Raw genomic sequence first — 72089 nt, forward strand, 5'->3', positions numbered from 1 at the left:
GCAGTGTGCTGGAAAAGGGCCCTATCGGAAACCACTGGTGGTTATCTCACAATTAACAATACAGAGTATACTGTTATGGTTGGTTCAGGAGGCACAAAGCCAGCAGTCTGATCAAGTCATAATTGAGAGCACATAAGGTCAACCCATTTTTATACATGCAGCATGCTGTTGCATGTTAATTTTAGATTATGCAAGCTATTTTATCAAACAAAAATGGCTACACTCATCAAAAGCACCTGGGTTAGAGAACTTCTATGCTGCCCCACGAACTTTTCATTTCACATGAACTAGAATGCTTATTATGATAGTTAAAAATATAAATAAACAATAAACAGCACTGGAGCACGGTGTTTGCTACTAAAATATTAACAGCTGGCTCAATTGAAGGCCTACAGCATAGCCTGCACTGGCCAAGTAGATACTGCAGAACCAAACAAAAAAAAACGTGGAAAGAGCATACTTAGTGATGGGGCACTACAAAAAAAAAAGTGCATGTAATACATAACACATAATGCATTTCTGAACTTTTGCACGTCTTCTTGTGCTAAGTATGAACCAGCCAAGCCCTATGTCATCGCAATGCTTCCTGAAGTGTTTACATTTAAGGTTTAGTAACAAGGAAAACGTGTTCTCGCTGCTCTATGTGGCAGTTCTGAAACTTCATCACACATCATTCATTGAAAGTGTACACTGGAGCTTTGAGTTGAGCGACAATTACATGTGCAACAGCAGAGCATTACCAAAAAACCAAACAGCAGAAGCTCTAAAAATTGTCAACACTGAAGCATGGCATGTTAAAACATTTTCCACGCATAGCACATTGTATGCATAGACATCCAGAACATCAGTGGTGAGCCTCAAGAGGCGGCAGGAAGCTCAAGTGTTCAAGAAGTTGTAATCGTTATAGCGGCAGGCAGTATGAGCACTTTGAAATACTAAAGGTTCGAATACTAAAAATATGTTGACTAACTTGAAATGCAAAAATAACAATTTGGATTTATTGAGAATGTTTATTATAAATGAGAATGTCTATGACAGTGCCACATGGTTAATGCATGAAATGTTAGCATCTGTAGTTGAAGGCATTATATTTATACAGCGTGAACCTTCAAACACAGCAGTATTTTCTCCCAACCAATGTGGTAAACCTAATCTCAGAAGAATTAAAATTATTACATCATTTCAAACTTGGCTAGCAAATTACAGCATATTTTAAAAACAACTATTAAACTGCATTACCCACCTTCAGAAGCCTGTAGGATAAGATAATGTGGCAAATATTTCTTTTGAAGCAGTCTCAGATTATATATTCCAGACATTAGGAACATGTTAGGTACTAGCATGCATGAGCAGGTTGAGAGACCCCTTTCCAGCAAATGCTAAACCCCACCAAGCTGCCTGGAAGAGCCATCTGATAAAGCACTGCTGGTCCACTGCAGCAGAGTGCTTAGTCAAATGGCACACTGCACCAATCTTGACATTACCAGTGCTTCATCAGGTGACTCTTGTATGCAATACAACGTGGTAGGCATGTGATGGCAGGAGTCTCTTAAAAGTGCTTTTGATTGTACTTACAGTGCAAATAATCCTTTCACAGCAAAGAATTCACAGTTGTGATGAAAACTTGTGTAGTATTTCTATTTGAATTATGAATCACTAATACATATTACAAGTTAGACTGTAAATCATTTTCGAAACAAAGAAAATTCGCTAATAATGTCGGTTTCAAGTAGGCTTCCTGAGTATTCAAATGACAAAGAGAAAACTTACAAATGATACAACATCCAGAGCTCCCGGCTGGTTCCCAATATTTGCCAAGAGTTGCAGAATGCATACTGTCTGTACATCTACAATAGAAATAAGCAACACATCAATGGTGTCCCTCCTTGCAGGTAAAAAGAGACAGCCGAGTTTTGAGGCGATAATTTATTGTCTAATTTATGAAGGCAAATAAACAAAATTGAAAATATGTAGAGGCACGCAAACTGAAAGCCAAACATCTGACAGCAAAAATTAGCAAAGCTTGTGAAGATTTGAATCAGGTATCACCTAATTCTCTGCTACTAGTTAAACAGATTCGAAAAGGCTGCACCATTACAATGGAGAAGAACAATAGGTAATTTAAATTTAGCTAATGCGAAAATTGTTACATATGAAGAAATGCACAGGCTAGTTATGGTTTTATTATTCTTTCTGATGCTCAGCCATGTTTTTAGTATATCTATAAGGCAATGCAAAATGGCAAAAATGCAGGCATTTAGCGAAAAACTGCCAATTAGATAGCACATGCAGCAAACAGAAGGAAACAGCTTAATACTTACGCTTCTTTCTCCTTTCACGCATTCCCTCAGAACATACTTCGAGCACCCGGGCAATGTCCTTTTTTCTTGCACGAATGGTGTCCTTCAAAACCTAAACAAGTGTCTTGTTAAGGCCAATTTCAACTGCCTCTTTGCCGTCCTTCTTGATCAGCATGTTGACGTCATGTAAGAACTGCAAGTTTGTGTGAATGGTAGCCATAAAGTATTCATTTTACTCAATGTTTCAAGTAACTGAATATTAAAAATCATTGTACAAAAGCTAAGGCAATTGATGCCTTTGTACATATCTGAAAAAAAAAATAAACTGGCATTAGCAAACAGCAAATACAAATATTTACTAAGGTTAGAAAACTGCAAAAACCATCAGTATTTTGCCACTCATCGCCAAACTGCAAGCAATATTAAGGAAAGTCTAATATAAAAAATAACAAAGCAGAAATTATGATCCTCCACCCCTCAACTTGGCACACGGCTGTATGGCAATAAAATATGTAATATATCTCTAAACTAAGGGTCCCCGCTCAGCTTTAAAAAGTAGGCTTCAATTCTTAGAGACAATCTACAGACATGCATCGTTAGCATATGTAAGTCAAATTGTTTTCTGGATCAGTAAACTGCTTTAAACACATACATTACAAATTTTTTAATAACCGTAAGTCACAAATTTGCTTGCAATATGCGCACTGTGATGAGCAAAGAAGGTAAACATATGCGACTAAGGCTATGATAACCGCTTCATATGTACATTTAAGCAAAAGACAAAAAAAAGTAAACATCTGGTCAGAATCAAACTCTGTAATAGCAACATCCGGTACAATATTTGGCCACAGAATTCAAGCTGTCGACCTCTACTTGAATGCTGAGGCATATCAGTATCGAATATTCATTTATTCTAGTCTAAAGACACTACAAAAATCAAGTAATCCGGTGAAACAGTTATGTTGAAATGTGACCACAAAAATAATGTAACTGGATGGTTTGAACCACATCAGCTGACTTAGCACGTGTACAAGTGCCTTAATTGAAGTCTTGCTGAAAATAAAATATTTACCTAAATGATTCTTCGAGAGCGAAAGTAAACGCCATAACAAAAGCAGCATAATAAAAATGCAAATTCACACTCCATGCAACCGCAAAATATGGTCCCCGTAAAATGAGAAATGCTCCCATTGTGATTAAAAACGACAAATCCAGACGCGGGGAAGTTAACATAGGCTGATGATAGCGGCATATAGTTTACGCACTTTTGAATAAACTAATATGCAACCAGGCCGGCCGACCAGCGCACTTCGATGCCGAGAGCACGAGCGCAGAGGCGTGCCGCGCTGAACGGCCGCCGAGAACGAACATAGCCTCCTCGAACAAAAAGTTTAAGCAGAAGGGCTGCGGGAGGACGCTCCCCGAGCAGCAGGACGGTGCGCGCCTATGCTCCGAGTAAATAAAAAAAAGGGGGGGGGGGGGGGGGGGGGTCGCAGCGCTCCGAGTGAAAGAAGATGAAGCATGAAAGAGGTTTCAGGAGAGCGAGCGCGAAGTGTAAGAGATAAGGGAGGAGGGGGGAGAGGGAGTCGAGAGTGCTAGGAGAATTAAGGTAGTACGCCAGCATGACCTTGACACACGAACGGAAACGGTAGAACAAAACCGAGTCGTTGCGAACTGAGCGCAAGTATCAAACTGTCAAGAAACGAAAATCGTTTCGTGAACCTCCTGCGCGTACAAAATGCAAGGAAACGTAGCACATACATTATTTCTGTTCAAGAAAGTTGAGACTGATGTTCTTGCGCGAAATCTGCGTAATTCGCCGCGACATCTACCACATGTGCGATGTCATTTTGGCAGCCAGGTGAAAACAAGCGCCTGTCTCACGTTTTCATTTCAGCACATTCTGGAGCGTTCCGGCACAAAAAAAACACACAATGCAGCAATCCGGTATGACACTGTTCCCACAAAGCGCAATATGCGTGAGGATAGGCTTACCTTTACAGACGATTGCGTCAGCCGCAAAGTACGCTGTCCTCCTTCGTATCACCGGCACCGAACCAACCAGTGCGATTTCAGCGCGAGTGCAATGTAGTCGGTGCATATACCTCTTAGTCACGCAGAAAAAAAATCGTCCATGCCTTCTTCTTTCGAACATCTCAAACATAAAGCGGTGCAGCAGTCCTTCGGCCTGAGCAAAGCAAAAAGAAGCCCGGACACTTGCCGACACGATAAATGCCCGTTTGCGTTAAACACCACATGTAGAAGGCACTTCACAAGCGTACACACTTCTGTAACACATATGCATGGGAAATGCAACACATTTCACGAGGGTACACAATCGAAGAAACACATTCAGCATTCGCCGAAACGTGGTCGAAACGCACCCCACAATGCTAACGGCCATATTGTGAAATTTGAAAAGAGCGTTCGTAGCTACCGGCGGCCTCCTGGCGGTGAAATTTTGTTTCAGTTTCTGTTTCATTTTTAGAAAGCACTCGTGTGTAATTTTAATTTTAGCGTTACTTTTGGTGCTTTATTTAGGTGTTGGGTTATATTAGCAGCGCCGCTTGTGTATAAAAGGCTACGAAGTTACGCAGCCATATACCCCCAGCATGTTAGGTGATATTGCTTGCCCGTAACACCCTAAGGCATATTCTCCAACCAAAGCACCCCTTTGGCATGCAAGAGGTGATTTCCAATGGCACGAACACCCTAGACGCAGGGTGTAAGGGTGTTTTGAATCAGACAAATGCCCAAAAAGGTGTTTTTGTTTTTACAGTGCTGCAGCGTGCCGGCGTCCACTCTTCTACGAAACTGTATAATCAAACTCTTGTAAACGAATTGCCCACCGTGCAAGACGGCCAGATGGGTCACGGAGGTTTATCAGCCAGCACAGGGAATGATGATCAGTGACCACTGTGAAAGGCCGCCCGTATAGATAACAGCGAAACCGCTGAACGGCGAAAACTACCGCGAGGCATTCTTGCTCAGTAATTGTGTAATTGCGTTCAGGTTTGCTTAAGGAACGACTGGCGTAAGCAATAACATGTTCCTTGTCACCGTAACGCTGAATCAGCCCAGCACCAATGCCAACACCACTGGCGTCCGTTTGCAGTTCCGTTGGAGCAGAAGGGTTGAAATGCCGGAGAATCGGATGTGACGTTAGTAAAAACTTGAGCTGGCAAAAAGAAGAGTCGCACTCTGATGTCAACTCGAAGGGAGCGTCTTTGTGGAGAAGGCACGTAAGCGGGTTAGCAATGTCAGCAAAACGGGGAATGAAACGGCGGAAATATGAGCACAGTCCTAGGAAACTTCGGAGTTCCTTCACGTTCTGAAGTGTTGGAAACGATGCAACGGCCGCGGTTTTTTGAGGGTCAGGTCTGACGCCTTCACGATCGACGAGGTGTCCTAATACCAAAATCTGACGCTCACCGAAGCGACACTTCTTCGAATTAAGTACTAGACCGGCGTTTTTGAAGCAGTCAAGCACATGAGCGAGGCGTTCGTTGTGCTCCTCGAATGTCCGGCCAAAAATGACGACATCATCGATGTAGCACATACATATTTGCCATTTTAGTCCCCGTAAGATAGCGTCCATAAATCTCTCGAAAGTTGCAGGAGCATTGCAGAGCCCGAAAGGCATTACATTAAATTCAAACAGGCCATCGGGTGTGATAAATGTCGTTTTTTCCTTGTCGTCAGGGTGCATAGGGATCTGTCAATATCCCGATCGCAGATCGACGGATGAAAAATATGATGCTGAGAACAGACAATCTATGGCGTCATCGATCCGCGGAAGGGGATACACATCCTTCTTTGTTGCAGCATTCAGACGGCGATAGTCGACGCAAAAGCGCCATGTACCATCTTTCTTCTTCACCAGAATTACAGGGGCGGCCCAGGGACTGCATGACTCTTGAATAACACCCTTTTCCAGCATATCCCGAACCTCCTCCCTGATGACCTGGCGTTCTGTTGGTGACACTCTGTACGGCTTCTGTCGAATTGGGTGTGAGTAGCCTGTGTCAATGCGATGCCGGGTACGTGTCACGGGAATGCACCGTGAGTCGCTAGGCTCGGAAAAATCAAATATGGGAGAATACTTGACCAGTAAGGCCTCCAAAGCGTCACGCTGGTCCCTGGTTAGAGCGGCTGATCATCCGATGTAGTTGCGAGTCAGGGGCTGGAGCGGCAGCACTTTCGCCAGGTGCATCAGTAACCAAAGCCACCGACGGGGCGTCGTCTTGGCTACAGGTCGCAATCTTCATATTCACAGGCAAAACTACTGGTTGCGAAGAACAATTAATGGCCCACAGCCGTGAGCAGCCCTTGACCACCGACAGTAGGCAATGAGGAACCTGAATGTATTTCTTTGCACAGTTAGAATGAAGCGGTGCCACTGTAGCGTCGAAGGTGTCGGAAGCACGGCTGGGGCACAAAACTGGGACGCACACCATAGGCAAGGCTGGCACATTGGTATCCTGTGTTACACAGAACACATCCTCACGAACGTGTGGCTTCTCTAAGAGTCGAGAAGGAAGGGAACCATCGACGCAGAGTTCCCCAGAGCGGCAGTCGACCGTAGCGCTACACATTCTCAAAAAGTCAATACCTAGAATTATGTCATGCGTACATCGCGAAAGCACTGCAAACTCCGCTGCGAATACCGTTCCACCCAGGGACACTGAAGCACTACACATTCCTAGGGGACACAACACTTCACCACCCGCGCCATGAAAATTCACATTTCTGTCCCAAACAAACATAACTTTGCGTCCTAACCGCTTCTTAAACGATAAACTCATTATTGAAATGGTTGCCCCGGTATCCACTAAAACCATTGTCGCCACACCATCCACAAGCACATAGACTGTGTTCTTAAACATAACAACAGATGGAGGAATTTCTTGAGGCAGCGCACAGTCTCCAGCGGCCTGACCTCCAGCGGCCGCGCTGACTAGTTTTCCGGCAAAGGCGATGCCGACCGCCGTCGTGGTCGTGGTGACGGAAAGCGGCGCGCAGAAGAGGCAGGTAGGTGGTGGTGAGACACTTCGTTCCGAAGCAGGAGAGTGGTTGCGCGGTCCATTGGTCTGGGGATATTGATACGAAGATGGGGGCCATTGGCAATTAGAGTCGTAGAAACGGTTACGTGGCGGAGCATTTTGGACGGGCCGATCGTAACGGATGAGTGGGCGGCTGCGGCAGTATCGAGCTATGTGCCCCTCAATGCCGCAGCGTCGGCACACGGGGGCTGTGCGACGAAAAACTTGTCCCCTGGAGGGCTCCGAGGAGACAGGGTGCATTGGGTAGCGAAACTCATCTTCAGGTCTTCGGGTTGGACGCCGGAAATAGCGAGCAGGTGGTGGTTGAGGATGGTACTCATAGTGCTGATCATAGTGCGACAAGAAGTTAGTCGGGCACGAGTCGTAGCGAGGCGGGTGACCAGGGCTGTCGAACCATGGCGTCGGGCTGTTGGAGTAAACGTCCGCGTGTGCCGTATTGATAGAATTCACAACGGGCATCGAAGGGAGCAAGGAGGTAGGCCCTTGAGAGCCGACAACGTCAGTGGGCAAAGATGATGGAGACCGTACAGGGGGCTCAAACCGCTGCAGTTCCTCGCGAACTATTTGCCGGATCGTCGACGACAAGTCCATGAAGTTGTCTTCAATGCTCGCCACAGATGGAACGTTGGCGAGCCGCCCAAATTTTGGCGTTATGCGACGAGTCTTCAATGTCTCGAATGTGCGAACATGCCGAATTACATCACAGACGGCGTTCAGGTCACCTTTGGCAATTAGAAAATTATAAACATCATCTGCGATGCCCTTTAGAAGATGTCCTACTTTATCTTCCTCGGTCATATTAGCGCTCGCTGTTTTGCATAGTTTCAGGACCTCCTCTATGTAAGTTGTACACGTTTCTCCAGGTAGCTGAGCTCTGTGCGTAAGCGTGTGTTCAGCTCGCTTCCTTCGTGCAAGACAGTCGCCGAAGCACTGCCGCAATTCAGTAACGAAATGGTCCCAGGTGGTAAGAGAGTCTTCGTGGTTTTCGAACCAAACAAGAGCGGTATGGGTCAGGAAGAAAACCACGTTTGCGAGCTTAGCGGCGGCGTCCCATCGATTGTAGCGGCTCACCCGTTGGTAGTGGGTCAACCACTCGTCAGCGTCCTCGCCTGCCGCTCCCGCGAAAGTCCGAGGCTCCCGATAGTGATGCGAACTGTTCGCTGCGCCCGCAGGCCGGTCTTCAGCCTGGATCACCGCGTCACCACGGGCTGCTTGCGGGTCATTGGCAGATTGCATGGCGCTGGTTTGCGGTTCGAGGCCCGCAAGGCGACGACTCCGGCGAGGCTCAAGTTGTGTCGGTTCTGTCTATAGCGCCAGGGATCGGTACCCGGCTTCTCCACCACAATGTTACGCCCTTAGCGTCGCGACCGAGACGTTCTAGTCGGTTCAGTACGCTGGGTACACACGGCTAGCGGGGACGACACAAGTGCCACAAGACAAAGGTCGAACGGGGGCGCACACTTCTTCTTCCTCTTCCTTCTTTCTTCCTCCGTGCTCTGTTTGACAACAAGTCCGTAACAATATATATATATATATATATATATATATATATATATATATATATATATATATATATATATATATATATATATGCATGTATTGATAAAAGAAGCTCGCGGAGGCAGGACAGCTACAATTTCTTTTTACCCAAATTGTTCAAAGGCAACGTCTTCCAGCCTGCTGTAAAAAGATAGGCGATTCTGACGCCGGCGCTGCCGAGACGTCCTTTTCGCGCTCATAATCGCTGCTGTGATGGTCAACGCACACAGGCGCAGTACATGGTCGAAGCGGGAACAGTCCATGGCGTAGCCCTTACACAGTATTGCAAATGGCAACAACATAAATACTTACAGAGGCCTTGATGGCAGCTGAAAAATTGAGTCGGCTTGTCCTGCCTTGGCAGTACGAGTCGGCTGGAGGGGTCGGATGTCGCTTTATTTTGGCAGTTAATATAACTGATTCTCGGAGCTGGGAGGCGACTATAGGTTTTGTAATTGTTGAAGCTGTCACTGCAACAGTTTCACCAAAACGCTCACATACAAACGTTCTCCAAAATGACAAAAATACAGAAAAACCTCGGCGTTGTAAAGTGCGCAAAGAAACCTAAATATTCACGTCTTATATGCCAAACATACGTCCGTTTCTTGCGCTATTTTTTCACTGCTACAGGCTGGTGGCCTTAAGGCTTTCACTGAACTCACTTCGCATATAAATAAACTGTCCGTTTAAACTTTTCCCAACCCTTTAAATAGCGAAACGCTGCGTTGATTATTCACTGCACGTTGCGTTGTAGGACAGCCCGGCCGGGTAAACACAGCTCCTAAATATATCAGGACTCTAGCAGCCGTTGGGCATGACACGTAGCTTCGACATCCACGCTGTCGGTCAGTATAACAAAGGCATAAAGAGCATCAAAGGCATATATAGCCTGTGATGTGGAATAGTATTCGTCGCTTCGGGCGCAACACCACGACATTGCTGGCACTGCGGTCATGTGCACGCTGATAGAATGTGGTTTATTCTTCATCTTTACACTTGCGGGATCCTCAATTCAATGAGCGGCCCATATTGTTGAGCCTCTAAGCTTGAAAACTAAGATGGTGCGTATTTTAGCCAAATGACTTAGGTTTGATACGGACCTCGCAGAACAGCGAAACAACTGAACGTGTATTGCCAGAGGATCGCTGAAAGGAGGAGTGGTCTGCTAAATTCGCGGAAAGCGCTGTATTAGCCTCAATTCAGCAGCTACCCTGGTCTACTGAAGAGTTACGAGATATCAAAACTAGCTTTTATATGTTTTTTACTGTCTCTTTAGCCCCATACAAGTCATTCCATGCTCCTTTCTGTCACTTCAACTTACGTAACAAACGGTACAAATGTATGCTGTCTACAATGTAACGGCTCTCTGAGACAATGGATGCTTCCGAAAGTAACCGCGTCTCTTTGTGGAGCGCATGTGTTGCCTATGTTGGTGTAATGTGGAGCACAGCAAATAAGGCTACACACGCGATACTTTTTATGTTCGAGTATTTGATTCCACGAATGCAATCAGCTTCAATACTTGTCTCCTGCGTGCATAGACTTTATTGCAGCTTGCATTATCCGTCCGTCGGTTCACACCGCTAATATATGACTAATTAAAACAGGCCAATACTTAAATATATGCCTGGATTGGCGTCATATTTTTCAGGAGAGGATGTTTTCTATTTTAAATTATAATTTCTCTGGTTATTGAGGAGGCAGACGCTGAATCAGGCTTCTCGAATTGTGAGACGGGCACTGTCTATCGTAACATTAGGTAAAGCAAGGGAGCATAGCGCCATCATGCAGGTGACACAGTTGCTTTCATTTCCTTTCGTTCACGAAACACAGATTATTCGAGTTTTGAAATAGGAGCGATTTTGCGGTCATCTCATCAAAAAGGAGGTTGATCAATCTGTCCTGTTCACCGGTAAACACAGGTGCTCGTGAATGAGTTTTCAAAACATGACTTATTTCCGAGAGAGAATATCCAAAGGCGTGAAGATCCGTGTGGAGAACCAACCACATTTTGGTGTTTTCGCAGGCTGCACAAACATAACAGCATTAGCATACCATACGGAGCTCCATTATAATTTACTACTGATAGAAGTCTAACTTTATGGAAGTGCAAATCGAGATCTTTCAGCAAAGATCTCTGTAACACGAGCATTCAGGTAACCAGGAATATACTTAATGGATATGTGCGTTATATATAAAGTAGAGCGTTACGACAGACGCGACTGTTCGTTTTCACCGTTTATATTGTCGACAGTTTTGGGAATGGCATTCCCTTTATCGGGACAAATTTACGCTATCCAGACAAGACTGGATAGTGTAAAGTTGTCCTGAGGAAGGAAATACCATTCCTGAAACTTTCGACAAAATATAGGTAGCGAGAACATAACGTACTAGACTGCTAAAAGAGTATATAGCGAAGTATACGCTTCATTAAAGGAAGCATTTTTTATTTTTCATTTCACTCGACGTTTCCATCGGAGACCGATCTTTCTCAAGAGTGAGAAAGGTCGGTCTCCGATCGAAACGTCGAGTTAAATGAAAAATAAAAAATGCTTCCTTTAATGAAGCGTATACTTCGCTATATATATATATATATATATATATATATGCAGATCAATTAAGGGGAAATGAGGGTGTTCGTTATAATACATGAAGGACAGAAGCCAACAGTCGGCGAGGCCAAGGAAAGCGTTGGGGATGGTACTTTGTGTATTTTTTTAGATTTACTTGGATAATCACAGGAATTAGTAATGTAATCTGTTTAGGGGAAAGATAATTAAACACAAACGACAAGAAAAAAATAACGTGCCGATGGTGGGAACCGAACCCACGAATTCCGAATATCGCGTCCGGTGCTCTTCCAACTGGGCTACATCGGCCGCTGTCCCCCCTGCTCCTTGCTTGGGTATTTATGTTGTGTGTATACGAACCTTGAGAGTGTTCACCAGCGCCACCTTCAACCATAGCGGTGGACGTAGAACGTCCTTTGTTACCGCCAGCGTCACGTAGAACGTGATCCAGAGCAAGAGCGAAAGCTGTGCTAGAACCCTTTTACGCTACCTATGGCCTCACCCCTGCAGAACACTCTCAAGGTTCGTATACAGACAACATAAATACCCAAGCAGGTAGCAGGGGGGACAGCGGCCGATGTAGCTCAGTTGGAAGAGCACCGGACGCGATATTCGGAATTCGTGGGTTCGGTTCCCACCATCGGCACGTTATTTTTTTCTTCTCGTTTGTGTTTAATTATCTTTCCCCTAAACAGATTACATTACTAATTCCTGTGATTATCCAAGTAAATTTAAAAAAAATACATAAAGTACCATCCCCAACGCTTTCCTTGGCCTCGCCGACTGTTGGCTTCTTTCCTTGATATATATATATATATATATATATATATATATATATATATATATATATATATATATATATATATATATATATATATATATATATATATATATATGTATAGATATATATATATATATATATGATGAAATCGAATCTGAATGGAACTGCCTGCCTGGCACACTGGTACTTCCCGACGATTTCAATGACTTCAAAAGTAAGCTATATGCAATGTGCAACAAATATCGATTCTCATTAAATAATTTGAGCCCCATAGACTTGAAGTGAAGATTGGGCACCTTTACTTGCCGACGAGTACGCCGCTTCATATCTGCTAACAGTTTGCTTTTATTGATGATGCTGACGCTCTGCTATAGTCGAGCGTCATTGGCGTTTTCCTTTTATTAATTCCATTTCTCTTGTGCTTCTGGTATCAAATAGTTTGATACGTATTGGCGTGAACTTTGTTTTGCTTCCTAATGTTAGTATTTCATAGCGGGATCTCTTCATTTTCAACAATCATTTCCCTTCATTATATTTACCCTGTCATTTCTCCCTATCGCTCACATCTTTGATTTTCGCTACCACTTCCTCGCTACCCCTTTATTTCCGCCGCCCCAGTTCAGGTGCTTCAGATATCAGATAGCAGATACCGAGGCTGCCAAACATCGTTTCCTTCGTTTTGTATATATAATGAAATAACTACTGCAACAACAACTTGCAAGTTACAAGTTCTTAGGCGACTGGGGCTAGGTGGAACTGCGGAAATCGAGAATGGTACTGCGAGCATACCGGACGCAATTCGCCAGACGCTAAAGGTTAGATCTCTTCCCCGGAACATGGACCCTAACTTGCATGTGGCTCGTAGGACAGCCCGAGCGAAGTATGTGCAACGAAATGTAGCTATAAAATCCACAACGGCATACACGGACGCGGCTCCGTATACAGGAAGCTCACATAACAACGCAGTGGAGGTAGCTATTGATTCCAACCTAAAGGAACTAGCTAGCGCCTCAGTCAGGAATTGCACGGTAACCGGAGGGGAGGAGCTGGCCGTTGCTCTAGCGATGGTTGCCGGGTATCGAAGCAACATGTCCCTTACCATTCTTACAGATTCGAGAGAAGCGTGCCGTAACTACATGAACGGTCGCATAGGTCGCGCCGCGCTCAGGCTCCTCCCGAGTGCGACCCCATCAAAAGTCACACACAACATCTTCTGGGTGCCAGGACACACCGACATAGCGGGGAACGAACGCACCGATGAGAGGGTACACGAGCCGAGCTTCCTATCGGACGATCTACCCGAGCGAGTCGGCCCTACGTACTCAGACATTCTGAACTACTATAAGGGGGTACGGATCCGCTATCCGCCGCCTCATCGGGATCTAAAACAATAAGAGGCAGTGAGTGTACTGGCGAAGACTGCAGACAGGAACATTCCCTAACTTGCAGATCCTAAGCAACATTTACCCGTCGCAATATCGGGGCACCTGCCCATGGTGTGGTAGCAAACCTTCGTTATACCACATCACGTGGCAATGTAGAAATAATGATAGCTTTCGTAAAGACCCGAGTGCGGAACAGTGGGTAAGCCGGCTCTCCAGCAGCGATCTGGATTGCCAACTAGGTCGGATCCAGCACGCCCAGCGAACAGCGAAGCTCAGTGGAGCCATGGAATAGGGGCACCGACCCTTTGAGAAGACGGAAGATGGACCTCTTCTGCTACTAGCACAAGACCTCCCTAGAGAAATTAACTTATTTCCTATCCTATCCTATCCTACAAGTTAATGTACGCCTGTTCTTCCCTCTGTTCTCTTTTTTTATTTATGTCCAGTCCCACTTTCATCTGCATTGCCGACTGGGCTAAGATTGTTATTTAGATAAATAAAAAGTTTCCAAACTAAAGTTGTACTGTTATGTCTTATATTCATGCACCGATGATTGCAGCGCAACAGGTCGAAGCTAGCATATCCGCGGTGGGCGAGGGTCACGAACCGGTGGATGGTTCCACGGCTACTTGTTTGAAGTTATTTCACATGAATCAAAAGTGATATTGAGGCAGTAATATTGCTCTCCCAAGGATCATTTTTGAGGATAAGCTTATTTATCTTTAGAAAATAATATTTGCACTCCCAGAGATAATTTCTTAGGATCAACTGTTAGTCAGTAATATGCTCTTCTTTGGAATATTTTCTAGGACCAATGTTTAGTCTATTGGGAGCTTCTGCTAGGAGCAACAGTTCCTCCTTCGGTAGTTTGTCTTTTGGAGAATAAATATTTATCCCCCTGCCCCCTAAAAGGATTAATCATTGTAGCAAACCAGTTTTTTTTTTTAAGTGTAATGTCGTAAACGACGCACCTTCTATAATAATTTCCGCAATATGAAATCTCTAGAAGGGGCGTGCAATATAACGTGTGCAATAGCAACGCTCAGGCTTTAGTGCAGATTCTATTCTTGGAATTTTCGTGTATGCATGGCACTGAAATAGACAAGCGAAATATGAACATTTCGCAAATGCCAGTGGTCGTTGATTGAACTTCTAGCAATAGTGATCGCAAGTAGACAATAGTTTGTATTGATTGACGCTCGTACAGTAGACGTGAAAAAACGATGTGAGCCTGTCTTTACGCGCAATGCTGGAAGCAGCCAGCGGCAGCTTCGGCCGTGCTTGTGAACTACACATTTGGAAGTTTTATACCGCGCCGACAATCGTTAAACATACATATGCTTAAAACGTCCCAATATGTCTTATATGTCTTATTTCGGCAAAAACAGGTGCAATCAGAGGAAAGGGCTGTTTCTACACAGTTTCAGCAGCCCGGTTATCAAGCCTTCCCATTTCGCTGGCAATAACTCAAGCCCAACCCTCCTCAGCCTCGTATTTTATACACCTTAGATGAAAGCCGATAAGACGCAGTCGGCATGTATCTGCCTTTAAGGATTGGGCTAAAATTATTTTTATTGTCTCATGCTGCTTCCTCAATGCACCTTACCTCATTTTGTTTCCGAGTTATTTTATTCTCGTGGCGAGATAATCGGGCACCTGAACCAAATATCTTCACTTCAACAGTCGAGCACGAAGGATACACAGAACATTATTTTCTATTTTAGCAGAATATTCAATCAAGCCTTCAAAATCCAGTGCTACGTCGCGCTGATCTATCCCGGTGTTAAAACATGCCGAGTTAGTTATGCCCAACGGTTGGCCCACGCCTACATTATTCCTACTACTGCGCTTTCTGCTGTTTCGTTCCTGGCCGAGACAGAACGAGAAGAATTGTTGTTTCATTGGGCGACTTTGGGTTCCCGAATAAATATAAATCATGAAATACATAGATATCAATGGTGCACGCGCCTTTCTCGCCACCTATTGAAACCCTCTTCCTTCAGTCTTTCCAGTATAAAGAGGAAATAAAAAGAAAACGAATTGAAGTATTTTTGTGGGGTTGTTCAGACTTTAAGAAGCCGTCCCCATGCCACTCATACCTTCAAATAAAAATTATTTTGTTTAGAAATAAATCCAACAGGTGAATACAACAGCGGATTCTAAAAACAGCTGCCGCGGAACTGTTTCAGGCACATTTGGCACGGTTTTCTCGTGCGGCCCTACTTCCTCCGTCTTTCGTTTTCTGCTTGAAGGATTATTTACCTGTCGTGAAGCCTTACATTCAAGCTGGTAAGAGATGGCCGGGTCGCAAGCGTAACCGGAATCCTTTGCGCAAGTCGCTATGGTCAGAAAGAAGGAAGCAGCTCCCGGTAACAGGTTCGCGCTGTTAGCGGGAACGTCAACATTGGTGCCCATTGCACCGCAGCTTTCTCAGTAATGGCCTTGCTTGGGCCGTGGCGGTCGTGCGTTGAAAATTGCTTTCTTTTTTTTTTTCCCTCGACTGAATATTACGTGTTAGATTGGCCGCTGATAAGGCATTCGGCGTAATTGACTGAAACTGCAGCGACTAATGGTGGATAAAAGATGCGAAAGTAAAAATAAACCCATTGTTAGCCGCCACATATATATATATATATATTTCACGGAAATGTCCTATGTGACTGCAATGTGGACGAGTGCGTGATTGAGAAGAGAATGAAGAACGTGATACCACTCAAAGCACGCAACAGAAACATATATTAACTTAACATGCGGAGGCATGACAGCAGGCCAGGGAAAGGAAAAAGATGACCAACGAAGCCCCATATTTTTTGCAGTAACTATCTTACCTGCAGGACGGCTCTATGCTTCCTTGTTGTACACAAATTATGACCGAAAATTGTTTGGTAGCCCGACTTCAGTTGCCACCCCACCAGAATGTTCCAGAAAAAAAGTTAAAGGCGCATAATCCAGTTTTACGTTTCCTTTGCGAACCGTTGTTTCTTACAATGTCTCTGTAGAATCGGCTGCGGCAATGTCGTTCACACGGCGAGTTGGCACACAAGTAGTGCAAAATGATTACACGAGACAGACTAAAATTTTCACATCGTTGTTGACAAAACGCGGTGGAATAAACGCGAGTTTCGACAGCACGTTTCTTGAACACAGAAAATTAATTTTGCGAGCGTTCATCAATACTAAGTGGCTCAATGAACCGAGCCTTTATTTCATTAAATTGTCCTTTTTATATTCTAGGCGCTTCATTGAAAACGTTCAAACCTTTCTTGCATTAGAGAGTACAACTAGAAAGGCAATATTAGCAGGAACCAACAATCAGCTTGTTACAGACGCGAAATCCAGTAATGACTTGGTGTTATCCATTTGAACTACCTGATTACTGTTCTGTGCCACATTGGCTGGAATAGCAAGCAGCAGTGAGTATCACAGCACAGGCAGGGCACGGAAGATGATTAGGCCCTCTGCCATTGATTGAAGGCATTCATTTAGTTTGGTTTACGGGGCTTAGCATACAAATCGACTCCGGCTATGGAGCCGCGGTAGTGGAGGCCTCCGGAAATTTCGACCACCCGATGTTCGTTAACGTGCACTGACATCGCACGGCGCACGGCCGCCTACTTTTTCAATCCATCGAAAAGCGGCCATCGCGACTGGGAATCGATCCCACATCCTTGGTATCAGCCGTCGAGCGCCCTAACCCTAACCACTGCGCTACCAGGGCGAGGTAGACGGCAAAGTTTAGAGCAGGGGTTTTTGGAGAGTGCCCATCTTTTGGCGCGAGATTACCATACTTTAATAGTAACAGTGTCTAGGGTGATGATATGATCGGAATTCTAAAACTGGTATTGCTCTTAAAACGGCGACTGCAGATTGCTAATAGTAACTACACACCTAATTTCGAATAATTTAGAAATTAGCTGCCTGGCCTGATAGCCAGCACTATCCCATTGCTTTTAAGGCCTTCTAGCAGCAATACAATAGTACCACAGAACACTTCCTGATACATAAAAGAAACCACGTTACAATATTAGTGGCCGACATCCAAAAAAGGTTTAGTAAAGCCAAGGACGCACAATGTCGACATCCAGAGGCACAGAGTGTAGAATTGCGCAAGAGCAGTCTGCACCTCCGTATGAGGTAATCAGCTAGTTGCCTGAAGGTTTCCTTATTCATTTCTCTTACATAAATGGGCACGATAGCAGGCCGTAGCACTGCCCTTGCATGCTAAGCGTAAGTGCACGTGATGGTATGTTTCCGAAGCCAAAGTGTTTCCTCAATTCGATGTACTGGTACTTGCCGCAGGTATTTATCGCTCTATCTGAGCAGCACCGCGACAGCTCTCCCCCCATCATTCCCGTGATGTAACCTGTATTGAGCGCGATAGTTCTTTGAGAGATCAGTCTCGCAGGCGCCTATAAAACGTTGCCTCTCTTCTCAACTTCTGCACTTTATTTCTGCAGGGAAAAACGTTACAACGAACTCCAAGAATGTTACCCAGCCAAGCATTTGGATTTGCACTGTTTGCGACGTCCTTTATGGGTTAGTCCTTTGCAAACTATTCTTTGTACATTAATAATGTGGTATGTGTAACATGCCGCCCTTGTGAGCAGTGCTAGCTCGCAGGCTCGTTAGTCACATGTTAAAACAAGAGGTTATTTCTGAGAGATCCGATTTCTGTCAAATGCTTATTCTTTCAGAGCGTTGTAGCTACGCAATCATTAGCATGCATTACGTGCTCATATATTACATATTTTACTGTTTTTTTAGCACTTAGAAACGCCTACTGTTTGTGCTAGTGCCAATATATGTCTAATTCCGTCGTGTGTGCATACAGATATTATATCGAAAATTAGTCTAAAATGTAATCTCACCTTGCTGCGTCAGCCAAAAACAGTGAAACGAAATTGATTGTTTCCTGAAGTTTTATCGTTGAAGCTGCAGAATTAGACTGGCAACGCCGTAATCTACCCGCGACACATTTCGGAAATTTCTCAAATTTGGTATTTCTCAGGAATTCAATTCTGGAATACCAGAATTAAATTAGGTATTCTAATGATTCCTACACAGGTATTGCAATAAGGATATGCTGTCCGATTGTGAGTGCAGAAGAACTGCTTGCAGGCTCTGTATAACACAAAGTTGTAAATAAGAGATAAGGTATAAGTAGAGAAAAGATTAGATGTGAACGCACAGTGTATTTTTTCCTTCATAGCACGCAACTAGAAGCCAATCAGAAGACAAAGCATTTCCGTGTATGGTCCAAGCCACTGGAGAGGAACACATGGAGAAGCTATTGCCTACTTAGTACTCTATTCCTTTAAAGTGCACTAACCAATTGGCATGAAAGACACCAGCGACGTTTTGCTCTTTTACATAGGTGCCGCAACCTATATTTATTGATTCATTACCAATACTGCTGAGTAGTATGACTCCAAGCAGGAGTGAGCACAAAAAAATGACATACAGTAAAAGTTACATCGCTCAAGCATCAACTACATTACATCAGGGTATGAACTGAAGCAAATGAAATCGGACGCAGGAGTACAAGAACATCACGTAAGCATTTTATTAAAATTTGCAAGAAATGCAGCAACACTGCGACTATCGACATTATGCTTTGGTAATTTAATCCAGTCGCTTTTGGCTGTCGAAAAAAATAAAAATTTAAGCATGTCGTTTAGAGCGGGGTATTCTTGAATCATTTTACCTCTATCCTCCTCCAGTCTGACAGAACAGAGCACGCCTCTAGCGAGCCGTGTATATTTCAACAAGTGGAGCGAAATGCATTCAGCATAACGGCGCAGGGTAACTGCGAGTATGTTAATCGGGCCATGTGCTTTTTTAACGTCAAGGTAAAAAAGCAAATTAAAATACCTTCCTGGCAAACGACGACACCAGACATGGGAAACAAAAACCCTTAGGTTCAGAATAGCTCTGCGATTTTTTGAAGTGTATACGGATATAAAGTAGTTGTCAAATTTGCCTGCAACTGCTTTAGGATCTCAAATCGATGAGCTGTCACCTAATAATAAAAGAGTGCTGGCTTGATTACCACCTATGTACCCCCAAAAATTATTTGGCGCTTCTTCAAGAATATCGCCTAAAGTAACGGTTTCTAAAGTTTTGTTAGCCTTTGTCATCACAGTTATTACAACTGTACTTGGCGTGTTCATAACAGACTCCCGGGGCCTACCCGAGCGCCGCATTCTCCGAAAGACAAAGACGTTGTACTCGCAGATGATACTTATCGCCCACCCAGCTCATGGACTTCCCGCATTGGTGAGGCACCCATAAAACATTTAGAGGACATTAACGAATCCTTTCCCGCAGTTAAGGGCGTATTCTCGCAAGCGCCTTCTCGCTTCGCTCATTAAGGGAACATTTGCCGGGCGTATCTCTCCCAATGTGAAGCCTTTAGCACATACTGAGGAACGTGGCTGGCAGCCGTCAAATTTTACAATGCCACCTTTCTGACATAAAGACCCTCAAGACAGTTTGTCAGGTGACGAGAGTGCTCCATTGAGAATGGTTCAAGCTGCCTTCTCCTAGAGTGACCTCTAAATGTAGGCGGCCTGTTCATGTGCGAAAACTTCGCTTTTCTCTCTAGCATGGAAAGGAAAACTGGAGGGCGCGTCCGCATGGAAGCGAAGGGGGGGGGGGGATTTTCTCTGCGAACATGAGAAATGTTCAGAATGTAGAGCAACGAATCTCTGCGCTTACTCGCGGATCATGTGCTATAAATGCTCCCGTCATGGTGCAGTCCGTGTTCGAAAAAATACAGGGCATTCGGTGCTCAAGCAGTTTTAAAGGGCGGATATTATAGGATACCGATCAATGGAAAGCCAACGGATGTTTTGAAATACAAACACGCTCCTTTAACATCCGCTGAAGTCGAGTGGTTCTTCTCAGCTTACAAGAATGTCTAACGTGAGGAGAGATATACTTTGGTGTCCATTAACATAGAGACCAGCCTGACTGCTACTGCTTTTACACTTTTAAGAGTGATTTCTTGGCACGACGTCTATTCAGCATGCGCCCTCGGTGGATGTGCTTATGCCTATTCAGAATAATTACAGGCGTATTCAGCATCAGCCAGCGATGCACTGCTATACATCTAATTTATTGAAGTATTTAGATCACTCCGACCATCCGAATGGCAAGCACATTAGAAGCTGGCGAAGAGACAAGCACTTTTTACAAGAAACAACACTATGCTCCTTAAATAAACGGCCACGACTTCTTGAATGTTAGAGTATCCGGTATGTCCACCATAAGTCAGTTTAACTTTGCTTGATTTAAAACACTAAACGCATGTGTGAGCAAGTTTAATTAAGATTATTTGCATTTGTTTTAAATGTATGACATCCTATATGGCGTTCATTGTTTGTGGTTACATTTTTAGATAGGCACACTAGTTCTAGCGCTAAATGCAGAAACTCTATTATTTTACTAAACACCTTAGGGGTTTCAGAAGTTGGTTTCACATTTTCTCGTTTACATCTGGGCGGGCGAATCAATCTTGCTTAAAAAGGACCGTTAATAACATTTTCAAGTATTTCTCACCACAGAAAGCGACCGGGGTGGCGCAGTGGTTACGGCGCTCGACTACTGTTCCCAAGGACGCGGGATCAAATCCCGGCCTCGGCGGCAGCTTTTAGATGGAGGCGAAAAGCAAGGCGCCCGTGTGCTGTGCGATGTCAGTGCACGTTAAAGAACCCCAGGTGGTCAAAATTTCCGGAGTCCTCCACTACGGCGTCTCTCATAGCCTGAGTTGCTTTGAGACGTTAAACTCCACAAACCACAAACCAAACCTTTTCGCTACTATATAGTTCGCAGGATGTAGATTCGATGGTATGTTGAGGCAGAGCCTTAAAAAAACTACTTCTATGGTTCACGCTTTTTTTTTAATCCCAAACATCCCTCCAATGTTTTTTCCTTGTTTTGCGGCATAAAGTACTTTTATTAAGGTGTATAATGCTTATATTGATTTGGGCCTAAAATGTGATTTAGCTACCTTTTTTTAACAGCATAAAATGTTTATCTTGAGTGATGAAAAATTGTAGCACTAATCATGAACAGATACCGGATTTGAAGCGTACGTAATTTTTTTTTCTTCGAAGAGTTTGCCACAAGGCATAAGTTGAGAAAGGGGGAATGGGATGCAGGAGATAGAAATTTAAAAGGAGTGAAGTCCAGTTGCGCTTATGTATTCGAGAAGGTTGGCAGTATAGCGATTGTCCATTGTCCATTTCTCATAATCATTATCGCGATTCCACTGCAGGCCCACCTTCATGATTATCCGTTGCCTAATGTGAGTCGTTGATGGACACGTCCACAAACAAGTGACGCACATCTCAGACGTCAGGTGGAGTGTCACAGTGAGGGCACATGTCAGTCACTGGTAGATCTTTTTCCCGCCATCGATGTCGAACAGATGGGGTCAGAGCCGCCCCTGCCCGGATCCGGCGCACTGTCAGCTCCTCCTGCCGAGTAAGACTACGGGAGAGAGGGTGCGAACACAGAGGAATGAGAGCGCGTGTTCGCGGGCGCAGAGCTTGCGAGTCGGAAACGTGGGACAGGAACGGATCTGGGGGAAGAGGGGAAGGTGGTGGATCGCCTGATGTGTTTATATGCGTCATAGCATCCGCTTGAATATTACGTGGATCGCAAGCATGGCCGCGAATCCAGTGTATGCGCACAGGACATGGGTACTTTGAACATAGCAAATGTATGGACTGCGTTATTTGGAATGTGCGTCGAACGGCCTTAAGCTGTTTAAGGGCAGTGAGAGAGTCTGTGTAGAGATGAACTGCATTGAATGTAGGAACTGGTGGAAGGGAATGTATGGCATTGTAAATTGCTTGAAGTTCCAGTGCCAGAGGGGTGCACGTATCCGCGGTATATGTCACGTGAGTGTTGAGATGCGGATGAGAGGGACTATACACAGAAGTAACTCCTCGCTCTGCAGTATGTGATGCATCGGTATATAATATGCACCCTTCAGGCAGATGTGCGGATGATACCGACGGGGAAGCAGTGGGGCGTTTGTCCGTGAGCTGGCAGTACGACCATGGAGGTAGTGTCTTTAAATGATGTAGTTTTAAAGACTGTTTGCGAGCTCTGTTTGCCATCCGCTGATCAACGAGTTCAGTGAGCGTATTTTGCTGGGCATACTCCTGAAATACTGGTATGGGTGTTAGGCGGGGAAGATATGTTATTGCACGCATAGCCTCACGATTGATGGCCTCAAGGGAGCCCCACTGTCTGCGGGTGAGACGTTGAAACTGTGCCTAGTAGATTATACGCGGCTGGAGGACAGAGAGAACAAGCTGGCGGGCCGTGTGAGCACGCGCGCCGCCAGAGCGCATAGCTATGCGACGAATGAGACCTAAAGTAGCGTGAGCGGTCTTACGAATGGCTGTCAGCCACGGGGTGCCAGTCCCAGAGGAATGAAGAAGAAGACCAAGAATGCGAACGGTTTGTACCTGAGGAATTGGGGTATTATCTATCATAAAATTTATAGTGGGAGGTTTCCGTAAGCCAGCTTTATTTCCAATGCTAATGAAACAGGATTTTGTATGCGAAAGAGTTAGGCCCAAAGGAGGGAGGCGAAATGTCAATACATCCAGCGTATGCTCGAGGGCCGCCTGATGGACAGACGTATCTGGGTGACAGCACCATAAGGTTATATCATCGGCATACGCAAGCACGCGTATAGAAGAAACGGCCTCTAGGGCTCGAACAAGTAAATTTGCTTACTACAAATAGCAGCGGCCTTTTTTTACATGCAATATCTGTAGGCGATAGGTTTAATACAGCTTAATAGTGTCTTGAAATGCCTATTCTCGGTTTTATTGCTTCTAGCTATTGTCGGTTCTGTTGCCTGAAAATATATATTCCCCTAAAGACCAGTGGCATCCAGTGCTGTCTTCTCCCGTTTGCTTTTAGAGTCATTTTGGTTTTGAGTACCCACATCTGGCCGCATTACAGGGCCTTGTCAGAGGTTACAAACATCGAAGCCCAAGGTGTAAACATTACAGAAAACAGTATCGTGGATAATAATCAGGTAACCATTTTTCGGCCACAGCCTATTATTATTCAACGCCAGAGGCTTGCGGCATTCGAAGGGTGCAGTTGTAATTTTCGAAATAGTGCCGCGTTTCACAAAGTAAAAGAAGGCGTTTTCAGTACCGTGAAAACATACAAGGAGACCTCGCGTAATTCCGCTAGAATGCATTTTATGTGCGAGCACTATAATGTAATGGAAGGGGGTGGGGTAAAATCTCTCTATCAATATTACATTAATACACAGCATACAGAGATGACAGGTTTTTCTCATGGCTGAGTTGCTGAAATAACCAGCGCGAAATATCAGCCCATGAAGGACAAAGCATTGGTTAATTTCTGACTCCAACTGAACGAACTATCGAGAGTACTTACAGGCGAATATCCTAGATGCTTAGGAATTTAAAGCCCATCGAATGCGTCGAAGCGCAGGGAGCTTCCTGCGATCCACCGATGCCATTTTTTTTTTCACTTTGCAAAATTGTTTTTCGGCAAGTAGTGTACCCACGATCAAACATATCAGTGTAAATATAGCGCTCGTAAGCTATGACTTCCATAGTATTTAAGATGCTTTACAGATGAACAGCATTCATCGTTTACTTTCAGTGGACGCCTAGAAGCCCATGCTACCGGCGTACATTTCTGCCTAGTGTCCAGCTTCTCCAAAAACGCTGGTACCGCTAGAAGGAAGTGGGGCTGTAAAAAGCAGAAAAATTACGCACGTCCAGCACTCTTGTGCTTCCCCGCTAGCATCTTGTCGTCTTCAGTCGTTTGTTCAAACGGTACTGCAGTGTATTGGTGATAGTTAAGCATTTCCCTAAGCCGCTTATCACAACTACAGTCAAGCGCTGGATACAACCTCTGCTTACAGTTCCTACGGCAGCTCGCTACGGTACTCTGTGCACGTCGTTTCTTTTTCCGGTGTTTCTAGGAGGCCTTATTCTGCCAAATTTCTTAGGATGCTGACATCCTGCTTATTTTATTGTCGCGTGAATTGCCCATCAAATACTTGAAGAAGTTCGAAGCAGTATTTTATAACAAACACGAAGAATGAGAAAACGAAATCCAGAAGCTGTTTGCATATCTGCAATGAAAAACGTATTCAGACACGGAAAGATAAATCGTGGTAGTTATAACCATCACCAGATACGTTGCTGTGGCGTTTCAAAAGCACGCAAAGAAGTAGCAGCGAGCGGAAGCCTCACTTAGAAACGGCAAAAGTAGGACACGCACGCACGCACGCACGCACGCACACACACACACACACACACACACACACACACACACACACACACACACACACACACACACACACACACACACACACACACACACACACACACACGCACACACACACACACACACACACACACACACACACACACACACACACACTTCATGCACTAACAGAAAACGTCCGCACTAAAGCTGACGATCGCTCTGCAGCGCTTGCTGTACTGAATCCTGGTGAATGAATAGCGTGTAGTCCGCTGAGCGAAAGGGCTCCGTTTTCAGAGCTTGCAACGCGGAGATAGTTTTAACCTTCGTGATCGCAGTCGTCACGCGCGATTTTTCTACGCAATACACACAGCTCATAAACACGATGCACATGGCAGCTTAGCACTGAATTGCACCTTGAGAACGGCGTGAACGTCAGCCGATGAGCACCACCCTAGACAGAAACTCGAGCCATTAGCGAACGTACACACACGCCGCGCTTATGTACTCCGCGGTGCGATCGCGTGTTTCACAAATATCAACACCAACGACCTTTCTAAACTGGCGCCTGAACAAGATGGCATCCTGACGGAAAAAGAAATCCCACGATTTCCTCGTCACGTTTCTCGCATGGTGTGGTATGGGCAGGAGAGCTCTCCTGAGGTTCTCGTCCTGCATTTGTGAGGACAGGTTGGTCAGTTGAAGCTGATATTTCAATTCCAGCGAACATTTTGGTGAAAATATAGCAGCTCGGGCCTACGGAAGTAGACAGATTGGCGGCGATATGCTTATTTTATATTATTTCAGTGGTTATTTCTTATTTTTAAACTCAGCTTCATTTAGAGAAACATTTTATTCAAGTGGAAGTGCGCTCCACAAATGGTGCATTCCGGCGAGATGTTTTTCTATTACTTTTCATGCAAGCTGCCGGTTAATTGGAAATATTTCGTTGAAGCGAAAAATTTCGTTAAAAGGGGTTGGTTTAATGGGATTAGACTCTATTGTTCATTGAAGAGTAAGAGATGATCATACGTAAAATTGCCGCTCTCCTGCTTTTTTTATTAAGAACCCCTCACAAATAGGTGGCTCATTTTATGGAATTGCGCGAACTGCAGAAGAAAGAGCGGACGACCCGGGCGCTTGTGTCGTCTACACTTTTTTCTGTTCCTTGTCGTTTTCGTGCTACTCCACAAAATGAACTACTTCCAACTCTCCCAATGCAGCGTTATGTTAAAGTAGGCGGACATGCATCCCAGTGTCAGTCGCACTTACGAAATTGTGTGTAACGGAAACTTCTCGAAGTCTGTTTACGTATTCTTGAGAAGCCGCAACCGGTAACACATCACCCCGGCGGAACCGGTGACGTTCCATGAGTTCGTTTTTCGCTGTCCCGATGCGAGTATCCAGCTCAGGGTAGCTGTTTGTCTGTATGTCCAAAAAACATTGAGGTTGTGTGTTCAAGAGAGTTGTGGCTAGGGTCATAGAACAGGAAGGAGATGAAACGAAACCAACAGTTTGGGGGAAAAAGGGGGGGGGGGGGGGTAGGGGTGCAACACTACTGCGTCGCAGAAATAACCTCGTTGGCAGCTCATAATAGGGCTTTTATATCTTCTTAGAAATATATCCTGTGCTATGTATCGCTGCTACCTTCCTGCCATATTGTGGCAAAAGCTACACGGCGCTAGGTTTTCTAGCCGTCGGGGTGGCACAATATTAGCGTGGCACCGTAGAAGACGAAGAAGATAAACAGGACGAACAAAAAGACGACGATGAAGAAGAAGAGAAGCTCGGTCACCCGCTGTAATGCTTTTGCTCCACATTCAGTTCTGAAGCGTTGATCCCTTCTCATTTATTTTTCACGATTGGAAATTCTTCACTATATAACTCTTTCCCCTAGCAACCTACTTTTGAATTAATTTGAGACGGAAAAAGTGGTGTTCATGGTTTATCGCTTTTTGTCGATTTTAACATTTTAGAGTAATCATTTTGCAACCCTCACTGTTTACGTTTGCTTTTTTTTCACTTTTGGCTTTTGTTGGCCTTGGTAATATTGGAGTGACTATTCATTAGAATCCACGAATCCCGGCAACTGCGGCCGCTTTTCGATAAAGGTGATAGAGATGGGGCAGAAGAAATAACTTTATTTGCAGAAGTCAGAAAATTTGACAATCACGTGCAAGTTACAGAACCCAGGTGTCAAAATTTCCACAACCCTTTACTACGGCATCTCGTAACCTGAGTCACTTTGCGATGTTACCCCTCAAGCCATACCATTAGAATCTATCCACATGTCGCCATTCAAATAAAAGGGGCGCTACTTATATTCACATATACTTTACACTTGAGAAAAAAATCGACTTTCGAAACGGTTTCGAAACTTGACCACCGGATTCCCAGGAAAGTCGCAATTCAGCTAAGTTTAGCAGATCAAATTTTAGGGCGAGAACAGAGTGGTCATCTTGAAATAGCCTTAATTTATTCCAATTGAGATTTTCACCATCATGTATTCTGATTTCAGGGCTAGGGGACATAATGTACGCGCTATTTAACGCAACTAAAGTTAGAGCGAAAAAAGAAAAGTAACACTGCAATGCAAGGGTGCATTTCCTTCTTCCCTTAGGATTATTTTTCATTATGTGGAGGTAATATATGTATCAGAAATGCACTGCAAGGAAAAGACCATAAATATTAGCTGTCCCCGGGAGGGCTTTGGTCTTCCACTTTTATGCATCCCGGTGTTCGTCCTGCGCCACAGCATCTCTTGATATTGTCTACAAACACGGGGTAGTGCATATAATACCTATTTTGATCACTTTTTGCATAGCGTAATGTACCACTTTTATAAGCTGTCCAAGTAGGCCACGTTTTCAATAAAATATTGTATTGCACCCTCGAAATGGCATACAAATCAAAGATTGATCATTAATTATTCGATTCCGTTAAAATATCTTGTAACGTCTAGCACTTTGCAGTGTTTGGATAAGCAATGAAGCAATTTTTCAAACTAAAGTTAAAAATTAAGGGGACTCGTAAGCACCGCCTTTAAGAGTATGATGCGATAGCAAGCACTGCAACCCTTTATGTAAAGCCCCGCTTTACCAAGCGGTCTGTACGTACGTATACATGCCTATCTGGCTGTCACGAAATCGGCGCACATTGTTGAGCCAGCGTGGCGCGAAGAAAGTCTGCCCGGCGTCGCGTCAACCGTGCCACCACATTCCAGAAACGTCCTTCTACACGCGAGGAAAGAGGAAAGCGCGTGGCCTTGTTCGCATTGGCTTCACACTTCTTCTCATTACACGGCGGCGACAGTAACACACGAAGATTCACCCGGCCGGAATATACTCGTCCTTTCCAGAATTTTGGGCGGCGCCTAACCAATGATGACGCACGGCTCGGCGAGAGGAAGAAAATACGCTTACATGAGCGAACTGAAAAGCACGTACGCGCCGGTTTTGGCACGCTGAACAAATCGACGAGGCGCATCCTATTTATTCAGCTACTGTTCGGCTCCTGGGATTCACCCGCTGCTGGCACGGACACAGATCTTCGAGGGAGCGGGGCTCGTTTTGCACGACGGCCACCTTGTGACTCTCCATGTGTCGGAGTGCGACAGTGCCCGATGAACAATTTGGTGTTTGTTTTTTTAACCACTCGTGTATTGTTCTGTGTTGTAAAGCCTCTGTGTTACTGAATGCCTTTTGAGTTGCATGCTTAGCATTGCCTTTCTGTGAACCTCTCGTCTGTGAATTTTAAGTGTTTGCGTTAATTTCTATATCGCCTCTTGCTGTGTATAGAGTTTGGTTTTGTTTGTTAATTCTGACTGCGACCCTTACTCTGCCTTGAACCGGCGAAAGCTGGGCACCAAACGGCCACCCCCTTCTGTCACTACAAGGTAGTTATATTCCGGCTGAGCTTGCCACGCAAGTCGAGGGCATCTCCGTTGAGACCGGACCAGCCGCCCCCTTTAACTCTAAGGGTGCCTGGGAGTCTGCGCACCATTAGTGACGCATCGTTAATAACTTATAATGATTAACGGGTGACAGTGGCTTAAGACTACCGTGCTTGAATCGGCATTCAAACACTGGAATATAGAACCCTATCCCACCCCCTACCTCGAGCAGCCAGAGTTCACAGCCCAATTCCCAATTTTCTGATAACACATAATCTCTAAGTCGCGCAACCCATAGCAGAATCCGTGCTCGACCATGTATTACCACATTCCAGAGCCGTGTCCGGGAATCTTCACTTACACCGTCGACACCGCGCTTTCCCTGCAACGTTGCCTTTAACGCTAGCATGTTAACGCTACCTATTAAATATCCATTTGACTGAATACCTAGCCAAAATGTATGGTTAGAGACTGCTAGAATCTCTGATTAAAGTAGAACCAGACATCAATATTTTGGCATTGTTAAATCGTATTTTTAGTTCTTGCATTGAAATGTAGGTGTGCACTATTTTGTGGGATTGCATTTCATATATTTCCTCACGGATAGTTATATTATTCCTAACAATGTTGCATATGGGAAAAATAACGAAGTCAGACCGTTATCCTCGGACTGTGTACTCGTGTATTTCTTGTAAGAGGAAACCCTAAGCTGCTTTCTTTTGCTTAGATTCATGACTTCAAATCAACACTTCGGCCCCTTGATGAAGATAATATTTATGCAGACTGGGTTAATGTCATTGAAATCAACTCTCGGGCACCTCTCTACATGGTTGCATGATGTGCGATCTTCATGATGGGAACGATAAAAAAACAAACAAACCATGCAGGCAAAACTTGAAATTGTTAGTATGAAGAGGACGGCAAAAAAAGTGTATGCTGTTACTCGTGTTATTGTCAATTGAAGATACTCTCTTTTTTTTTGCAATTGATGTAACAACATCCTTGACCTGCATGTCTTTTTATTCAAAATAATTTTAAAAGCAATAAGACATGAACGTGCGACTTCTTTGTTCCACTCTGATTTCTAAGAACACGTCTATTTTCCTAATGTGCCTTTCTTTCAGTCATTATAAGCAAAAGCACATTGTGTACCGCAATATTTATCTTAAGGGAAGAACTTTAGTAATACAGGAAATAAATAAGAGTTCAGAACAGGAAGTGCCCTCTTTAATAAAACTTGAAAGTAGCATGGGATAAATTAAAAATTATGCTTTGATTTGCTTGACTTTGTACGTACTTCGGCAGTGATGATATTTGGTTGTGAAAGTCTCGCATCTGTGCGAAAGTGCCAGCGAATAAACTTACCGAAATTTCGTCAGTCCTAATACGCTCGCACATAGCTTGGTCTCTTCCTATAGACTAACCCCAATTTGTGATGTAAGCAAGATAGGCCTCACTACTGTCGCTAGGCTGGACCGAATTGGGGTGTAAAGAAGGCTTAGCACCTGTACGAGTACATGGGACGAAAATCATTCAAAGCAGATACTTTACTTCGCAGTGCACCTGCAATGTCGTCATTCTGCGCAGAGTAACTATGAATAACGTAGAGCTCATTCTGAAGCTGTGATAGCTGATTATAGAGAAGGAGTATTTAGGAGACAGGAGCAAGAGCCCTGCTCATAGAAAAGCATGCAAGGAAACATATCCAAAAAATTTTCCGGCTTAGGAAAGCACCAGTAAACATAGAAGATGCTTAAAGTTAGCGAATGTTTAGAGCAAAAGTGTTTCAAAGTATATTACATCCTTTTGAAGCCAAACAATTAATAAACTGCCCCGATAAATGTGCATTATGAAGGCCGACATTCCCAAAAAAGTATCTATCTATTGGGTTTTTCTCTTAATATTGACAGCTTCTCGTGTTGTCCGACATGTTGCCGTTCAGGCAACACACCCTCTTGAATACTGCTGCTCAAATGATACAAACCTTTAATCTGAAGGCAGACCTCACACCGCAAGATAACTGAACCGCGCGACGCAGACGAACAAAATGTCCAGCTTGTTCACACAGGTCACGTTCGCGACCACCCGCGTGTGCGCGCTCAACGATAAGTGTCGTCTGCACCGCCGTCTGTTAAAGTTGCCAGTTCTCTTTCGTTCTCTTGTCCTGACGTTCGAGAAGTGGTTTTTAAATATAGTTTTCCCCAGTCTGCATACCTTAAACGACCTTTATTAGTAAGCAAACTTGGCTCATATGGCGGCATATCAGACTACAACAGAAGCTTGCGGGATTCGGAGAAACACCCGGCGGATAATGAGCCTGTCGGCGGTATGTATGGCTTCATAACACATATTTTTGATGAAACAATTGATTGCATCTAGAATGTCGTAGCATACTTTGCCACAAACTTTCTCTAACCTTTGATGACAGGCCACCCCTACTGGTACTCTGCGAAATGTGAAAAATGTTGCGGCAAATTGCGTTTACATGCGTTTGGGTTCCCTCCCAATCGGCATCCCAACATGTTTCGCGGTGTTTTAAAAATACTGCAACTGAAAAAGGGAATTTCATGTTTTCACCATCTGGTATAGCGTGTTCACGGTTGCTTCGTATCTAAGACCTACCTCATAGGTATCCCGTGAAGTTAGAAAACTACTCTGAAGACTTCAGTTCATTGTATTCCTAGGGGCGCTAAGCCCACTTTTCACTCTGATTATTCTACGGCGTCACGAGTGCCCCCTTTATTTTTCAACACGATCTGGGTCTATACTTTTCCCTCCCTGTGGTGCTGCGTCGTTCCGCGGCCTAACGGCGCAAACTACTGGCCCCTGGTATTATTTTTTATCAGTTGCGGTGCTCAGTAAAGGTGCTTGACTACTCCCGAATTCGAATCCGCTTCTTGTGGCCGCGTTTAGATAGAGGTAAAGCCCCAGGTACGACGGCGCGCTCAGCAACTCCAGTCAGTCAATATTAAGTGAGACCTCTACTATCACGTCTCCGAAAAACTTTACCACTTTGATACTTTAAAATATCTGAACGAAACAAAACCTAATTGGACGTCTGCAATATCAGAAGCCAGTAATCAAAATACAAATGTACGCTTTTCGCGTCCGCAGGTTCGTACCAGGCGGAGCTGAAGGCCGGCTGCAAGGTGGAGACACTTCGAGCGTGCGGCGAGGACTACGTGCCGTATGGCAGGGGACCGACCCTACCGGCATCGGGGAAGCCACTCGCCGACATATGCGTGTAAATATCAAATACTCACCCATTGTGCCTGCTGTGTTGAACAATTGGCTTCGGTGTACTGCGAACATTGCAACTGCAGTTTAAGCTGCAGTGACCAGGAATCGTTAGTATCGAGAGGTTACCTAGTTTGTTAAGAACATCAGGAAACACTGTGTTCTAACTAAAAGCGAATTCTTTTTAGTGACGAAAAAGAAGAAATGCGATACAGCGCCAGCCACCAGCAATTATCTACGCTAGCATTATGCGATGATGTCAGTTCCTAATTTCAACGCGCATCTCTGAGGATAAACTTTGCGATTGTTTGCCTGTGTACTTTGATCAGGTTGTCAATTTCTGTTTTGAAATCCAGATCCTGAATCAAGTGGCGGAAAAATTAAATTTATCACCTAAATGCATTGCTCGCTGCGAACCAAATATCAGCGTAGGAACGTAACCGATACTACCTTTGTGCTCGGAAAATAAATTAAATACCGGTATCTTTACTAACCATTCAGTGAAGTATTGTAGGTTCCCCGTGCCTTTGATGCGCCGTGAATGCAGCAAACAAAAAAGCAGCGCAAATAAAGCGCCCACAAAACGCTTTTTACTAGAATGGGAATGCGAGGATGAGCAATAGGTATCGCATCTTCTCCATTCCATAAGAAAAAAAGCTTTAGCTAGCTCTGTAAGCAACGAACATATTGCCGATCCATAGTGATGCTCATACTCTCTCCCCTCGACTCAGCACAAGCCGGAGCGTAAAAACAATATCAGCAGTGTGGCTTAGCTCAGCTAGGCCAGGATTTACGAAGCTTGGCTTGGCGTCAATATCACTGCGCGCCTTGACGCGCGAAGTGACAGTGGCCACGTTCCGGCGTCTCGGACGCACGCTTTGCTTTTCGTGTTACATTTTTACGATGTTGGGCGTTGTCACGCTAAGCTAAAATTTTGGAGACATCCGACGCAGTTGTCGCTGTCTCCGAAGGTGCCACACACATAAGCGCGCTCATCATCCGTTTCTTCACCTACGGTACATCTGAATAGCAATCTCACGAGCTCAAGCTTATATGTTCAGCTGCGCAGTTTTCACGGAATCATTAGGAGTCAGACACGATTAGGGAAATATGCCGTAGCTGAGAGGACCGACGAAAGGTTAGCGCATGACCAGTGAGCCTGCATAACGAGGCACGGGACGTCACAAGTCAGCGTAGCGTAGGAAAATGTGTGGAACGGCGCAGCTGGATGCTGTGGTTGCGACTCCTACGCAGTCGTAGCCAATGACAGGCACGACGAAATCCTCTTCTACTGGCCTAGTATAGCTTTTGCTACAAAAATGAAGCAAATAAATACACATATGTTTTAGTGAACGCATTTTGCCTCCTGTTATTCAATCATATGAAGTGTCTAACTTTCTAGCGCTACTCATCACATTCCTAACCTATTAGATTAGCCTAGGTTAGCTTGGGGTAGGGCAGAGCTCAAGGAGTTTGATGAAGACTGTCCAGTAAGATGTGGAATAGTTTGGGACTAGATGAAAGCGAATAGCCTCTACTTCAAGGCGGAAAGAGTGGTAGGAAATATAATTCTCGACCACACAAAACAATCTGAAGCTTTGACCAGTGGGCTTGTTTTCGATTGCACTAAGCATTCATCATACTTGGCAGTGGTTAAATTGTGCCTTCGCTTTGGGCAGGACAGTCAGTGATGGTCAGAAGAATGCCGTGAGAAACGTCGTGCTGCTAGACCCATGACTTTAAATACGCTCTGATCCTGTAGAGGGGCTGCAAGGGGCGATGTGTTAGAGAAGGTTAATTTTCTTGATTCTGAAGACTGTTTTTCGCACTGAAACCCGGAGACGTGGACAAGATAAAAAATTGTTCGTCAGAACCTTAAAACGTTGTTCTTCTAGGCCTTAAAACTGCAGTCTTTGCCCACAAGTACAAGTCTGGTTAGGTTGGAAAAATTTGAATAAGCAAACGAGCAGCTTGGATGACTAAACAAGGAGAAGTGAATAAAAAATGTGGGCTACTGCTTAAAACTTTTAAACCTAAGTTACCAAATCGAGAGCAACAGCGCGTTTTTCTCGACCCGGCTCTCTTTGTCTCTGTGCATTAAACTCTCCTTTGCCTGCTTAGAAATTGTTCCCTTCTCCCTTTTTTCACTCTCCGAGTCTGCACCTAATGTTTAGATGTCGGTATGATGTAGTGCGGGCGTCTGCCCTGACGCGGGCGCGTGGCTGTCTGCACATTACAAAGGCTTCGGGTCACATAATCAGCACCGACACAGAAAGTGTCTCTTTCACGTAGGACAGATGTGTAGAAGAGTTTGGGAGATCGCCAACATTTCAGCCTGCCGCTGAACAGGACCACCGGGTCACGGCCGCAGCTGATTTTGTTTGCTCAAACGACGACTGAGAGCACCACAATCGTATCGCTAAAATGCGCTGGTCGCATGATATTGTTCGTATCTCGCGGGCTTCATTTTGAGCCTGGAACCACATGAGACTTTTTTTATCGCAATTGATGGAATGGGGGTTTCTGAAGGTGCTTTACAACTTTCCAATTCACATTTTTTTCTCTAAGGTGATTATTTGGTAGGTTAGAAAAATTAACGTAATTAGCTGATAAACATTTGCAAAAAAAATTGCCTGTGGTGTACAAGGAGGCTGGCAGTTGTATGCAACTGGTTTCACTGACCTAACTCAAATATATTGTTTTATAATCGTTGGTTCACGTTAGCTGGGACACCTTGTATATATATATTCGTTTGAGTGCATTGTTTCTGTTTTGAGTACAGTGGGACTGATGTGTTTTCAGAAATTTTTTCGTTAACTTCTCCTATTGTTTTACCATATTACAAGTAACATGCTGTGAAAGGGTCGAAGTTTTGTTAGAGTCTTGCCTTGTTAAGATCTGCTAGCCACATTCAACTGCGTATTGTGATTTTCTGTTACATCTTCAGGCAGGGATATTTTGCGACAAATGGCTGTTCTTCATTTTGTCTGGAAGTAGGCAAATTATTACCATTATCGTTTGGATATGTTCCACAAATGTGTGAATAAAATTTTGCGGTGTCTTTGAGCTACCAGAGTCGGTTTGGTGCTTACAGAACTATCCAATATTAGCTTAGTAAAGAATCCATTATTCAGCAGCTGGAAAGCCCAATAATAACGGTCTTTGAATTAGCAATCTGTCGAGGTCAGCAGAATCGATAATCTCAGTTGTCATGAGAATCAACTTTTCAGACTTTCAGCTTCCAAAGCAACCGAAGCACAATCGCAAAATTTTTGTGCACTCATTTCTTCAAATCTTTTCAATTGTAAAAGTGTGATAAGTTTTCCACATAACAGACGCCTTCAGCTTCTTTTCTGACCACGTGTATTCGGCACTCTTGCTGTCCTTCCTGCACGGTGATCATTATGATGCGCTGTCGCGTAGCTGGACAACTCATCCCATAGCTCTTTCCTTACTTCAGATTGTTTGCGAGTAATTCTTATAACCTAAAGATGGCTGCACTGCCTTCTTTAGCCATGTTCATTGAATACTCTTTGCTCAATTTTTTCGTATTTTATTCGCTGCTTACGGTGTTATTGTTAGTTTATTTAGTCTCTTAAAATAAAACACAAATGCATCTATTGGAAATATTTGTGCGCAAGACCAACACAGCAAATAGACGCGAATGATTCGGCACCAGAACCTGTGCATGCATATATATCACAGGCAAAGAGTGACGCATGTTCTGAAGTTATAAACATATTGTGAGTAAATTGACATGGATTCTCCATGTACTGCACAGATTTTGAAGGCCGCAATACATTGAAAAGTTGAAAAGCAGCACTTGCTGACGGCAGCACATTTATAACAGGCAACCTTTTACAATCACCGCAATATAAACAGAGCACTGGTGCAGAGCATAGTTCGCACATTTTACCTGCCACTTCCAAGTTTTCAAAAATCGATAGCGTCGGCTTTATGAGCCAGAATGAATAGGCTTTGCAAGGGGTAGTTGGTAGGGTAACAGAGAGGGCGCTACTAGGTCGCCTGGCTGTCTGAAGTCAGGATATTACATTAAAAGGCCGATTTCGCAGTAGGTGCCATGCTCCTTTCAAGTGGGACGCTGAGATGAGTATTGAACCCTCCGGGCTCTTCGATTCCGAGACAAAATTATGATGTCCCTAACAGGCAGGTACACCCTCCCAGTTTTTTAACCTGAACGCACAAGTGTCGACCGTTGAGTCGATAAGCGCCATACGACGAGGCACAGCAGCGAAATGAGCGAGAATACGCGCATGCGCGCAATGAGCACTTCTGTGCAGCTGTCCTCTGCGAGGCTGTTCTGGGAACGGGACCTCACCCCTGCTTCTTTGGAGCACCGTTATCTTCATCATCCTTTTTCTTTTCTGAACGCTTCCAAGAAGTTAAATAAGCGGTCAGGAGGTAGCGCTGGATGGAATGCGATATACGCCCGCTGATTAACTACATGCGTATCAGCATTCTGTTTCTTTTGGCTATGGATCACGTAGCACTTTCCCGTGGCAAATTCTTATCAATTCATTTCGCTTACTTCGCTTATCAATTCACACCATCCTCTCATACAGGAAAGCAGGCGGTACTACGTGGCCTTTTCTAATCTTTTCCCAGCGGCATGTAGAAAACAGAAGGAAATGCGATAACGCACAAAAAAAAGCAGGTGGGGTTGGATCCGGTTCCCGTAACAGCCTGGCAGAGGACAGCTGCACCGAAGTGCTCACTGCGCGCACGCGCGTATTCTCGCTCATTTCGCCGCTGTGTTCCGCTGTACGGCGCTTATCGACTCGCCGGTCGACGTTCGTGCGTTCAGGTTAAAAAAGTGGGAGGGTGTACAGTGTCGTTACCTCTTAAGAAGAACACACAAGAACGCGGTCACTCATTTAGGAGCGTCAATGCATCCTAGTCGAAGCTAAATGACAGCACATATTGGAAGCCCCTTCTCCAGGCATCTCTTAGCTCGCACAACTTTTCTTCGACCAGCGAAAGTGTATGCAGGAATCGGACTCTAGAGAGAGCGACCACATCCACGCATATTAGCCTTAACAGTGTGACGATCGTTTAGAGCACGCTGCTTTACGGAAATCGCGGAAGGTTACGTCTGCATGTCAAAGAGCATGTGTGTGGTGACAGAAATAAATATATAAGCAATAAGGCTTGATGCAAAGCGGATGTACACGAAAGGCGAATATTAAGTGTGCACAAAACATTGTTTTCTCTTTTAGGACGTGGGAGCAGGGCCTCAATTGCACATACCAGTTCTACGACGAGTGCCTTGAAGGTGTGCCACAGGTAGCGGCGTTTATTGTCATCAAGGGACTACAGGACAACACCGCTTCCGTCTGCAAGGTCGGGTCTGAAAGGAATAAGGGTGTGTATGGATGTGCGTCTAGCCCATGTGATTCTTAGCTTCGCAAAGTGTTTTCAATTAGATAAGTTTATAGACTCATGATAATCTCGGGGCCGTTTTCATTTTGGCGTGCATTCAAAATATGACACAGTCGAAATTCACGGTATAAGTTCCGAAACTTCCCAATTATACTTGTATTAAAACTAGCGTTTTGCATAGTAACTTTGCGAGAAATGTGACGATTATATTAAAAAGGAAATAAATCGTTTTTGTCCTACTGCAGTATATATGCTTTACCTTTTCAAGATAGGATTGAAAATACACATCACACATTGAGCCTGTTCTCGTAACCTGGGGCCGGTCAGAGCACTCGGAATGTTCTCAGCGGACAACTTCAGCACGGACATTGAAACAATATAGCCGAGATGTAAGCGAAAGAAAAAGCGGCTTTGCTGTCTCGTTGGAAGTAGCACTGGCCGCCACAACATCAGTGGCGTCACCATTTTTTCAAATCTAGGTCAATCAGCTTGGAAACGCACAGAAGACGAGCGCCTCCATTTTAAGATACCCAAGAGAGAAACCAGCATCTAGTAACACGAAGGAATGACATCAAACCTTTTGCGTGGATGAATGTAAAGCAACTAATCGTGGAAGCAATTGGCTAGAAATGAGAAGAAAATAGATTAGGGGCACAGAAGCTCCGGCTTAAAGGGTATGAAGCGGTAGCGTTTCACACATATGGACAACGTTTCTCACTAAACTAATTTTCGATTTCATTTATTTAGTTCATTTCTTTCATATTTTGAATTTTCATACTTCGAATATTAGCATAAGCAAACATTATCTTCCATTCTGCGCAGTTCGACATTTTGAATGCATTTCGCATCATTAATTATTTCAATTATTAATTTGATTCAAAAGTTAGCTGGGGTTTAGCTTTAGTAAACCCGGTGGGTTGCGTAAGCAATACTGTATGGCTACGCTCAGGTTTAGCATGTAGTACTGACAAGTGTGGTGCGATATGTTTAGGCTCCTCGCAGCGTGGCTACCGACCGGGTTTATTGGACGGCTTGAAGAGTATGCCCATCTACAGTTGCTCTTGTTGCTATGGTAACGACGCGCCATCTGCGGCGCGGCGTGGCTACCGACCGGGTTTACCCGACGGCTTGAACAGGGGCCCCCTCTGCGGTCGGTCTAACGGTCAAAAGTGGCTACCGGCCGGGTTTACAAGATGGGTTGAAACCTGGCGTAGTATTGCTTACGCAGTAATAAAATATTCATCATCACCATCATCATCAGCCTGATTATACCCACTGCAGGGCGAAGGCCTCTCCCATATTTCTCCACTTAACCCGGTCCTGTACTAGCTGCATCCACTTGACCTCTGCGAACTTCTTAATCTCATCCGCCCACCTAACTTTCTGCCGCCCCCTGCTACGCTTTCCTTCCATTGGAATCCAGTTTGTTACCCTCAGCGACCATCGGTTATCCTCTCTTCGCACTACATGTCCTGCCCATGTCCATTTCTTCTTCTTAATTTCCACTAGAATGTCGGTAACTTGAGTTGTTTCTCTGACCCACTCTGCACGCTTTCTGTCTCTTAATGTTACTCCTACCATTTTTCGTTCCATAGCCCTCTCGGTTGTCCTCAACTTAAGTAGAACTCTCTTGGTTAGCCTCAACGTTTCAGCCCCATAGGTGAGTACAGGCAAGATGCAACTGTTGTATACTTTCCTCTTGAGCGATACCGGTAAGCTGCTAGTCATAATCTGCGAGTGCTTGCCAAATGCGCTCCATCCCAATCTTATTCTTCTTGTTACTTCCTTTTCATGGTCCGGATCTGCGGTTACTACCTGTCCTAAGTAGACATATTCGCCTACTACTTCCAGTATTTCGCTACCTAATGTAAACTGCTGTTCCTTTCCGAGGCTGTTGAACATTACTAAGATAAAATATTGGAATTTTTTATTATTGTATAATGAAGCATTGCTTTTCATTCCGAGCATTTTGACATCGTTGAATCTCTCATTTTCTAATTGTTCATTTCGTTGAATGATTACAATTAATAATTAGTGAAATATACATCACATTTTCTAGTAACCATCAACAAGCATTGGCTTTTCGTTCTTAGCATGTTGACACCTTTGCTTGCCGCTTTTTTGCTTTCCAATTTTTCGAATCATGTCAATTATATAAATGACCAGTACAAACTACTATCATTATACTAATAAGCCGAAAGCAGTGAGGCCAAACGAGCTGCATAAGTTATCGCTCAAAACAACCACACGCTGCTGGTGGAACCAGAATACTCCCCTCCGAACTCCGTGTCTGATACTCTAACGTTGATATAAGCGACGCATGTTTCGTCTTGTACTTTCTTATGTGATGTCGAGCGTAGCCTATTCTTGAGAGTCACACTCCCCATAGTGATGGACGTAGAAAGTCATGATATACTGCGAGCATCACGTATGACGTGATCCAGTGGGGAGTACGAGAGCTGTGATAACGCTTTTCTAAGATTCCATGGCCTTATTCAGCTAATCAGTAAATATATGCAGGGAAGATGAGGACCTTTAAAAATGAGATACACAAGAAAAAAGCCAGTCAATGACTCGAAGAAAAGCATGGGGATACGTTTGTGTGTGTTGCACAATGGGAAGTAACAGTTATTCGTAAAAGCAGTTGGATAAGAGGGTGGAAGAAAAAACCGCCACGTGCCACCATTTGGATCAGAACCCACGACTTCCGACTTTCGCGTCGGGTGCTTTATCGCCGAACTACGGCAACGGCTGTTTAATTTGGTTCTGTCTTAGATATTTATGTCGACATTAACCTATTCTAGAGACTGTTCACTAGCGCCATCCTAAGCCCTAGCGGCGGACGTGGAACGCCCTTATATATTGCACGCTCCACGTATAACGTGATCCAAAAGGGAGGGCGGATGATGTCATCCTTCATTGTCTTTATGCCCTGTAATTATGTTGTTTATTTCTTGGCATGTTGCACATGGATGACTCCCAGAGTACGAGAAAACCACCCTGTGCTTGAACACCGTGGGCGGAAAGCTCCACGACTGCTTTAGAAATTTCAAAGACGATGTTAACCGGGCTTTGGCCAAGGCAGCTGCAAATGAAGTTATTCCTCATGCCTGCTGGTGAGTACACGTGGTAGGTACATTCAGTGCGCGAGCTGACTAGCCTCATGCAGCACACGTCTGTGGTCTTTCGGTAGGAACAGTTATGACCAAACGCGGAAATGTGTTTTGAAACTGAAGCTGCATTCCTCTTAATAAGTGCACAGTATTTATTGCCATAACGTCGTGATAATAATTTGCGCGGAGGCGGCATGATGCATAAAAGTTCATTTGCATTTAAAATTTCAGCCTCGATTTCCCAAAACACAAGTATTACGGCTGACATGGATGCCCGTAATTTGTCTATTTCTTGTGAAAAGCAGATGTGTTTTCAAATAATGTCGTCATATCATGGCAGACACATGCATGTAGAGTTCAAAAGAACTTGTCAAACCAGCGATAGTGCTGAGTTTTGACAATGGCTTCTATTAGTAGAAAATGTATGTCCTGATCACTACGAGAAAGGGACAGGTTAACGTTCAGTTACATTACGCGCCTAAAGCTAGAGAGAGCTTACAGAAGCGCGTTCACGATAAGTGCGCACATGATCATTGCGACACTATGGCTCCTGTATGGATTGGTGGCGACAAGGCTGCTAACTGGAGACCACGCTGATCGTCCTGGCGATAAAACGTGAAGATTTAACAGGGGCTAAAGTTATCTGAAGCTTAACATTATATTGCAACGACTTCTCGTATGTGTTGCAGTTAGTATGTGTTCCGCGGCTTTAAGGTTTTTTGTCTTTACCATCCCAAAGCGTCTCACGCTGTAAAGGAGTGTAGGGTTGTGGAAAGCTCGATCACATGGTGTTCGTTAATATTCACTGATATGATTACATGGTGTTGGTTTCTGGGGTTAACGTCCCAAAGCAACTCAGGCTATGAGAGACGCCGTAGAGGAGGACTCCGGTAATTTCGACCACCTGGGGTTTTTTAACGTGCACTGACATCGCACAGCACACGGGCGCCTTGCCTTTCGCCTCCATTGAAAAGCTGCCGCCGAGGCCGGGATTCGATCCCGCGTCTTTGGGAACAGTAGTCGAGCGCCGTAACCACTGCGCCACCCACATGGTGTTCGTTAATATCAACTAACATCACACAATACACGAGAGCATTGATTTTCGCCTGCATCTAAAAAGAGACACAGTGGCCAGGATTTGATCCGGCGTCTATAGTGGTTTGGGCGTCCGTCTCGGCTGCGGGAGGTGGTCAGTTCGAAACCCGCCGCCGGACACCCACCGGTAAAATTGGGTACAAGCGTCCCCCGGCCCGGTGCCCGGCTCTTTCAAGGGTGTGCGTTTGGGAGAGGCTCTGCTAACCCTGCTGTGCTCCCTCGGGGGCCTAGTTTCGAACAACCATGGTCTGCAAATAGTTGCGCCGATGTGGCAGTGATTCGTTCCGCCATCGGACAACAATAAGTCCGCCTTGCGCGGCAACAGCCCATTATGTGGCCCTTTTTTTTTTCGTTTTGTTTTTTTAGGACTGCTGCAGCTGAGGCTCTAAGGGAGCACTTCAGGTGAGGGTCAAAGGAAGTACCTTTGCAAGACAAACAGAACCACCTTTGCAAACCACTAGGATATTTTAGTGGTTTGGGCTCTCGAACGCTAAAGTTCGAGAGCCCAAACCACTAAAATATCGCGGCTTGGCAGCTGCCCGGTTTTTGTTGTTCAATAATAAGCCTTATTATGTTACATTGTTTTGCAGATTCATTTCGGCTTTGCTGTGAATAGATTTTGGTGATGCCTTATAAATCAAAAATACACTTCTGTGTTTGTTGTCTAGGCAGTAAGACTTATATTAAGTTGCAGAGTGGCTCTAAGATTTTGGTAGCAATCCTTTGGTTTTGCTTTTCATGTTTTCTGGATACCGCAGTTCGTACAAAGACGCCCTACACTGCTTCGACGAGGCCTTGGCTCCGTGCGAAAGCATAGGTGGCAAGCGCCTATTCTTTGCCTTTTTCGAGCGGGCGCTTGGGAATGCAGTCAAGCTGGCATGTCCTGACCATGTTGCGGGATCCGAGGCCTGCAAGTCATTGAAGAAGCTGCCACCGGTTGGGCCCCAAGACCGCAAGATCGAGAGCTACGTCGAGGTTTTAACGGAAATTGCCTCTTACATTTCAGGCCAGTGACTCTGTTGTATCGAACTCTTTTGTTTGCGTCTGCTTCTGCGGTTACGATTCCGCTCGCAAATCCATGCTGCACTCAGAAGAGGCCAGCACAATACATGTCAATAGGAGAAATTGATTGCAAGCTGTTCACCAATTCTAATAAACGTCCGTACTGGTTGATATAAGAAAGGCCAAAATGGATATGTTTATAGAGGTCATTGACTAGCACTCAAGTAAAATGTTGCAGATCTCAAGAGAAAATAGATGAGGTGCCCTGTAAAAGTGTGGGCACGAACCCTTCGCAGATTTATTTTCTGATTTTGGTGAAAGAAGACAGTGACAATCGAGTTTTGAAGTTTTTTTTTTTTAGGGTGATGAAACCCGCATTCCACGGACTAACATTTTGACGAGGTGAATTGTCTCCGTAATGCTGAAGGAAAGTTGCTCTCTAGCTCATTGATCAACGGACTTGGAGTTTCCCTCACATCCTGGTTTCATGGGCGCACTGCGTACCATCTGTGTGCGGCGCAGCCTGGAGGCGTCCTACCATCCATAGTCTATCGATGACGAATGTACCAGAACAACTCTGTAGAAACATTTAAGACTGCTTATGTGTAAAACTGAGAATGCATCATTATTTGGGCAGCCAAAGGTTTGCTGAAAGTGTTTTTAAATTTAATAAAGTGGATTTCTAGAATATCTTTGTTGGTTTATTGTACATAAGACCGGATATATTCGAGTGGATTCGCACGAAGATGACGAGAGTAGCTGGGTTGCACGCCCTGCTAGCAAACACGTAGTCGAAAGCTTCAGTGCGCCGAGACCTAGCTGTCATAAGCCACTGGATATGCGCTGCCTATTTTATCTGTTTGGTGGTTCGTATTCTATTCAATGGTTAGTATGGCGGTAACATCAATGGGAATACAAAACACACCTTAGTAGGTAATAAGTGCCGCAACGCGCCCAATAGGTGCCGCTCAACACACTTTAACCATCATCCTTTCTTGCCTATGCGCCGCGTGCTTGCTTGGCGCATCGAGGTCCTGGTTTCGAACGTCAATTACGACTAATTTTTTTATTCGAGTATTTCTGGCTTGTGGACGTCGCACTCGCCAAAATTTTGATGGCTGCTATTGATTGTTAACAGCGCTAACTACAACAACGTCAGAAGGAACTTCGCGCAAATGGACAAGTAATGATGTCGCCTCAAAACCTACTGCTGAGGTTCAGTGATCATGGCGTTAGGCTGTATTCTACGAGTGCGTGATTTCAAATGATCTGCCAACATGGAGAAATATCAATGGACGCCAAACTGAGACAACCGTCCGTTGGGCGCTATCAGGTAACAAGATCGGCATGAGGTCGAAAGGAACCTGACAATGTCCACACCGGCGCTTGCTATCTGCATGCTTTCAATCCGTCGTTAACCACTGCCGTCGTGTCAGCAGTGCGCAAAAAATTATAGTTTGAATTTTTTGCACACTGCTGACACGACGGCAGTGGAGCGCAGCTCGCATACTCTATTCGTCTCTACTGCTACGTCTGCGCCACGATTAGGCCGACTTTTATCTTACCAATTATATACACCCGCTAGACAAGTCACACTTCGTTGCACTGTTGGCTGGCTTTTATTGAGAAAGCAATACTGCTCGCAGTTTGAGCCGTCAGCGTGGCCCGGCAGTGACCACCATTGAACTTTGACCTTTAGACGACCCCAACCTGATAGGAGCTGTCAACTTGGGTCTTTTGTTTCAGATGGGACGGGTATGTCAGAATCATCCTGTCAGGACCCTGGCATTCAAGTTACTCCTAGAGCCCAAATACTCCTAGAGCCCAAGTTACTCCTAGAGTCCATACGGCTTGGTTAAAGAGGGGCTTTATATGTTGGCTGGCAGGAGCTGCCAACTTGAGTCTCTCGTTTCACATCGGATGCTTATGTTCGAATCAACCTGCCTGCCAGGACTGGGGAATTTCGTTACCCATCTAGGCCACTAAGGGACATTCATACGGTTTGGCTAAAGCGGGGCTTTATGTGTGGGCTGGGGAAGAAGAAGAAGAATGCTCGGTCACCTACAGCTATTTTTTTCGCTCAATATTCGGTTCAGCAGCGTGGAACTCTTCTAATTGTTTTGTTTCGCCTAAATTAACAGGTCAAACGTCACATCTCTCAACAAGTGCTAATATACCCTAACTACATTTTGCGAATGCTCTCATCAGTATTCAATTTTTTCACGACGAAAAAACTTAGATTTACTGTAGCACTTACACGTAAGCCATACTTCAAATCTATTTTGTGCATGCGTATACAGGCTTAGGCGTATGCCCAAGTAAATTTATATAGGTAGTATTGATATACCATTCTCTGTATTTACCGCTACCATTAGTAAGTGAAGCAATGGATCATGAGAGAGGCAATTATTCGAGGATCTGCTGTAGATATTCGATTGCTTGCCACGAGCCCTGCGAAACCTAATGGTTATTATAATCGTTCGTGGTTACCAATGTAGCTGAGCTGTCTTGGTGGGTTAGCTGGCAAACGTGACGAAGCGAAGCACGCAGATCGCAACACACACACGAACAGAAAAACAAAACAGAGGAAGACTTAGGCTTGCATACGGAGATGCGAAAGCCGTAGTCCTTGTGGTCGAAAATTTTTCGACAAGCATTACAGTTTTTCTAGGAATATATATATCTGTAGATTTGACTACCGACGACATTAGGGTGAGACAGGAAGACATAGTTGAGGTTTTCACAGCTGCTAAATCTCAATGTGAGAGCATTTATTGTCTCATTAGTGGCAAAGCGAGGCTGTGTCGGCAGAGCGTGTCATCAGAGTGTGTCGGCAGAAGGGATGTAAGAAAGTAAGAAACAAAAACGTGCTACAGCAATAATTCGATCCACCATTCCTCCGTTCTCCAGCGAGAGCTCACATCAATAGTCTACGCTAACTTCTTGAGCACGTGCCACAATTAATTTTGTCTAGCGTAAGGGCGCCGGAGGACAGCGAGTGATAGAACAGCAGTAAGCGAGAACAAAAACAGATAAAAATGAAGAAATTACAAAGCAAATTACATGCCCAGACGAAGACAAGTCCACTTGTCAAAACGTTGGCTCGTCTGCGAACTGAGGCGTACCCCATTTACCCTTGTTCGGTTCTTTCTCATACCGTGCAAACCATCTTCTTCTTTTCGTTCTACCTGAAAGGTGTTCCTAAGTATATGTTATGAAAGGCAACGAAATCGATTCGAAATCGGCGTTTACAATACTGAAAGCAAAAGAAGACAGTGAATCTCCTCTTAAACATATGCGTGGCGCCATTTAGAGAGCTTGAAAAAAATTAGCTAAGGTTGTGCTCTGGTTTATCCTGGATGCCTGACTACACCTGTGTCGATCTTGTGATTAAACACACGATTGAGTAGTTTAATTTGTGGTTTCTTTTTTATTTGTGCCAATTAATATGCAGCGATGATCCGTGTAGTAGTGAGACTTGGTTTCTGTTTTGTTTATCTGCATAGTCGAGCTTGCGTTCTTGTGTTGAAGAACCAAGTCTAGACTGGCCCCCATTGGGTGGTCGCTTTTGGCTGGCATAGGTGCAACTCCAAATCAAAACTCTCTTTCACTGTTGGCACTAAAGACGTTTTACGGTTCGGATGTTGGTTGTAGTAACCCATGGAGACCACTAGGTGCTTCTCTGCATGGCTTGACACACCTATTGAGGGAACGTCCATAGCCGTGCTACCATTAGCTTGGGGGGGAGGGGTATATACACACCGTTAACAACCGCACAGCTTTCGCACTGTTTATCACGCGCACCGTTTCACCATTTCGTGACGGCACCGTTGGGACTAGATGGTTGCATACCAGCTTATATATTGCTCCTGATGTTAATCATGTCAGAACGTGATCACCAACTTGTTTGCGTAGTCTCGCTATTGTTCCACCCTTATTCAATTCCCGACGCCGCTAACGAGTAGATGACCTTTAACCTTTAACCTTACGCTTATAGTTTGTGTTGACCTTTGACTTATTACGTGGTCAAAACGAGTTGGTTCTATGACCTACGTGACTTCGCTCTAAGGCTTGACCTTCAAGTTGCTGAAGGGAAAACCGACACTGACGCTGACGACTCGAGTTGGCAGGCTAAGGGAAGCTTCCGCTTCAAAACGTTACTGGGGACACTTAAGCTGAGCCTTTAAGTGTATGGCGCCAGAGCGTATGCTACCTGCCGACATATAAGTTCCGCTTTAGCCTTGTCACATGGATGTGCCTGCGTGTCCTAGGGGTAACGTCCATATGAAAGGAGAGACCCGAGTTGGCCGCTCCTGTCAGATGTAATGTCAGCCAACCATACGCACAGCCAGTGCTCGGCCATGTCAGCTGCAAGCTACGGCCTGCCCGTGCCACGTTCTAAGGCTTGACCTTTGAGTGGCTTAAGAGCAAACCGACACTGACGCTGAGGGCTTGAGCTGGCTGATATAGTGAAGCTTCCGTTCAAAACAGCACTCCGCAGTGGTCTCGTGCATCTCTCACAAGAGAGCAGCAAATAAGCCTCGAATTAGACTTGAATATTAGTGCGAAATGCTTGTTATAAACGGCAAACGCCTAAAGGAATTAACATTCAGCAACATGTAAGGCAGAGATACCAGAAATGCTTTCTCATTGCTTTAGCTAAGCAGACTTAGGTCACTCCTCAATTTATTTTGATTTCGAACGAAGAGGCCTTCAATATGGAGGCGGGTCCCACAAGAGAGCAGCAAATGAGCCTCGAATTAGCATCGAATAACAGTTCGAAATGCTTGTTAAAAACGGCAAATGCCTAAAGAAATTAACATCCAGCAACCTGTACGGCAGAGACACCAGAAATGCTTTCTTATTGCTTAAATTAAGCAGACTTAGGTCACCCCTCAATTTTTTTATTCCGAACGAAGAGGCCTTCAATATGGAGGCCGAAATTCGTCACGATAACATCTTCCCCATTGGCAGAAATGTCTGTTGTGACTGGGACATATTTAGAGCGTATTTCTCAAGACAACCTACCGCAGGTGCTCTCTTTTTTCCGCGCACAGATCGACAAATGGTATATTTATTCTAGCTCATGAGGGTCCAGTCAAGATAAAAAGGTAAGAACCGGACATGCCGGTGCCCGATTAAAAAAAAACCTATGGATCTGGACCACGCAATGGTGTCAGGGCGGTGCGGTCTTATAAGGTTGGCCGGAGCCTGCTCAAAGTTTAAATTCGGAAATATTGCGCAACAAAAGTTTCAGGCTGGGCCAGAAATTATCCGCATCGTCCCAAACACCAAAATTGACTCCACTTTTTACCTGCGACGAGCGATAGACTGCCGCACGCCGAAGGAATTACCCTAAACATACAAACGTGGCACCGGCGCAAGACTGGATCGAGAAAAACAAAAACCTACAAAAAATGTTAGCCACGAGCATATGGTTACGCTCGAAGGCTTTCACGAAGATCGGGATGTAATAGACGCATTGTCAGCTACTAGTCTCTCAGGCTCTGGCACGCGCCCTACCAACAAACATCGTTCTTCTCCAGAGCACCTAGCGCTTCATCTTCTTTGCGGCCGTTCCAATTTGCCCTGCGAAGCCGAAGTCCGCTGGGCCAGTGACGCAGTTTCATGAGGGTTCGAGTGCTTCAAGTGCGCAACATGGAAAAGTTCAGTCTTCGACGAACGGCGAGCTGTCGCAGTTAAACGTGCAATCTAGTAACTGACATAAACAATGGCGGTAGCAACGACGTAAGGTCCATCGTAGTGCGCCAACAGTTTCTGGTGAAGGCCATGCCGGCGAAGTGGTCGCCAAAGCCACATCACCTCACCCGGAGCGCAGGTAACATGTCGACGGTGCTCATACCTGCGTGCTTTGAAACGTTGAAAGCGAACGGGCAATTCGCCGAGATACTTCGGCCAGGCACAGGGTCTCTGCTGCAGGGATCGTCGCTGACTGAGAATGGCAAGATTGTATCCAAGGTGGACAGGCGTACAGAAGAAAGGGCGTAACCCGTCGTTTCATGGGTCGCAGTCTTAAAAGCGTAGGTTACAAAAGGCAGGATGGTGTCCCAGCTTCTGTGATCCGCAGCCACGTGAATTGAAAGAATATTGGTCAACGTTCAGTTTATCCGTTCAGTCAAGCCATTTGTCTGCAGGTGATAGGGCGTCGAGTGGCGAAAAGTTGTTGCGTGGAAACGCAGCAGGTCTTCGATGAAATCCGCAGTGAACTCACGACCGCGGTCACTTATAATAATCCGTAGTGGCCCGTGGCCTAAGATGATCGAGCAGAGTAGAGACACAGAACCCTGATGTGCTGTAGCCGATAGAATAACGGCCGTTTCGAAGTACCGAGTTAGATAATCGGCGCAAATGACAATCCGGTGATCGTCAAAGCAAAACTTTGGAAACGGACCCAACAGATCGATGCCGATTTTGTTTCAAGGTTGCGCTCGGAGGCGGTACAGGGTGTAGGAGCCCAGCAGGGGCAACTGTAGGACTTTTGTGCCGTTGGCACTGCGTGCAAGTGGCCACGTAGTGTTCAAGGGTCCATTGCATCTTAGGCCAATAAAACCGTTCTTGAGCACGGCTGAGCGCGCGAGCTGATCCGAGATGACCAAACCTGAGTTCGTGAAATGCGCACAAAACAGATGGATAGAGGTTTTTAGGAAATGCAAGTAGTAGTCGTGGGCCTAATTGAGAATAGTTCTTACACAGGAGCCTGTCGCGTACACAAAAATGGCCAGTAACCTGACGAGTGTGCGGATAATTGAACAGAGGTCTTTTTCCAGTTCCGATTTAAAACCTTGGTTTGGAAACTCTGAAAACAGGACAGAAATGCTATTGACGAAGTGGTCGGCATCTCACTCGGTGGTGGCTACGGGAAGCCGCGAAATGCAGCCTGTGTCAGCGTGCCACTGGCCGCGTTTTTAGGTAACGTCTAAAGTGTTATCTAGATAATGTCTAAAGGGCAGCGGTGGCGTAGCGGTAGAACATCCGTCTCGCATGCAAGAGGACCGGGGTCAAATCCCGGTGCCGCGCAACTCTCCACCGGATTGAAAAAAAAAGAAAATCCGCGTGTCGATGGAATTGCATAAACAGGTTTGGGGTGCTACCTGATGCCGGCGAACACCTCCGGCAATGCACTCCCTCACAAGAACAGGCGTTGGCCAACCTGGTGCAGTAATTTGCCGCAACATCCTATGATAAGCTCCATAAAACCCCAGCCCTCAGTCACCAGCGGCAGCGGAACAACTGACCACGGCGGCGGTCAGACCTGTGACGCAGCAGGGGGAGCTAAGAATACCTGGCTCCGCTGGGCAGGTCGCCATTGGAAACTGACCCTGGTAACGTTTAACGCTAGAACCCTAGGTAGTAAAACTAGTTTAGCAGTGCTGTTAGAGGAACTAGAGGGTATGAAATGGGATATCATAGGGCTTAGTGAGGCTAGGAGGCCGAATGAGACATATACTCTACTGAAGGATGGGCATGTACTGTGTTATCGAGGTTTACCAGAGAGGCGACAACTAGGAGTAGGTTTCCTTGTCAATAAGTATATAGCGGGTAATATAGATGAATTCTATAGTATTGATGAGAGGGTGGCAGGCATCGTTATTAGGCTTAATAAGCGATATAAATTGAAGAATGTACAGGCCTATGCACCTACGTGTAGTTATGGTGACTAGGCAGTTGAAAGCTTCTACGAAGATGTAAAATCGGGAAAGCGAAAAGAAAAGACGCAGTTTACTGTACTAATGGGCGACTTCAATGCCAAGGTAGGCAAAAAGCAGGCAGGAGACCAGGCAGTAGGTGACTATGGCATTGGTTCTAGGAATAGCAGGGGGGAGTTTCTAGTTGAGTTTGCAGAGCGCAATAACTTAAGAATCATGAACACCTTCTTCAGCAAACGGAAGAACCGGAAATGGACATGAAAACGTCCTGACGGGGAGACTAAAAATGAAAATGACTTCATAAAGTGTTCAACCCCCGCCATTATGCAAGATGTAGAGGTTATCGGGAAAGTGTAATGCAGTGACCACAGGATGGTGAGGTCCCGAATTAGCCTAAATCTGAAGTGAGAACGCAACCGATTAGTAAGAAAGAAACTCATCAACGAATCAGCGGTGAGTGGGAGGGCAGAAGAGTTCAGGATCTCGCTACGGAATAGATATTCAGCTCTAACCGAGGATGGTGAAATTATCCTAGAAGCAAGGAACAATAATTTCAGAGATATCATTACTGAGTACGCGGTAGAAGTAGGCGGTAGGATAGTTAGAGAGGATACCGGTAAGCTGTCTAAGGAGACAAAAGATTTGATTAATAATCGCCAGAGTATGAAAGCTTCCACTCCAACAGACCAGATCGAACTGGCCGAGATATCAAAGCTAATCAATAAGCGCAAGGTGGCCGATATAAGTATAACATGGAGAAAATTGAGCATGCTGAAAAGAACGGGGGAAGCATTAAAGCGGTAAAGAAGATATTGAGCATAGGCAAAAACCAGATGTATGCGATAAGGGATAAGGCGGGAAACGTCATCACGAGTATGGACAAGATAGTCAATGTAGCCGAGGAGTTCTATACAGATCTCTACAGTAGCCAAAGTAGTTAGGACCGCAAAGAGATTGGCGGCAGGGAAAAAAACAGTCCGACGTTCCACCTGTGACGAAGGACGAGGTCAAGAAAGCATTAGAAACTATGAAAAGGAGGAAATCAGCTGGAGAGTATCGGATAACTAAAGATTTGCTGAAGGACTGGGGGAATATTGCCAGGGGGCGCTCAGAGTGAAAGACGACGTTGAAGTGAATCGGCTCCGGACTCGCAGGACGTATCTAAACCTTGGACCGTGTGATTCTACCTGTACCGGCTCTGTAGTCTAGCCCCAGTCGCCAACACCGTGACAAATCTGGTGGAGGTGCTGGGTATTCTATTTTGAGCAGCCAGTTTGCCGCAGTTCTCAAGAAGGTTTTGACTCCGTGGGCTGGCACAAACGTTCGCACCGTGGGTGGTCATCTGATTACTCCTCTGGGCATGTGCACGGCCAGAGTTCAAATTCAAGAATCAACATTTGTGGTAAGCTGCCTTGTTCTGAAAAGCTGTTCGCGTGACCTGATTCTGGGCGTAGATTTCCTTCGTGAATATGGCGCAATTATTGACCTCCGGAATTCCAAGGTCTCGTTTTCTACCGAGAAAGCAGTGGGCCTCAGCGGTGCGAAGCGACCACTCAATGTGCTTCGAGTTTATGAGGACAGTGTCACTCTGCCACCCCGAACCAGCACCTTCGTTAATGTCAAATGCAATGCCCTTAACGATGGTGACGCAATAGCCGAAACTAACGTATCGTTACTGTTGACACAAGGAGTTTGCGTGGCCCGCAGTTTGATACATCTTCACCGTGGTCAGTCCAAGGTACTTGTTACAAATTTTTCGCACGAGTATCGGCACCTTTTTCGTGACACTTCCGTAGCTTTCGCCGAACGCATATCTGATGTCTCCGAGTGCTTGTCCGCAGAAACCGTGCCACCGCCCACATCCCTCGACAATCTCGATGTCAGCTCAGAGCTATCGGTCAGCCAGCGCGACCAGCTGTTTTCATTGTTACTCGAATTCAAAGAGTGTTTTGCATCGTCGTCAAAAGTGAATCAAACTCCCATCGCCAAGCACCAGATCGTGACGTTCGATAATGTGCGCCCAATCCGCCAGCACCCCTACCGCGTCTCTTCGACCGAGCGCGAAGTTATTAGGTCACAAGTTAAGGAAATGCTCGAAGATGAGGTTATCCAGCCTTCCAATAGCCCGTGGTCCTCCCCGGTCGTTCTAGTTAAAAAGAAAGACGGCACGTTACGTTTTTGCGTCGATTACCGCAAACTGAACGCCGTAACCAAGAAGGATGTCTACCCCTTGCCGCGGATTGACGACTCTCTCGACCGTCTTCGGCGTGCAAAGTATTTTTCGTCCATCGATCTAAAAAGTGGCTACTGGCAGATTGAGGTCGATGAGCGAGATCGTGAGAAGACGGCCTTCGTCACACCCGACGGCCTTTACGAATTTAAAGTTCTACCTTTCGGCCTGTGTTCCGCGCCGGCCACATTTCAGCGGATGATGGACACTGTCCTCGCCGGCCTTAAATGGCAGTGTTGTCTAGTCTACCTAGATGACGTGGTGGTCTTCGCAGAATCATTTGCACAACATCTTCAGCGCCTGCGGTCAGTACTCGAAGCCCTTCGATCCGCTAACTTGACACTTAAGCCACAGAAATGCCACTTTGGCTACCGAGAGCTTAAATTTCTCGGCCATGTCGTCAGCGCCGCCGGCGTGAAGCCCGACCCTCACAAGATTGCTGCTGTTGCGGACTTTCCGATTCCACGTGACAAGAAAGCTGTTCGCCGATTTCTCGGCTTGTGCAGTTACTACCGGCGTTTTATCGATAACTTCGCTGATCTCGCTGAACCGCTGACTCAGCTCACCCGGGGAGACACCCCTTTTGTTTGGACGCACGAACAAGAACCTGCTTTTGCCGAGCTGCGTCTCCGTCTCCAATCGCCGCCTGTTCTAGCCCATTTCGATGAGCAGGGGGAGACAGAAATACACACCGACGCCAGTAACATTGGCCTTGGGGCGGTTCTCGTGCAACGTCAAGAGGGTGTTGAACGAGTCATCGCCTATGCCAGCCGTACTTTATCCCGCGCCGAGACGAACTATTCAACTACTGAAAAGGAATGCCTCGCCATTATTTGGGCTGCTGCGAAATTTCGCCCCTATCTTTATGGTCGCCCATTTAAAGTTGTCACTGACCACCATTCTTTGTGTTGGCTGGCCAACCTGCGTGACCCATGCGGCCGCCTGGCGCGATGGAGCCTTCGCCTACAGGAGTTCGACCTCACTATTGTTTATAAGTCCGGACATAAGCATGAAGATGCTGGCACGCTCTCCCGCGCGCCTGTCGAGCTCGCTCCACCAGACACGGATGACGCTGACAGTTTCCTCGGAGCTGTTGATGCTTCAGATATGTCACATCAGCAGCGTGCAGATCCAGATTTACGAGCACTGATTGATTATTTAGAAGGTCAGCCAGCCACCATACCTAAGTGCTTTTCTCGGAGCCTCTCAACTTTCTGCCTGAGAGGTGGTGTGCTTTATAAGCAGAACTCTAGATCCGAGTCAAGAACCTACCTCCTCGTGGTACCCACAGCTCTGAGAGAGGAAATCCTTTCCGCGTGCCACGATGAACCAACATCTGGCCACTTGGGCTATTCTCGCACACTTGCTAGGACACGACAGACATTCTACTGGCCCAACCTTGCCACTGTTGTTAAGCGCTATGTCAAGAGCTGTCGGCAATGTCAGCGTCGGAAGGTTCCGCAATCAAAGCCAGCGGGACTCCTCATGCCCATAATACCACCACGAGCACCATTTGATCAAGTCGGCATGGACCTTCTCGGTCCTTTCCCTCGGTCCTCTGGTGGCAACCGTTGGATAATCATCGCCACAGACTATCTGACTCGCTATGCCGAGACCAAAGCGTTACCTAGTGGTACAGCGTCAGAAGTTGCCCATTTCTTTGTACACCAGATCATACTACGGCACGGTGCTCCTACCTGTATTATTACTGATAGAGGGACTGCCTTTACTTCAAAAATGATGACCGAAGTCTTTCATCTCAGTGGTACGGCGCATCGAAAAGCTACTGCTTACCATCCGCAGACCAATGGGCTGACGGAAAGGCTTAATAAGACCATCGCGGATATGCTGGCGATGTACGTCGACGCCCAGCACAAGACTTGGGATGCGATCGTACCATATGTGACGTTCGCATACAATACGGCAGTCCAAGAGACTACACGTTTCACGCCGTTTCGCCTCGTTTACGGCAGGGAGGTTCAGACGATGCTGGACGCAATGCTCCCTTACCAAACAGATACCGAACTTTGTTCTGACGCCGAGCAGTTTGCCCAAGATGCTGAGCAAGCACGCCAACTAGCACGCGTCCACATCACCCAGCAACAGGACAGGGATTCACGCCGGTACAACCTCCGCCACAGACAAGCTTCCTACAACACCGGGGACCAGGTGTGGGTGTGGATTCCTGTTCGACGCCGCGGCCTTTCAGACAAGCTAATTTGCCGCTACTTCGGACCATATAAAATCGTGCGACGCATCAGTAACGTCAATTACGAGGTGCTCCCGGATGGATCAGAGCACACAGGCCGTCGGCTACCTCGTCCAGAGACAGTTCATGTCTTGCGACTGAAGCCGTACTTTGCACGCTGACTGACAAACTACATCAACAAACTTTTTTTTGAGGGGGGGAGGTTGCTTTTGTACGCTTGTGTGCGCGTGTAACTGTGTGCGTTACGCTTAAGGAGGGAGGAATGCCAGGGGGCGCTCAGAGTGAAAGACGACGTTGAAGTGAATCGGCTCCGGACTCGCAGGACGTATCTAAACCTTGGACCGTGTGATTCTACCTGTACCAGCTCTGTAATCTAGCCCCAGTCGCCAACACCGTGACAATATCGTGCGAGAAAAATTGGCCACTCTGTATACGCAGTGCCTGGTGTCATCGACGGTATCGGAACCATGGAAGAATTCAAACATTATCCTCATTCATAAGAAAGGGGACGCTAAGGACCTTAAAATTACAGACCAATCAGCTTACTGTTTGTTACGTATAAGGTATTTACTAAGGTAATCACTAATAGAATCAGGACAACCTTAGACTGCAATCAAGCAAATGATGAAGCAGGTTTTCAGAAACGGTACTATACTATCGACCATGTGCATACCATCAATCAGGTGATAGAAAAGTGCTCGGAATATAACCAGCCCTTATACATAGCATTCATTGATTATGAAAAAGCATTTGATTCAGTTGAAACCTCGGCGGTGATGCAGGCATTGCGAAATCAGGGAGTAGACGAGCCGTACGTGAAAGTGCTGGAAGACATATATAGTGGCTGGACAGCAACCCTAGTTCTGCATAAAGAAAGTAACAAAATTCACATAACGAAAGGCGTTAGGCAATGAGACACAATCTCCTCAGTGCTATTCACAGCTTGCTTAGAGGAAGTATTCAGAGACTTGGAATGGGAGCAGTTAGGAATAAGGGTAGATGGAGAATACCTCAGTAATCTGCGATTTGCTGATGACATTGCCTTGCTAAGCAACTCGGGGGATGAACTGCAAATAATAATTGATGACCTAGACAGGAAAAGTAGAAAGTTAGGCTTGAAAACCCATATGCGGAAGATTAAGGTAATGTTCAACAGCCTCGGGAAGGAACAGCAGTTTACATTAGGTAGGGAAGTAATGTAAGTAGTAGGCGATTATGTCTACTTAGGACAGGTAGTATCCGCAGATCCGGACCATGAAAAGGAAATAACAAGAAGAATAAAATTGGGATGGAGCGATTTTAGCTAGCACTCGCAGATTATGACTAGAAGCTTACCGGTATCGCTCAAGAGGAAAGTATACAACAGTTGCATCTTACCTGTACTCACCTATGGGGCTGAAACATGGAGGCTAACCAAGAGAGTTCTACTTAAGTTGAGGACAACCCAGAGGGCTATGGAAAGAAAAATGGTAGGGGTAACATATAGAGATAGGAAGCGTGCAGACTGGGTCCGAGAAATAACTCAAGTTACCGACAATTTATGGGAAATTAAGAGGAAGAAATGGGCATGCGCAGGACATGTAGTGCGAAGAGAGGATAACCGATGGTCGCTTAGGGTAACAAACTGGATTCCAAGGGAAGGAAATCGTAGCAGGGGGCGGCAGAAAGTGAGGTGGGCGGATGAGGTTAAGAAGTTCGCAGGGGTCAAGTGATGCAGCTAGCACAGAGCCGGGGTAAATGGAGAAATATGGGAGAGGCCTTCGCTCTTCAGTGGGTACAGTCAGGCTCATGATGATGATGATGAAAGTGTACTCTTGGAGGCGAAGGACCGCTGCAAGGCACTCCTGCTTCGGGACCGTGTAGATCCGCTCAGGTTTGCTGAGAGGATGGCTTGCGTATGCAATAACATGGTCTTGTCCACTGCAGCATTTAACCAACTTATCCCCAATGCCAACATCGCTTTTGTCGTGTGGACGTCTGTGGGTGCGTCAGAGTCACACACATTCGAAATAAGCCCTCTTTTGTAGCAGACTTGTCCGCAGGGCGGCAATGTCACCAAATTGGTGTAATAAAACGAAGGTAATAAGAACATAACCCAAGAAAACTGCGAAGCTACTCGGCAGTCTTGGGTGGTGTCAATGACTCTACCGCCGCTGTTTTCTGAGGATCAGGTCGTACCTTGTCCTCATCAACAAGGTGCCCAGCACCAATGCCTGGCGCTCGCCAAACAGGCACTTCTTCGAATTGAGGACGAGGCCAGCGTTACGCAAACAGTCTAAGACAATAGTTTAAGCGTTTGTTATGTTCATTGAACGTCCTGCCAAGTATGGCATCGCGCAGGTAAAACATGCCAACTTTAAACCTCGCAACACCATGTTCTTAAATCTTCCGATTGTTGCAGGCGCATTGCAATGTCCACAGGGCGTAACATTAAATTCTTAAAGTCTATCCGGCGTGAGAAATAATTTTTTTCCTTCTCATTAGGGTGCACAGGTATTTTCCAAGAACCTGATCTTAGATCGACGAACGAAAAGAAAGATGTGGCAGAAAGGCAGTCAGTGGCGTCATCTATATGAGGTAGTGGGTACAAATCCTTTTTAGTGATGGCGTTTAGACGTCGATAATCAACGCAGAATTTCCACATACCATCCTTCTTGCGTACCAGGATTACACGGGCCGCCTAAGGACTCGAAGACTCCTGAATTACTACCATGTGAATCATTTCTTCGCATTTCCCCTTCATGGATCACTGCCTTGTCGTGGCGGAGCGGCTTGCGAAACTCAATGAAGTCGTGAGCTCTGGTGTGTAGGGCCACCCAAGATAGACAGGTCACGACAGAGAGTTCTGACAAAATGTGATTCACTGGAGAAGGTAATGGCAACCCACTCCAGTATTTTCTGCCAAGAAAACCCTATGGCCAGTCACAATAGCAATAATTGTGCTGCTGGTGGAGACTTGAGCGTTCCTTGGACGGCCAGAAGATCATATCAGTCGATATTGGCGACCATAAACCCTGAATGCTCATTGGAGGGTCAAATTCTAAAGTTAAAGCTCGGCTACTTTGGACATCTGATGAGAAGAGAGGAGTCGCTGGAGAAAGATTTGATGTTGGGAAAGGTTCAGGGTCGCCGGAGAAGGGGTAGGCAGCGAACGCGATGGTTATATGGCATCCTCGAGGCGCTGCAGATGAAGTTATGTTACTTTAGGAAGGTAGTGAGAGACCGGAAAGCGTGGCGTGACATGGTCCATAGGGTCACGAAGAGTCGGACACGACTGAACGACTGGACTGAACTGAAGCTTTTTTGCGCTTGTCCGTTGATCCCCTTGCACTCGAATGCTCACACTTGATGGGGCTTCTGGCGCATCGGACAGTAAGAAATGGTGCCTATTCCATGACGAGTGCGAGACGCAGAGATAGAAGACGATCCAGTGGGTTAGGCGAAGTTGCAAATAGGTGAGTATTGGAGCAGAAGGTCCACCCGAGCTAGGTACTGAAGGGTACTGAGGCTGGTGTTGTCCATGCTAGTAATTGTGGATGTTGCTGACGATGCCTTAGAAATAGGGTCGGCTGGATTGACTCCTACCGCTGCCAACGCGGAGAGCATATCGTGTTCACAGGAGGCAAATTTCAAGCCAATTGATAGAACAGCGTGTTCGGGGAGGAATTAATTTTCCACAACCAGGTGTGGAAAATAATTCCTCCCCGAACCAGGTGTGGCGGTTTACCACAGATACCAGACAATGAGGCACAAGGACATTCTTCCCACACGCTAAATAAATAGGTTGTAGTACAGCCTCAAACATGTCACTAATGCCAGGCGATGAGGTAACTGGGACGTACACTGCAGTCCACAATAGCACGACTATGTCGTGGGACACGCTAAGCACAACTTCCGCATTGCTCAAAGTTTCCACGAGACTAGGCAAAAAGTTGTGCTTGAAATAAACCACCCTACCATGACAGTCAACTTAGCGATATTGTAGCGCAAAACAGACAAAACAGACGAGAAGACCGAACAACACGAGCGCTGTAGCGCTAAAAATGTTTAAATAAAACATCCAACTCTGAATTTATATCTTGAATGGAGCGGACAATAACAACAAACTTTGCTTGGAAATCTAATCTACCCAGTTTGACTTCCACACTGCACGCTCCCAAAGACCGAAGCGATTCGCCACTCACTCCACAAAGCGTCGATTTCAGGGCACACTGAAACATCATTTTGCGCCTTAGCAACCGTTTATACCCTAAGCTCATTTTTGAAGCAGTTGCCCGGTATCGACAAGAGCCGATTTAGAAACACCATCAACGAACACGTTAACATTGTTCTTAAACATTAATGCAGGGGGAGGTATGTCGGTGCTTAGCAGACGTCCAGTGACCTCACCTGCATCGGTCACGCTGGCTAGTTTTCCAGATGTGATGATAAGGTTCGGCATGTCCGGGATAGCGGAGGAGGGGTCATGTTGCGATCTGATGCGAGAGAAGGGTTCCTCAAGTTCTGTGGGCCAGTGGTCAGGTGCGGAAATGGGTTGAAAGGCTGATTGTTCTTAAGGTGCTGATGGACGGGCCATGCAGTATACATCGTGGAGCCATAGTGATACGAGCGTCGACCATGGCAAAACCGCGAGATGTGGCCAGGATTACTACACCGGTAGCACACGAAAGGCGGACGAACAAAAGGTGGCCTAGGGAAAAGATCGACGGTGTTGGGGCCTGTAGAAAAGGCATCACGTCGTACTTTTTTGTCGTAGATGACCGGCGGCAGCTCACGAGCGCACAGGTGGTTCGTGCGGCGATCTACGGATGTGGTGCGCTCGGAACTGCCGAAACAGCTGGGTCATAGAGAAAGAAATTGGTAAAGAGCGGACACGGCGAAAACTGGCCCCAGGAAATGATCCGCGACTTGTTGCTCTATCGCCGATTGATGGATGGTGGCCCCAACGCTGAAGCGCGCGCGGCGGCACTGGATGCAGCGGTAGCCCGCCGGAGCAGACGACAGAAAGTTGTAGAAGGGGCTGGTTATCTGCGCGGGCCTCGTCTGTGCGGCACAGACTGCATATTTTTATCTCTCGTGGGCTGCTACCCGGAACAACTGTGGTTTGGAACGACGGCAAGGTGAGCAAGGTTTTTGCTAAACTAGGTTGCATTTCAAGCAATTTACGCTGACCACGCCGGCCGGGGCCGATTAAGTTTCGCAGCTCGTGAACAGGCGCACCGGCTGTTGAAGCATAGAGAAGTTCAGGCGCAGTTCGTGACGCTCCGGCAGTTTCCAACCGCGCTGAGGTGTAATATGTTGTGTTCCTGGAAACTGCGCTGATTTACGAACGGTTTAGCTCAGTAAGCTGGACAAAGTGGCATGTGAAGGAACCAAGACACGCCGTTGCACAAACATATGGCGTATTCGCCGGCCGGTGCGGCGATGCGTGACGCGGTTGGCCAGGGCGGACGCGGTTTGTCGAACGGCTAGTTAGTGTCGCGTTTAGCAGGGCAACCGCAAGGATATAAATGTTTCATTCTTGTGTAACTGCGCGCCATATAAGGCAGTTTTCAGGCACGGCGGTCGGCGCTTCACAAAGTGGCGTACTTGCCAGCCGCGGTGACATGTGACATGGCGCGAGGCCAGCCTGACGCGGTTTTGCGAAAGGCTACTTTTGCGTGGTGTCGCGTTGCATTTAACGCGACAACATTGAAGTGAGAAATGTTTTATTATGCTGCAAGCTTCATTGCTTCAGCTGCTCAGTGCTTTTGAGGAATATTGTTAGTTTAGTGGCTATTATTTCAGTCACTGTAGAAATGCATTTTTAGATAGATTCGGTTAGCCTGTATTTCCTCACCTCTAAGTTGCTAGAGTAGCTTGTGGATATTTTACGAATGACAGCTTTTCTGTTCTGGGCCATAACTGCTGCTTACCCAGTCTTCAGTACGCACCCACATGTACAAATGTGCGCGTGTTGCAGTGGCCTTACATTTCATTGCAACCTTCTGCATCACGTTCATTCCTTTTCCAACAGCACTGCATGGACCCACGGACTGCAGCCGAAGCACGGCAGATGCGACAAGTGAACGATGTAGCCTTCCTGCAAGCATCAGCACTCCTCTCTGCCCTGAACAATACAAGTTACCCTTGCTAAGGTAGCCGCAACTGGAAACATATCGTTTTCCATAATTCGGAAATCAACGTTATGCTATTTTTTTGTCTCTACCTAAGTGCTCTTTTTCGCCGTGTGTATTTTAATTTTTATGTATTGTGCACATCGCCTAGTGTGTGACAAGTTTTGTCAATGCATCCGTCCACATCTGTTGCATCTCCTATGTGTTTTATATGCAGTAAAATAAATGTTCATTTCACAAAGCACTTGGCGTCTGTTCTGCAATACTGTTTTGCAAAGGCTGTTTTACAGCGGCGTTGATGGCCAGTTATAGAGAACTGGGAATCTATTTTTCATGTTGTTATGCATTATGAAAATAAATAAAACACTAGCAGGCCATGTAAAAACAAAATAATGAGCCAAAAGGGCAGGGGAGGGCGCAGCGCATGCTAGCATTCAAATTGCGCCTTTCAGCAAGACCGGAAGTAGTTGCCGCCGCCCCCTAGGTGCGCTACTGTCAAATGGATCGCTGGGCCCTATGGGAGTGTCGGCGCTTTACCAATCTCTTTCTCTATGGCTAAGGCTACGGGTGGTATATCGGCGCAACGCTTATCAAGCTTGCTGCCGCCTTGCTACGGTGTGCCGCCTTGATAACGTGTGCCGCTTGGGTACAGTGTGCCGCTATCTGATATACGCATCATCGTTCGCCTGTGCGACTGTAGCGCTAGCCAATAGTATGCCTCTGTTGCACCCAGGCTTCCTTTATAAACCGAAACCACTGAATCCTTGTCTGTGTGTTCGTTTTGCTGTCCAAATAAAGGCTTGCCTTCTCGGCATCTCGGAATAACATGGCGACGAGGATGGGATCGTTCAGGAAGAGGCAATGACCAAGCCTGAAGAAACGACTACGTCACGGCAAGCGTGGACATCAGTGATGAACACCACCCTGGAATCGTTGGGCGATTTCTGCCCGGACTCTGGCAATTTCGATGTCTACGTGGAAAGGTTCGACCTGTCCGCAATCGCCAACGAAATGACGCAAGAAAGAAGTTGCAAGTCTTTTTGACTGTCCTTGGTGCAAAGGCTTACGTGAGTCTGCGTAGCCTTCTGCTGCCGAAGAATCCCACGCAAGTCGAGTACGAAGAAGCTGCTAATGTTATCCGACAGCACAATGCACCAAAATGGCCATTGGTTACCGAGCGGTATCACTTCTACCAGCGAAACCAAGCGTAGCACAAAAGCCTAGTGCAGTTCATTGTCGAGCTAAAGAGGCTCGCCGCCAGAAGCGCTCCGAAATCGACTGATTTCTGGAATGCGAGCGGATTCTGCCGTCTCTTTGCTCTGTCGGGTGACGAAGTCACCTACGAGCGAGTTTGCTAAATTGCCACCGCCTTGGAAACTGCTCAGAATGACACCAGAAGAATGCTCCCTGAGGGGTCAACCACCAGTCTGGCTGACATCTGCTGCCATCGGCAATCCACTACACAAGGCCGGCGACTCGCGACAAAGAATGCCCCTAGCAACGAGAAACGTGCCCCTCAAAACGGCCCAAGGAATCAACGTGGGAAAGGCACTGTTCAGGTCTGTAACAGATGCGGAGGACTGCATATGCCAGTGAGTTGTACTTTCCTCAAAAGTACGTGTTTCAAAAGCTCAAAGCCGGGTCATGTAGCGAAAATGTGCAAAATAAAGGTGGTGCATAAAGTTGAGAAGCTCAGGGAAACCGACTTGCTTACAAGTTGTACGACGAACGAAGTTCACGGCTCACCGCCTATTGTGCTTAACGTAAAAGTAATTGGCAAGGAGATTTCGATGGAATTAGACCCAGGAGCCGGTGTAACAATAATATCTGAAAGAGGCTGATAAAAATTTTCCAAACTGCCCATGTTCAGAAGGCGACATACGTCTAGGCGTGTATAACGGTACTTCATTCAAAATTAAAGGCGTACCAAACGTCAAGGTATCTTATCAGAACCGAAGCTACAATCTGCCTCTGATAATTGCAAAGCAAGAAAATGGAGCTCGCATGGCGACGCTTTAAGGTCGCGATTGGACAACGGCACTAAAAGTTGACTTGCACAATGCTGTTCAGCAGTTGCCACATGACGTTGATAACGTGCAGGATGGCAGGCCGATGGCAGCAGCGGAAACCGAGAACAAGTTCAAACATCTGTACAGTGGTGTGTTTGAAGTCAGGTTATGGTTCTATACAGGGATTCACCGGTAGTATCAAAACAAAAAACGATGCAAAAGCAGTTTTTTGTAAGGCGAAACCAGTACCATATGCACTGCACTAACAAGTGGAGAATGAATAGCTTGAACTTCAGAAGTCTGATGTGGTGTACAGAGTGAGGTACAGTGCGTGGGCTACACTGCTAGTGATCATCCCAAAGAAAGCAGAATAGCATATTAGGATATGTGGGGATTACAGAGTGACTGTAAATCGGGGCATTGAACTCGACCACTATCCGCTGCCAGAGGACATATTCGCGTCACTGGTTGAGGGACTGTGTTCACTTTATTAGATTTGTCTAAGGCTTAACTGCACCTTGAACTGCAGGAGCAGGCACAAGAATTTCTCACGATGAACACGTACGTGGGACTGTTCGGGTTCCGGCGACTGCCGTGTAGTAGTTGATGATTTGATATTAGACTGAACTTGGTTACTACAACTTTGAACTTTAGGGGATTCGAATAAAAGTGAAGAAATCACACGCGGACAAAAACTCTTTAACGGTAACAAAAATACTGGATATATTCAGCAAAGTTTACACGCGTCTTTCTCCGACGAAGGGTGCGTTCCACACTGTCTCGTCCCCTCTTCTTTTCTCGGTCAGTCCTTCCCAGCAGCACTCGCACCCCGCACGTGCGCACAGCCTCCTCGTCCCCGGTCCAGGCCCCTCCTTCTCCTCAGCGGGGTGCCACGCCGACCCTTGTTCCCAATCGCGCGTTCTCCGGTCGTTCCGAGAAAGTGGACCATGCCTATACCTAGGAACGCGCTGACTTTTGCTGGCTGCTCTTTCGGGAGCAAGAGCTCGGTATTTCTGCTCTTTATAAATTCTTTACATCCTCCCCCCAAAATGAGTGCAACTCATTTTATGCGCGTCTCCAAGGAAAAGTATATCCGGAGCCGCATAAACAGCTCAGCAACGAGGAGGCCATAGATCTGAGGCGGCTACAGACGGGCACCTTCCTTAATTTACACATATTACACATGATGCATACCACGACATTCAGAGACGAGTGCCCGTGGTGCGGGAAGACCCCTACCCTGTACCACATAACATGGGCATGCAGCTCACATCAACTGCAAAAAATTGAAAACCCAAATGAAAGACAGTGGGAGGCTTTGCTGGCCAGCTCTGACCCGGAGGCTCAGCTCTACCTGGTCACAAGAGCTCGCAAACTGGCGAAAGCCAGTGGTGCCCTGGACTGGGAGCGCCAACCGCTCGTCAGCCTCGGTTGAGGAGGCAAAGAAAAAGATCTCCGAGAAATTAATAAAGTTCACTCACTCACTCTCCTAGGGATAGAGGAGCTGAACCGGTCGCCTTATGATGGCTCCGGATGGCATCTTAACTGTGCACGAACGCACATGTCCATCTCGTCCCTTAAAGACCTCTACCACGCGAGCAGTCTGCCACATATGCTTCGGCGCCTTTTCTTGATGCACGATAACCAAGTCGTCTACTGTGATCGCACTCGCATGGCTGGAAGCGGACAAGTGGACCGAGCGTAACTGAAGCAGGTACTCCTTCACCCATCTCTTCCAAAATGAGTCCATGACCGTTTGTCGGTATTTACACCTTCGACCTAAGTCGGTTTCACTGGCCGAAGGAACGGAGGCTGCTTTCGCTTCGGGCAAGGCGATCAACCGTTTCCCAGTGAGCAGATGGGAAGACTTGAGAACCGATGTTTCTTTTGGTGCTGAGGAGACGTAGGCTAGTGGCCGAGAATTAATCGTAGCCTCGACGTCTGCAAGCACTACGCGCTTCGACGCAGCTGCGCTAGTTAATGAGCTGATCACCAAATCACTGACGAGGTTAGGTCTTTTTTCCAAGTGGTCGTTGAGTGACCGTTTCTTCGGAGTGTGTGATGATGCGTCGAACACGACACGCAGCTTCGTTGTAGTTGCCTCACTACGTACGTCTGGCTGATGTGGCATGTAATAAACTTTCCCAGACGCTACTTCTTCGGTCACCCGCTCCGCATGCCTTGCCTCGAAATAACTCCTGATGGCGTCGTCGTATTGCTGAGCGAGTTCTGGATTGCGGCATAGTCGCTTTGTTAGGTTGTCGAGTCGCCGAATTGCCATATTTTTGTTGTCGTTGAGTTCTTTGGATGCGTCTTTCCATGGCAAGGCAACTTCATAGCACAGACATTTCTTTTCCAACTTTATCTTGCTCAGTGCTCTTTCGTCATCGTGTCTCTGGGGAATCTTTTATGCCGATGGCGTCTAGTTCCCGGAAATTCTGCAGCGTAGTGTGGACCTTGTCTGCAGTTTCCAAGCCTATTCTTAGTATGCAAACATTGTTGCGATTGCGAGGCTTGAAGTCACACTGAACGGTCCCTGAATCGTCCAACCAAACTTTGTTTTCACCGCTGTTAATCCTTCATTTTCGTTGCATCTTTGCACCTCTCCCGTTTGAAATTTCCGAAGGTGGTCGGCTCCAAGTAGTAATCCAATACCTGGCAGTGAAGACATGCCCGGATGGATCGGTCTGTCTGCGAGCAGTGCTCCTCGAACTTCCATCTTTTGCACAAAACTGTGATCTGCGGGTACCTGCCTGACGTCCCTGCATATGAAGGGCACCACAATAGCCTCTATTGCTATTTCATGATCTCCGTATTGGCTCCGAAGGCGAAGTTCTACCAGCCGGAAGCTTCGGACATGCGCGGCCGCAGCCCCAAAGGTGTTTAGGAGGAAGTCGGCCTTTCCTAAAACCTTCAAGTCGAGTGTTTTTGAGATATCTGCTCGAATGAACGTTTTTTGACTTCCACCGTCCATTACGCCCCGGATGTAGCCGTATTTGGTGCTCCCCAACGCAAAGGCACGGAAAGTCTGCACTGCCGTCTCTTGCGTTTTTTCTGTTTTGGCGTCTGTATGCACATGAGTGGCGGTGATCTCTGTTGGTACGTCAGTTTTGATCGCTGCCCAATTGAGGTTACACATTGAGGTAGCGTGCCTTTTCTCGCAATTCCCGCATTTTATCTTTCGCCTGCAGTCTTTTGCTCGGTGTCCCCACCTTGTGCACCGAAAGCACCTTTTCGCCCTGGCAAGTTTTTCGGTTTTTTCTTCGTTCGTCAGTGCAGCCTTGCAGATCTCTCTGTCGTGCCTGTTCGAATCGCAAAATGCGCATTTCTCTGTTTTGCCTGCTTGCGCATAAATAACAGCGGCACTCGGAGTCGACTGCCTGGCGCGTTTGCCGAAGTTTTCCTTGTAAGAAGGCTTCTCAAAGGCGGGACCTTGCCTACATCGCTCTCGACACTCTTTTTCTACTAGCAGAAAATGTAGTACCTCCTTTAGCCTTCTCTCTGATCTGTCTGCTGCCTGCGTCGAGGCGGAGGACTGCTGCGCTGGTGACGCGGGACTACTATCGGGCGGCGACAAAACATCTGTCTTGGTCGCTCGGCTTGCCAGGCGGTGAAACTCCACCACCATGTCTCGCGGCAGCGCCGTTAGAATAATGTCGCAAAGCATGGCGCAATAGGCATTTTTGGTCACTCCGAGAGCCGTTAGCCCGCAAATGTGGGCTTGAACATGATCGTAGAGCCGGCGGAGCCCTCTGACATCTCCTGATGACGACACTGGTGGTAGCGTCCTTAATTCGGCAAGGTGTTCTTGTTCTATTAGCCCCTTGTCTCCGAAACGGCGCAGCAGTATCTGTATAGCGTCTTCATAGCATGCCTCAGTCGCTTGTAACCCTTTAACTACCGATGCTGCAGACCCGGTGAGGAGGCTCTTTAAGTAATGAAATTTCTCCGCTTTGGACAGGGCCTGATTATCATGCACCGCTTCGCGGAAACATTCCCAAAACGAGTGCCAGTTGGCAAGCTCACCATTGAAATGCTGGAGCTGCAGCTTCGGAAGCCTGATTGCAGTCAGTCTGGGCGTCGGCACGGACGTTTGCGTCGATTCGGCGTTCTGTTCAGGCGCAGTCTGTTGTGAAGCGGCGATTCGAGCCCTCAGTTGGCCGATGAGGTTTATGGCCCGGTAGTCGTATTCGACGCTTTCTGTAAACTCGGTCTCGAACACTTCCTCCGGTAGATAGTTCTCCAACTCGTCGTTGATCTTCCGCAGCTCATCATTGCTGACTTCCAGTCTATGAAGCAGAGCTGTCAACTGTTGGACGTTGGCTGTCGGCAACGCTGTTGTGGCCTCGTTGATGATAATCGTTTTCTGCCCTTGTTGACTTCGCCTCTTCGCTTTGAGCTTTTCCATTTTGGTCCGTCGCGGTCTTTTCGGATTTCGCCACTATCTTCTCATCCCGGGTTTCGGCACCATGTGGTAGTTGATGAATTTATATTAGACTGAACTTGGTTATTACAACTTTGAACATTAGGGGATTCGAATAAAAGTGAAGAAATCACACGCGGACAAAAACTCTTTAACGGTAACAAAAATACTGGATATATTCAGCAAAGTTTACACGCGTAAGTGATTCGAATAAAAGTGAAGAAATCACACGCGGACAAAAACTCTTTAACGGTAACAAAAATACTGGATATATTCTGCAAAGTTTACACGCGTGTTTCTCCGACGAAGAGTGCGTTCCACACTGTCTCGTCCCCTCTTCTCCTCTCGGTCAGTCGTTCCCAGCAGCACTCACACCCCGCACGTGCGCACAGCCTCCTCGTCGCCGGTCCAGGCCCCTCCTTCTCCTCAGCGGGGTGCCACGCCAACCCTTGTTCCCAATCGCGCGTTCCCCGGTCGTTCCGGGAAAGTGGACCATGCCTATACCTAGGAACGCGCTGACTTTTGCTGGCTGCTCTTTCGGGAGCAAGAGCTCGGTATTTCTTCTCTTTATAAATTCTTTACATGCTGTACGGAGTGGCAAGCGCCCCGCAATGTTTCAGGCCATGATGGACCAAGTGTTACGAAACATACCTGGAACTGCCTGTTACTTGGACGATGTGTTAATAGCAGGTAAAGATCTGACTGCGTGCTATCACCGTTCCGAGCAAGAGCTACAAACACTCGGTAAGCACGCCATTCGTGTAAATGCAGGGAAATGCAATTTTTTCAAGAAAATGTTTGCTACTTGGAACATGCGCTAGACAAGAATGGCGTACACCCAACACCAGAAAAAGTAAAGGCGATTGGAGTAGCACCTAAACCAATTAACGTGACTCAACCAAAGGCATTTTTGGGCATAGTAAACTACTACGTCAAATTTTTGCCTGACCTAGAAAATTTGCTAGAAACTGTCCAACTGTTACGCAAAGGCAGCACATGGAAATGGTCGAGCCAGTGTGACGCATGTTTCAGACGCTGTAAAAATTTAATCAGCGAAGACATGATTTTGAAACTGTATGACGTAAAGAAAGAAATACAGCTATGTGACGCTTCTGCTTACGGCTTAGGGGCGGTGCTGTCGAACATGGTTGAGGGCGTAAAGCGACCGATTGCGTTCGCTTCTCGATCAATGACTCCTGCTGGGCGTAATTCGGTGCAGGTGGAAAAAGAAGCTCTTGCATTTGTTTTTGCAGTAACAAAATTCCATAAATACATGTATGGGCGTAGGTTCGACCTGATCACCGATCACCAGTATCTCACCGCTATTTTTGAGGCAAAGCACCACAAAAATGCAGTCGCTGCAGCTCGTGTGCATCGCTAGGGGATTTTCTTTGCAAATAAAACTTTCGCATTTTGCACAGAGCAGAAAAAAGATAGCCTATGCAGATGGCTTATCACGCCTTCCACTACGAGGAACAAGGTATATTTCAATCTTCGCCTGTGAGTAAACTGCCCTTAACTTCGAGAGATAACGAGCGGGAAACTGTTAAAGATCCAATTCTTAGTGCTGTTCGAGAAATTGATGTCACGGTGGCCGCGTGCAATGGACACACTTTATCAGCTTTTATTCGAGGCCGTTTGAGCTTTCAGTCGATTGCGGCTGTTTGGTGTGGAACACCAGTAAGAAGTTCCCAGGGGTCAAGTGGATGCAGATAGCACAGAACCGGGTTAAGTGGAGAAATATGGGAGAGGCCTTCGCCCTGCAGTGGGTATAATTAGGCTGATGATGATGATGATGATGGTGTGGAACAACAGAGCCAACAGAGCCGTTATACCACAGTCGCTTCAAAGTGAAGTTATGTGCTTATCACATGAGCAACACATCGGTATTACAAAGGTGAAAGAACTTGCGAGGTCAAAGGCTTGGTGGCCACGGATAGACAAATGCCTCGAAAGAACAATGAAGCAGTGTCAAATTTTCAAAAAAAAGTTGTGGGGTCATGCACTAGCGCCGCTTTCATATTGGAAGTGGTGCACAAGCAGTTGGGAGAGAGTGCATATAGACTTTGCTGAAAAAGAAAACAAAGATGTTGCTTCTACCTGTAGACTCCTATTCCAAACGGTGGAAATAAGAATCATGACTGCCGTGCAAAGCACGATCGAATCGGTTGGCTTGTTGTTCGCAAGTATTGGCCAGCCGACAGAGGTAGTCACAGATAACGGGCAGCAGTTTCGTGTAAAAGATTTCGAGGAGTTTCTTTTGACAAACGGTGTCAAGCACATGCTTACTCCGCCATATAATCCTCAGCCGAACGGCTCGTCAGAACGTGCTGTCCAAACAGTAAAACCGTCGCTGTTTGACCAATTGCTAGAGGACCAAAAGAACAAAAGTTCCAGGTCACTGCAGCACAGGATAGATAACTTTCTGGTCGCTTACAGAACAACGCCACATACATTAACCGGCCAATCGCCAGATGAACTGTTCTTGAGGAGGAAGTTGAGCATAAGGTTATTGTTGTTGATACCAAATCTGCAAGATGCAATAAATACCAGACCTGAGAGGAATTCTGGCTGTGGAAACAAGCGAAGAAGTTCACCGAGATCATTGGTTGCTGGTGATTATGCGTTCAGTGCGTGGGAACAGGCGAATTGTCGTCCAGGCAGGGCCGTGTATGTGAAATAAACAATGACATACCTTGTGGTTGTATACGGACAGACACGCTTTGTGCATGCTGACCATTTGCGACGTTCTTTTGTGACACCAGTGTTGGACCAGTCAGTGTTGGATCGGAGTGATTGTTGTCCACTTCAAAGTCACGCCCAAAGTTCGTCACTGTCGGAAAAAATCGATGCGGGTTACCTGTGCTACCAAGGCACAGCACTCGGGATAAGCGGAAGCCGGATCGTCTGATGCATGATAGCTTCTGATTTCATTGGAGGAGAAGTGTTATATCGGCGCAACGTTTATCAACCTTGCTGCCGCCTTGCTACTGTGCGCCCCTATCTGATATACGGAGTCATGGTTCGCCTATGCGACTGTAGCGCTAGCCAATAGCATGCCTCGGTTGTACCCAGGCTTCCTTTATAAACCGAAGCCATTGAATAATTGTATGTTCGTGTTGCTGTCCAAATAAAGGTTTGCCTTCTCGGCATATCGGTATAACACCGGGTATGCCTCGTACTCCGCTGCGTTCACAGACAGGGGTTGAGGCGAAGCTATCGAATACGCGCATGGCTGCTCGCTGGGACGGCAAATTAGACCCTGCCAGCCGGTTAACTCGTCACGTATAATCTGACGAATAGTAGCGGCAAATTTGCTGGAATAAGTGAAGTCAATGGCTGCAACCTTTGGTACAGTAGGCAAATAACCCGATTGCAGCCTAATCCTCCGCATTTTAAGGTTCTCAAACCTGCGGCAATGCTCCGAAGCCAGGTTTTCCTCGCTGATAAGGTAGGTATCGACATATTCAGCAAATCGTTTCAGTAGATGGCCCACCTTGACCTGGCCGGACATAGAAGGAGAGACAACTTTGCAGAGCTTTAGGACCACCTCGATATACTGGGTGCTAATCTCTTCAGGAAGCTATGCCCGTTAAGCCAGCGTCCGCACGACTCGCATGGTTTTCACTGTTGAGCCACTAAAGCACTTGGACAGCTCTTCTACAAAGCGTGTCCACGATGTGAAAGTCTTCGTGGTTCTCATACCAAGTAAGAGCCGTGTCTGTGAGCGCAAACACCACGTTGACAAGCTGTGCGCTCGAGTCCCATTTGTTATATCGGCTGATGCCTTGTATAGCTCGTCCACCATTCGTCCGCGTTCTCTCCGGTGGTACCCGCAAATGAGCGGGGCTCACGGTAATGCGGCCAGAAGGAACTCGATGCTGACTTGGGAACGGTGACATGCGAGTGATGACTTGCATTTTGCTGTGCAAGGTTAGCTTGATATGGCTATCGAACACTAATTCTCGGCCCCATTAGGGGAAAATCAAGCCTGCTTTATTGGCACCGAAACAAAATCTTAACTTGCTGTCTTTTGACTGGTGAGGTTCTGAGTTCATGTAAAAGCCTGTGATCGGAAGTGATGACAGGCGGCTCACGGGGCTCACTCCCGACTTCCTAAGCCTCCGACCTCGTCTGTTGTCTCTGTACATAACCCAGTCAGAAATATTTGCATGCTCTTGAATCGACGTAGTTGGGGAGACAGCTCTTGGCAATCTGCTCTGAAGCACTTTCTGTAAAATATATTGGACCGTGATTTAATAAGAGCGATTTAGTACACAAGCTCTTTGTAAATGATTGAAAGAAAGAAACGAAAAATGAGGAGGTATGCTCATTCTTCTGCCTTTTTAACAGCTGTCAATCACCTTTTCTATCCTTTCTTTACACCCTCATTGTCGTTAATGTTCTTACCCACCATTTCTGGGTATTGCTTTATAGTTTTACCAGTTTTCTCTTGTCCCAGCCCTTTTCATCATAACCTTTAGGTTTTTCGCAACAAGTATTATTCTATCTTGCTTTTCACGCCCCCCTCCGTTTTTAAAACTCATATGTATTTTTCTGACGTAGCTACTGTGTGTTTTAGGCTCCACATTCCAGGTTAATCTTAGGCTGTTGGGCTCCGAGATGAAATCATAGCAGCTAGTAGGCGCCTGCCTGCTCTACACATCCTGCATTCGTATTTTGCATGAGTTATTCTTCAGGTATAGTTTTGGGAGCGCTCGCACTTTGTAAGGATAGCAAATCATGCGTTGTTGTCACTCCATTAGGTAAGATTCGCC

General features: G+C 46.1%; 1 protein-coding gene across 1 annotated transcript; it reads left to right on the top strand.

Moving 5' to 3' along the window:
* The first annotated feature begins 18109 nt into the window (after positions 1-18109).
* On the top strand, positions 18110-43010 carry LOC146177325 (uncharacterized). Its single transcript, XM_084581126.1, has 5 exons — positions 18110-18174; positions 31925-32054; positions 37285-37430; positions 40431-40563; positions 42414-43010. Exons 1-5 carry the CDS (start codon positions 18123-18125, stop codon positions 42667-42669), a joined length of 717 nt encoding a protein of 238 aa, XP_084437252.1. The 5' UTR covers positions 18110-18122; the 3' UTR covers positions 42670-43010.
* The last annotated feature ends 29079 nt before the right edge of the window (positions 43011-72089 follow it).

This window comes from Amblyomma maculatum, chromosome 10 (genome assembly GCF_055883805.1).
Source record: "Amblyomma maculatum isolate TAMU_Amacu chromosome 10, ASM5588380v1, whole genome shotgun sequence".
NCBI lineage: Eukaryota > Metazoa > Arthropoda > Arachnida > Ixodida > Ixodidae > Amblyomma > Amblyomma maculatum.

Bases quoted from the DNA above. Each gene is read 5' to 3' on its own strand.
- LOC146177325 (XM_084581126.1), top strand. From the start codon at position 18,123: ATGTTACCCAGCCAAGCATTTGGATTTGCACTGTTTGCGACGTCCTTT. The intron at 37,431-40,430 runs GTGTGTATGGAT...GATGACTCCCAG, and splicing joins CGGGTCTGAAAGGAATAAGG to AGTACGAGAAAACCACCCTG. The intron at 40,564-42,413 runs GTGAGTACACGT...TGGATACCGCAG, and splicing joins GTTATTCCTCATGCCTGCTG to TTCGTACAAAGACGCCCTAC.